We start from the raw sequence: 72,089 nt of genomic DNA, 5'->3' as shown, positions 1-72,089 counted from the left end.
TCTGCACTGTTCCTAGTTGTATTCCCCTATGTAAATCTAAGTCTCAGGTGGGCCAAAAGCACATGTATACATTTATAAGACTAAAAATACACTTATACACTTTTAAGTCTCAAAAAGAGTGAAAAGTGGGTAGTTCAGAGATCACTGTGGGGGCGCCTGGCTGGCTCAGGTGGAAGAGTAGGAGACTCTTGGTCTCAGGGTCATGAGTTTGAGCCCCATGTTGGGTATAGAGATTACTTAAAAAATAAAACTTAAAAAGAGACAGAGAGGGGAAGAGAGAGATAGAGAGAGAGAGAGAGTGTCCTTGCTGCTAAATACATCCTAAAGGAAATGTTATTTTTCCAATAGCATTTGCTCACTTTGAATCTCTGTGTTTGGTAATTCTCATATTTCATACTTTTTCATTATTATTGTATTTCATGCTGATCTGCAATCAGTGATTATGACTCACTGAAAGTTCATATGATAGCATTTTCAGAGCAATATGTTATTTTTAAATTAAGGTATATACTTTTTTTAAGATGTAATGCTATTGTACACTTAATAGACTACCATATAGTGTAAACAACTTTTACATGCACTAGGAAACCAAAAAATTTGACTCCCTTTATTGCAATATTTGTTTTATCGCTGTGATCTGAAACCAAATCTGCGATATCTCCGAGGTAAGCCGGTACACAAGTTAGCCTCGAAATGTACTATGATTTGTATCTGCAGTTGATTTGTTTTCCTGATGTTTTTACTCTAGGTTAATATTTGTTTCCCTCTGAGCACATCCTAACTAAGATGGGAGGGGATAGCCAGCAGATACATCTTGATAGAAAGAGAAGTGTGCTTCAGATCTGAAATTTGCTAGTTAATTTCACATATAATGAAATCGAGTAGCCATACAGAGCTTCAGTTTCCAGATTACTTACCCTTTGGGGTTTCTTTCCAGCTCATTTAAAAGTGTGTGATCACAGTATTCAAAAACTAAATGCATTTTCCTTTTTCTTCTGAACACCTCAATGAGGTTCACAAGGTTTGGGTGTTTTAATTGCTGCAAAGGAATTGAAATAAAACTTCAGTGATTTGTTTTTCCTGATAGTTTTTCCCCAGATTCCTACAGTTTAAACAATAGAAGGCCTTGTTTATCATTTTCCATGCATCTCTTGTGGATAATTTTATTATGGTTACTCACAAGAGGAACTACTCTTAGTAAGAATCATAGACACTTAAGGTTGGAAAAAAAAAAAAAGGAGACATTTTTCTTCTTCTCCTTCTAATGTACCTGTAACAGATAGTAATTAAACTGCTTGAATCTCTCTGGAGATAGCAAGCAAAGCACACAACATAAAATATAGGCACTGATACCATAAATACTTTATGGATTTAGTGAAAATTCTAAATATCCAAGTCATAAAGGAACCTGGATAAAAAACTGAGGAGATGGAGTTATTGAGTAAAAGGCTATAAAAATTATCAATCCCCATTTAGCCTGCATATTGCCACGGATTTAATATAAATGTCAAGAGGTTTAAACAGAGTCTGGATTTTAGTGTTGACTCTCAGAAATACTAGAGGCCCAACTTCCAAATCTGATTAAATTGCCTATTGAGTCCCTATAGTGTGTTTTTGTTTATATTTTCAGCTCTGTTCTCTGATTCTATTGTTTTCTCTTATGCTTAGATTTTTTTATGTATTAAATTGTATCTCAAGATGAAACATTTCACAGGTAGCCTCTGTTTAATGTTGTAAACCAGAGGAAAAATTCTAATTATGTAAGATAATCCACCATAGAGTAACTATATAATTTGCTATCCTATTAGAGTACGGAGTATTAGACAAGACTGTCCCAGGCAAACAGGGATATGTTTACCCTGCCTAAGTCTAGGGTGACCATACAATTTAGCATAGAAACCAGGAGGCTTTTGAAAGAGGGTGCTAATTAGACTGGACTCTGGGACAAAAGCAATAAACCAGGATATCTGATCACTCCCCCTTTATATAACTCATCTTCCTTGTTTTTTCCCTGGTGTATTAGATACATCACTTTTCAAACCCTATACTGCTTACTCAGGGGGGATTATCCATATAGAGGGAACACAGTATTTTGCATATAGTGAGCGCTGCATAAATATTTTGCAGGCCCAAGACTGATAGCATCCTTTACTTCAGTATCTGTAAACATGGTGTGAGAGGGAAAAAAATTACCTTGCGACTATGTGCTCAACAGTTTGGGTAAAAGGACTCTAGTACATATTAAAAATATCCCTAAAGCAAAAAATCGATTTGCCAAGAACAGAAACGCAAAATGGAGGAAACAGTTCACACAGGTAAGTCAGCGGCTTTGTGCTACACTGAAAGCCACACGACGGAAATGAAACACTTTCTTTATCAGGAGAGCTCAGATTTCGTAGATGCTAACCTGGTCAAATCTGTCTTTGGGTAGATAAGCAATTTGTATCCCCTTTGCAAATGAAATCAACTTAGCCCAGAGAAACAGTGACTTATATAAGTAAAGCAGGTAATAAGGAGGACAGAAATCAAATCACATTTAAATAAATAATAGGAGTTTGTGAGGAAGGTTAGGTAAATTTATCACGGAAGGAGCCCGCCCAGGGCCTGCGGTGTGTAACATATCAAAGCTGGCAAGAGGTTCGTTAAGAGAACCATCACGAGGCACCAAGCTAAGGTGGAATCTGGCTACTTTTCACCTTAATGTCCATTCTTACATTTGGGCATTGTGACCCAGGAGGTACTACCAGAGCGTTAACATTCCTTGCAGTCTTGAAGAGGAGAGAGGTGGTGGATAAAATCATTGCTAATATTGGAAAACAACGCACAGCGGGTTCCGACACACCCTGTAGCTGAGCGCTGGTACAAAGTTGGCTGGCTAACTGGCGCCCTCTGCTGGCTGTGAGGTAACAGTGGACCGGTTTTTATGATGGATGTGCTCTTGAAAACCCCTTGTCTATTAACTTATATTTTAAACTAGTATTAGTTTGAGGAAACCTACTGCAAATAATACTTAGAAGGACAGATAATATGTTCATTATTATCTTCCCCTAAAAACCGATTTCTGGGGTTTTCCTAAAAAAAGAGGACCCATGTCGAAAGTAAATGTCAGCTGTGTGTTCTTGAGGAAATCACACTTTTATTATTTAGAGTGTGGTCTACCAGCACCTTCTGTGCCATCGGGCAGTTTGCTGGAAATGCCATATCTCAGGCTGACCATGGACCTTTGACTCAGAAAGATAGAAAGGACCTTTGACTTTTGCAAAGTCCCCTGGGGAATTCCCACATTAATGTTTGAGAAGTGCTGTCTGTGCTTCACTTTCCTCTCTGATAAGATAAGGACGCTGGGTGAGAAGCATCCACAGTTCTTTTATGGGTCTAAACAAAAGAGTTCTAGGATAGGAAAGCATTTACACTGAAGACTTATAAATGTTACATGTCAAATCCTTTCAGAGTAAAAACAACTTTAGGGGTACCTACTGGGCTGACTCAGTCTGTAGAGACTGTGATTTGATCTCTGAGTCCTGAGTTCAAGCCCCACATTGGGCATAGAGATTACTTAAAACAAAACAAAACAAAACAACTAACAAAATCCTTGTGGAAAATGTGTATACATAGATGGGGGAGATACTTAATATGCCTAAGAACCAGTGGAGAGCAGGAAGGACCACTCCGTCTCGATGCCTACAGGGGCACCCGTACAGTCCTGTGGCCTCCTGTGCTAGGAGATGTTCTTCTAGTTGCTGGTTTGTGGGGAGAAGGATTTGGGAAGGGGATGGGCAGAGAAAGGCCAAGAAAGGGGACAGGGAGGGCAAACACTGGGCTGAAGGACTTAGGACAGTGAATATTTACCAACCAGAACAGAGGTACTTCAATATCAGAACTGCCAAAGTCCAAAGTAATAATCAATTTATTTTCCATAGTTGCTGATACCAAGAAATTTAAGTCCAATGAGAAAAAAAAATCACTTCAAAATTCATTGAAATTGTAATTTTGGCATACATAGGTCTTCCAGTACCATGATGTTATAGATATTCAGAGAAAGTCAACCTACCTTCAACATCCGTATTTCTCTTAGTGCTATTTTCTTAACAACTGGATCATCCTCAGATTCCACAAACTTTTTAATAGCTACCACTTGTCCAGAGGTTTTGTTTCTGCACTTGAATACAACCCCATAGGACCCTTCTCCAATCTTGGCTAATTTTTCATATTTTTCCATTATAGTTGACAGGACTTAAATTACTGTATTGACTGACTTGCAGCACAATGTTACACCTGGAAAATAAGATGACTCAGCTTAGTCAAGTGATCAAGGACAATGTTCTCACAGTCTTGTCGTACATGAAACCGATTTACTCAGGATGCCAAAGGCTTATTTCCATCAATTACTTTTAAATATACTCAAAAAACATTTGAACATTATTTTGGGAATTCGGTCGGCTTAATATGGTTCTTCCAGTTACTGCAAAGATTTCACATATTTCTTATAATAGGTCTGCATTTACCTCAGTTGAATTAAAGGATTTGTGGAAAGAAAACTTGTCTAGTCTATTTTCATTATCCTCAAGTAAATGATTAAAATATGGTGCTGTAAAATCCAGCTAAGGAACATCTCATACTCTCACATTTAGTGTTTTATCTTTTCTCACCCCTGGGATTTGGAGAACTAGAAAGAACTGAGAACAAGACACATAGAAAGTACTATACTTCCCCCTGGTGGAGAGAAGAAAGAGTGAATGTGGACTGTGGAACAAAGCAGCCATTACAAAGAGTAACATCTTTTTAGCACATCATTTATTGCTCTTAGCTTTTACATGTATGAAAGAACAGATCCTTAATTTTCCAAAGAAAATAAAAAGCACAAAAAAGAAAACAGGTTTCTCTAATTTTCCTGAATGCTTTCTTTCATCTAGATTTCCACGGAAATATTTAATTTTTCTGTCCTGCCTCGCCCACTCATGAATTATGTGGCGATCGGATTACATATTAAATAACAAATAAGACCAACATTATTAAATAAATGAGTCTAGGAACTGAAAATACTTCACTAACATTGTCCTATGAAAATTACATCTTATCTGTACAACTATTCTATGAAACATGTATTATTTTTTTTCATTTTTAAAAGTTTAATTGTTTAGCACAATAGATATCTGACAGCCTAATGCTGTTTGAGCATTACATTTGCAGGTGGTAAGGTCCAACCTCTTAACATAGCTCTTTCCCACTAAGGCAGTGAATGGTCATACTCTCTAAAAATTAATAATGCCGTCTGCAAGGAGCTCATTGGTCTTGAAATTTATTTTAACCACATGCCTAATTGTCATAAACCACTGTTACATATCATTTGTTAGATGTTGTCCCTGGAAGTTCCCATTCATACCATGCTACAGTCCTAAACACAATGTTTTCCCTCCCTACTTCCTTAGCTTCAAGAAAAATAGCTTCTCTGACAATGTCAATGAACACTTGTATTCTGAAATTCTCATTTAACTTAGTAGGTTCCTCAGCCACCTGTCCAAAGCACCTTATTTCAATTCCTATTTTGACATTAGATCTTTATTATATTATAACCATTGAAAAAGGCTTAGCAATCCATCTATCTTTTTTTCCCTCATTTCCATTACTAGCATTATCCTTTAAGGACATGTCTGTTGGCAATACTATTATGTTGCCTGGTGCTCCCACCTGCCCAAGTAGTAGTAGATAAGCTTATTTGGCAGAGAAAACAAAGGGTTGAAAGAGTGGGGCTTCAGAGTTAGGGCCTTCTGAGTTTGAAATCTCTTGTGTTGAATGGACACATGATCTTGGGCAAAGGTCAAATAATAGCTGAGCCTTACTTTCCTGATTTGCAGAACAGACCTCAGGGCCAGGATTTTAGTGAGTGAGGTGAGTGAGGCATTCCCTTCAGGTGCAAAATTTAAGGGGGCATCAAAAACTCTGTAAGCAAGTACTATTTTTATTCAATTATGTGGATGAGAAAATCAAGGCAAAATGAAGCTAATACAGAGTTTGAACCCAGGCAGTCAGATTCCAGAGATCCGAACTTGAATCATTACGCTATGCTGCCTCTCGGTTAATTCAAAAGAATGCACAACCCCGGTCTTAGTAAAAACAAAATGTCAAGTGAAAGAGTTGACCACTTTTTAAATTTCTTATGTTTCAAATGAGTATCCTTTTTTTTTCTTTTCCTTCACTAACATCTTTTCCATCTATAGATTGTCTCAATGAGAAAGAAATCATCTACACTGACTTGCCACCACAGAAATACACAACTGAGAAAAGTGTTTGCCTGGGTAAATGACTCTTACTAAACTATTCTACAATTATATATATATATATATATATATATATATATATATATATATATATATGTAGATTTTATTCTCTCTCTTATGAAAGGAAGAAAATGGAAGCATACACACTTTAAAAACATGGAAAATTCATCACAGATTAAGTTCTGAAAACTCTATTAGTTATACTGAATTGTTACATAGATATTATTCTCTTAAATGTATTTAGATACAAACATGAATATATTTGTTCTTTAGCCTAGTTTTAAGTGACAGGGAAGAAAACAGTAGAAACTAGAAATTTGCTTTAGAAAGTTATTGGTATAAATCTTTGTGGATTTATGAATTTAACCAGCTTGATAAGCCCTATGGTTACTGGAATAAACTATGCATATGCCAAAAAGCTTAATTATGATATTTAAGTCTGTATTATTTTATTTCCCTGTAGGTAGATGATTTGATCTATTGATCTAATTTTTTTCCCCAAGTGGCTTATTAGTGATTGAGCTCTCAGACTAACATTTAGATCTCTCACAGTCCTATCAACCAAACTTCTGAATATGATGAAACAAAGCACCAGAAAATAGTACTTTATCTGGTAACATCTAAACAGTACCTGTTTTCTGAAGCCCTTATATATTCCTGGAAGATGAGTGTGAGCATGCAGGCCGGAATTAGACCAAGGCAGAAATTCCTCAAAGAGATTCATGGATCTAATTCCAGCTTACTAGGGACTCTACCAGAGTAAGAAGCAGTAATTCCTAATATCTTACCTGAGGTACAGACCAACTATCTGTTTGATGACTATCTCTACACAAATAGAATCATCTCAAAATCTGTTTGTTTTAAATTGCCTTCTTTCTTATCCTCTACCCCTACTCAAAGTTCTCAAACCTGTTCCACATTACACCTAAATGGCTTGTGAAGATGTATATGGTGGAGAACTTTGAGAGAGCTGAGGATAATGGCAGCTGTCTAAATAAAATCTTTTCACATAGCTTTCTCAAAGCTGTAGAAATCAAGCAGAATAAAACCAGATAAATGCAATGCTTCCAAAATAACAGGAAGTATTAAGTAGAAAAGTAAACTCCAAATTCTGGAAGAGATATCTCTTAAGGTTCCACTATAAGCCTTTGCAAAGAGCAGATATAGGAATGGGGTGGGATCTGGAAAAACTGTAAAGAAGAGAGAAGAGGAAACGAAGGGCCTAAGATAGACTTAAAATCTTCCCCCCGCCATCCCCTGAAGAGGAAATACATCACAAGTATAAAAATATTAAGTGTGTCCTGGTAGATCAGAGCATTCGCCACCAGGAAGGGATGTAAAAGTCATGGAAACTGAGGGAGATCAGTTAGCGGGACACTAATCTTGAGCAAGAGGGAAGAGAGAGGCTTATCCGATCTCAATCAGAGACTGGATAGTGAAAGGAAAAAGAAGCAAGAGGGATAAATTTGTGCCACTGCAAGACAAAAGAGAGCCCCCAAACTGAAGGATATGCAAATCTCTTTACCACTAAATTGGAAAAAAAAAAAAAAAAGAGTGCTACTCATTAAAGAAGCTGCACTTTGTTACAGTGACAGAAAGGACTTTCTTAAGCTAGGTTTCTGTCAATTATTACAGGACAAAACCTGCCTAGGAAATTATAAAATAGAGAAAAGCAGTCTCCAAACAAATCTACTATTGGAAGAAAATAGAAATGAGAATTGGATATTTTCCTTGATAACAATCATGCCAAAAAAACCTAACAATGAAGCAGAAGAAAACTAACATAATACTCCAAACTGATTTAAATATCTTCTAACATTCATTTGGAGATATGAAAAGCCACTTTTTTTTTTTTTAAAGATTTTATTTTTTGAGAGAGATAGAGGGAGAGAAAGCACAAGTGGCTGGGAAGCAGGGGGAGAGGAAGAAGCAGGTTCCGTGGTGCTCAATCCCAGGACCCAGGGATTATGGCCTAAGCTAAAGGCAGAGTTTACCTGACTGAGCCACACAGGTGCTCCATGAGAAGCCACTTTGAATCAGAAATTCAAATAAGACTAGAAGTAAACCAAACCAAACCAAACCAAACCAAACCAAACAAAAAGAGAGAGAGAGAAGGAAAAAAAAAAAGAAAAAAAAAGAGTTGATTGAACTTAGGAAAGAAAGAGAAGAAAAAGACAAAATAAGGGACAAAGTAAGAGATGAAAGATACAAAAGACAAAAGAGACAAAGACAAAGTAAGAGAGTTTAGAGAGAAAGTGGTTGAAATGGAAGATAGGCAAAGAAGACCCGACATATGTATCCAGAGTCTCTGAAGAAAACAAAACAGTGGAACAGAACCAATAGTTGAAACTATAAACTATGAAATTTTTCTGGCAACAAAATAAGATCAGATTATACATACTGAAAAGGCCCATCAGTAGTTGGGAAAACGGAATCAGAACAATCAACTCAAAGATGTATTTGAATAAAACTATCAAAGAAAATACTCTGATAGTCTGTAGGCACAAAGACTAAACAGAAATGTAGGAAAATGAGAGTGACATCAAACTTGTCAAGAGAATATACCATGCCACAGAAAAATATAGCAGCCTTCTGAGGAATTCAAGAGAAGAAAGTGAAAGCCAGGATTTTACATTCAAACAAGCTGTCCTTCAAGTACCAAAGTTATAGATACAGTTTAAATATGCAGGACCTCCAGGAATACTGTAATCATGAACCTTCTCAAAGAATCTACAAGGTGATAACTTTCAACCAAGAGCTGATTGGGAAAACTTCAGGAAGAGATTTATAGTAAGTGTTTAACATACTTCATTGAAGGCTATAACAAAGGTGAGGACAAGGGTGGAAGAATAACATATAAATGTTAGAAATGTTTCTACATGTTAGAAATGTTATGTTTCTACACTGTTACACACTGCTGCTAACAGTGTAGAAAGTAATGCAATTAAAAATATGTTAAAGAAATGGAAGGGGAAAGAAGAAAGCAGAATAAACTCATTGATAACTGAGATGGAGGAATAAAATATACCATTAAAAACAGACAAACCAGAGAATAAAAGCTTAAATAAGAAAGCAGGGACTAGGGCACCTGGAAGGCTCAGTGGGTTAAAGCCTCTGCCTTTGGCTCAGGTCGTGATCTCAGGGTCCTGGGATCGAACCCCGCATCAGGCTCTCTGCTCAGCAGGTCACCTGCTTCCCCCTCTCTCAGCCTGCTTCTCTGCCTACTTATGATCTCTGTCTGTCAAATAAATAAATAAATAAATCTTAAAAAAAAAAAAAGGCAGGAACTAGAAGTGTTCAGAATATACCCAGGGGTTCCTGGGTGGCTCAGTGGGTTAAGCCTCTGCCTTCAGCTCAGGTCATGATCTCAGGGTCCTGGGATTGAGCCCCACATCGGGCTCTCTGCTCAGCAGGGAGCCTGCTTCCTCCTCTCTCTCTGCCTGCCTCTCTGCCTACTTGTGATCTCTGTCTGTCAAATAAATAAAATCTTTAAAAAGAAAAAATAATATACCCAAATTAGTGTAAGAAATAAAAATCAAACATAATACATAGAGAAAGAAACACAGGTTAACACTGTACACATAAAAATTGTAATATAAAACAATATGACAGAGTAAAGACTAGTATCAGTAATATCAATACATATGAGTGGGCTTAAGTCATGTATTAAATGAAAAAGATTTTCAATTTGGCTCCCAAAGAAGATCTAAATATAAGCTCTATTCAAGAGACACATCTAAAATGACTCAGAAAAGTTAAAAATAAAAAGACAAGCAAAGGTATTCAGGACAAATGGAAACATGAAGGAAGGAGATTTATGATCCTGCTATCTGATGAAGTAGAATTAAAACTACAAAAAAGCATTAAATACAATGAAAGGGGGTATTTTTAATACTAAAGCCACAATTCACAATGAAGATATAAAAGCCCCCAAATAACACAGCAATTACTGTTACAAAGCAGAAACTTTAGGACAAACTTTAGGACAGAAACACACTAATAATGAAATTTAAACAGACCACTCTCAGGAAAAGGCAAGGCAAATGAACAAAAGATATGTAAGTATGTAGAAGACCTAAACAATGTAACCAATAAGGTAGACCTTTAGGAGAGAGATATATTGAATTTTATACTCTGATTACTTAAAATACACCTTCTTCTCAAGCACATATGGAAGAAGTGACAATATATTAGGTTACCAAGAAAACATCAGAACTAGAACATTCATAAACTAGAAACACTATAAAAGCATTCTCATCACAAACTATCAAACTAGAAATCAGAATAAATATACATATATCTAACACATACATAATACACATATTATTTATACATATTTATATTTAGGGTGTACATATATATCTTATTTATTTATTTATTTATATAGATAATACAAAAGACTTTCTACCTAGAAACTAAAAAAGCTTTCAATTAAATACCTGCTGGGTGAAGGGGGAAATACAGACTGAAATCATGTAAATAAAAATAATAATAATGAAAATATTACATATTAAATCAATGAGATACATTTAAAGCAGGGTTTCTCACCTCGGGGTGATTTTGGCCCCCAGGAGAATTTTTCAATGTCTGGAGATATTTTGGATTGTTATGAGTATGCTGAGGTGATGGATGCTGCTGAATACAATGCACAGGAAAGAACACCATAATAAAGAATTTTCTAGGGTGCCTGGGTGGCTCAGTGGGTTAAGCTGCTGCCTTTGGCTCAGGTCATGATCTCAGGGTCCTGGGATTGAGTCCCGCATCGGGCTCTCTGCTCAGCAGGGAGCCTGCTTCCTCCTCTCTCTCTCTCTCTCTGCCTGCCTCTCTGCCTACTTGTGATCTCTCTCTGTCAAATAAATAAATAAAATCTTAAAAAAAAAAAAAGAATTTTCTATCTAAATGTTCATAATGCCATGGTTGAGTTACCCTAACAGAAATGAGAAGAAAAAAGAAATTAGAAGAAAAAAGTCTAGAGATCAAACCAATATAAAAGAAGAAGGAGTAAAACTAACAAATGAAATCCATACTCTAAAAAGAGAGCTACAAAATAAACCAGAAGAAAGCACAAGCAACAATAAAATTAAAGCAGAAATGAATAGAGAATACAAAAAGAATATATATTTTTTAATTTTAAGATTTTATTTGTTTATTTGACAGAAAGAACACAAGCAGTGGGAGTGGCAGGCAGAGAGAGAGGGAGAAGGTTACCTGCAGAGCAGAGGAAGCATGATATGAGACTGGACACCTGGACTCCAGGATCATGACCTGAGCTGAGGGCAGTGGCCCAAACAACTGAGCCACCCAGGCATCTCAATAATAGGTCTTATTAATAAACCCAAATCCTAGTTCCTTAAAAAAATTAAAAAAGACAAATCTATAACTAGCTTAATCAATAAAAAAGGGAGAAAGAATGAATATACAAAAAGAGAATACTATTTTTTAAAACCTGAGGCTACTATGCAGGCATCTATAAAGATGAATCTGAGAACTTAGATGAAATGGGTAATTTTATTTTTTTTTAAAGATTTTATTTATTTATTTGACAGAGAGAGAGGTCATAAGTAGGCAGAGTGGCAGGCGGGGGTGTGGGGGGAGCAGGCCCCCTGCTGAGCTACCCAAGCGCCCCTGAAGTGGATAATTTTCCAGAAAAACAGAGTTTATAAAAATTTACCTAATTAGAGACTGAGAATTTAGAATGGTTTCTGTGTAAGAAATACTTTTTTTTTTTTTTTTAATCCCATGAAAAAGCACCAGGGGTCTGACTTTGACTACTGTGGGGTAAAGAGGTTGGTGAATCCTCTTCCTAAAACACTAAGACCAGAGAAAATTAAAAAAAAATAAAATAAAAATAAACAAAAAAAACCCCTAAAACCAAAACCCAAACTAACCCATAACAATTTGCGGGCTCTGGAAATCAACCAAAGGCAAAAAACAAAGTATTTATTCATGATAAATCAGAATTCCACTAAGTACACTGGGAGTCTGTGGCTTCTTACCAGGGTCTGCTGCCTTTCTTCCTCTACCCCATCCCTCAGCTCAGCAGGTGCAGTCGTTCTACCACCGTGAACTGGCCATGAACCAGAAGCCTTACTCCAAGAGAAAATGTGCTCGAGATAGCTCAAACCTCTGACAGGCTAAAAACCTGTGACAATACTGTCAGTAAAATTCTTACAAATTCAGTAGGAAACAAATACGGAAAAAACCCACAGCTTTGTAAACCCAAGGATGTGGTTCCGGTAGGGGTGAGCTACAGACTAACCAAAAATTTATGGGAAGATCATGGAAATGAAAGAACCATGGAAGGGTTAGGTTGGCTTTGCATATCTCTGGCTAACTGGGAAACTAGGAGGAATGCACAGGGAAGATAAGGGAAGGCCCTGAGGAAAGTTAAGGCTGAGGCAGATGTGAGGATTGACTGAACTATGAATGCATAATGAATGCAGTCTCCAACCCACACAATGATCCACTGGAAGAGGATGAAAGACTATGGCTAGAGTTATTTAGGTACCGCTGCTGCCCAAATTACTAGGCAGACAATAGTGAATCCTAGAGAGCCAGGCTTAAAAAATAAAAAACTGAACACAGACATCAACAGTCCCACACTTGGAAGGAGATAGATTCTGTAATACAGGCAAGTTGCAAAAACAAAAAACAAAACCACAAAAAAAAAGCCCTCAGGAGAAAATTGGAATCCAGCATAGATAAATTATCTAAAGTGTCCGGTTTTCAGTTACTAAGAAAAACGAGTGTGCCTGATATTCGGGGCGGGGGGGAAGACAATAAAAATGGATTCTGAATGGACCCAGCTATTTTATTTAGCTGACAAAGACTTTAAAGTGACAAATGAAAAATTTAATAATAATAAAAAATATACCCACAAAGAAAAGGGTCAGATGGCTTCAAAAGTGAATTCTACCAAGTACTCAAAAGAAGAATTAATACCAATTCTTCACAAACTAGTCCCGAAAATAAGATAGGAGACATTCCTAACTCAATCCATAAGGCCAATATTTACCTTGATACGCAGTCAGACTAAGAAATTACTAGAAAACTACAGATCATTATTCTCATGATATAGATACAAGAATCCCCAACAAAATAATTGGCAAACCAAATCCAAACATATATGAAAAAGATTATATGTCTGATTATGTGAAATTTATTTCAAGAATGCAAGGTTGGTTTAATATCTGAAAATCAGTTATGTGTAACATCATAATAACAGAATAAAAGATGAAACTACATGACCATTGCAGTAGACCTGAAAAAAGCATTTGACAAAAGCCAACACTTTCAACAAACCAGGAATAGAAGGGAACTTCCTCAAAGAGGTTTGTGAAAAATGTACAATTAACCTGCTTAAGGGTGAGAGACAATGCTTTCCCCCCTAAGACTGGGAAAATGATTTTGCTTTTACCACTTCTATTTAACATTGTTTTGGAAGTTCTTGCCACTGCAACAAATCAAGAAAAAGAAATTAAAAGTTGTACAGATTGGAAATGGAAACTAATGCTGTCATTATTTGGAAATGCCACGACACTATAAGCAAACAATCCTAATGAATCTATGAAAAAACAACTTGAACTAATGAACAAGTTTGCAATATAGTAGGATAGATGATCAATACAGTAACATTGTGTTTCTATGCACTAGCAACAATTTGAAAATGAAATGAAAATAATTCTACTCATCATAACATCAAAAGAATAAAATATTTTGAAATGAATTTAATAAGCGAAGTGTAAGACCTCTACACTGAAAATTAAAAATACTGCTCATGAAATGAAAGAAGAGATAAATAAAAGGAGAGAGATGTCAAGTTCATGGATTGGAAAACTCAATTACGATGTCAGTTCTCAATAAACTCACTGACAGATTAAATTCAATCCCTATAAAAATCCCAACAGACTTTTTGGGGGTAGAAATTGACAAGTTGAACCTTAGATTGATACATAAACGCACAGTAACCAGAATACCCAAAGCAACCTGGAATTAAAAACAAACTGGGAAGACTTATAATACCTGACTTCAAATTTTACCATAAAGTTATAGTAAATCAAAAGAATATGGTATTGGCGTAAAGACACATAGGTATCAGTGAACAGAGCAGAGCATCAAGAAATGACCTTTTTTATTTATAGCTAATTGATTTCAACAAAGATGTCATGGCAATTCAATGAAGAGAGAATGTTTTCAACAAATGATGCTAGGAAAATTGAGGTCCATATGTAACAAACAAACAAACAAACAAAAACTTAGATACCTATGCAATATACCAAAATTAACTCAAAATGAATCACAGACCAAAATGTAAGAGCTGCAACTACTACTGACTTCTAATAAAAACAAAGGAGAAAAATCTTTGTGATCTTGTTAGGCAAAAATTTCCAAGATATGACACTAAAAGCATGACAAAAGAAAAAGTTGATAAAATAGGATTATCAAAATTATAATCTTTTGCTCTCCAAAAAATTCTTTTATTAAGAAAATGAAAAAATATGCCTCAGACTGAAGAAAATATTAAAGGATTTGTATACACAATACATAAAGCCCTCTTATAATTCAACAGGCAGCCAGATAACCCAAGTTAAAAATGGACAAAAGATTTTTTTCAAGTGAACTCTACCCCCAACATGGGGCTCAAACTCATAAATCCAAGATCAAGAGTTGCATGCTCTACCAACTGAGCCAGCCAGTCACCCCCAAAATGTACAAAAGATTAATAGAGATATTTTACCAAAGAAGATATACAGATGTTTAATAAGTGCATGAAAGGATGCTATTAGTCATTAGGAAATACGAATTAAAACCAAAATAAGATACCACCACACATCCACCAGAACACGTAAAATCCAAAAGACTGACAATATCAAGGATTGATAAAGACGTATAGAAACTGGAACTCTCACACAATGGTGGGAATGTTAAGTGGCACAGCCCCACTGGAAAACAGTTTGGTAATATTTAAAAAATTAAAAATAAATTTAACATAAAAGTTAAACATAAACAGCAATTCCACTCTTTGGTATCTACTCAGAAAAAATAAAAATATATGCCAATATGAAGACATGCATACAAATGTTATAGTACCATTATTCATAAGAGCTTCAATTGAAAACAAACTAAATATCCATAATCAATGAATGAAAATCCACACAATGAAATACTCATTCAACATTAAATACTGATACATGCTATTACGTGATAAGCATTAAAAAAAAAAAAAAGCTGAAGACATACACTATGTGAAAGAAGTCAGACAACTCCCCCAAACACACATATTGTATAGTTCCATTTACATGAAATTGTAGAAAGACAATGCACCACTGAGAAGGACCTAGCATCTCCTTAATGGTATTGTTGCCTGAAATGCAAAACGTGAATCGAACCATGAGAAAAAAAATAGACAAAACTGGGGCACCTGGGAGCCCACCCCCACGTGGGCTCTCTGCTCAGCAGGGAGCCTGCTTCCCTTCTTCTCTGCCTACTTGTGATCTCTGTCTCTGTCAAATAAATAAATAAAATCTTAATAAAAAAATTTAAAAAATAGACAAAACTTTGGCATCGTACAAATAACTGGCCTGTATTTAAAAAAAAAAAATGGTAAGGTCATGAAAGATAAAGGTAAGATAAAGTTCAAGATACTTTTCCAGAAGGAAGGAGACTAAAAAAATATGAAAAGGAAATGTAATGTGTGATCCTAAAATGAATCTTAGAATGGGATAACTGTCAAGAGTAATAGTGGGATAACTGGTGAAATCTAACCACTGACTGTGGACGAGGTACTAAATTTCCTGATTCTGTACTGTGGTTATGTAAGAAAATGTCCTGATTCTTAGGAAATACACACTGAACTACTTAAGGGTAAAGGCACATGGTATCTGTAACACTATCAAAAGGTACAGAAAATTAATGTGCAAGTATTTATATAGAGAGAGACAGAAAGGAAGTGATAAAACAAATGGAACACAACTAATGAATGTAGATGCATGGGAGTTCATTGTACTTTTCTTGCAAGTTTGAAATTATTATGTTAAAATCAAACTATTTAAAAAATCTACATTTGGTGGGACTGAAGTGTCATAACTCACTTTTCTTCTGCATATCTACATTCAATACACCAAAAACATCTTTCTCAAACATCAAGATAATCAGATATTATCCTTCCTCAAAAGTGTCTTATGGCCTCTGATGCCACAGAATGAAAAAAAGATTATAGTAGGATACTTACAGTCTTTTACACTCTAGTCCCCATGTACCTTTCCCACATTGCTTCTGAGATTTTTTCCCAAACACTTTCAGATCTGTCTCTGCTTATATCACTGCTGAGAAGGTCTGACCCCCAAATCCTCATCTTCTGCAGTTCAACTCAAATGTCCCTTCTTTTATCTTTCCCCAATTCCTTTTTTTTTTTTTTTAAGATTTTATTTATTCATTTGACAGACAGAGATCACAAGTAGGCAGAGAGAGGAGGAAGCAGGTTCCCTGCTGAGCAGAGAGCCCGATGCAGGGCTCGATCCCACGATCCCAGGACTCCGGGATCATGACCTGAGCTGAAGGCAGAGGCTTTAACCCACTGAGCCACCCAAGCGCCCCATCCTTCCACAATTCCTAAAGGCAAACTCTCTCTGTACACATCCTGTATTCACAACTTCTGCCACTCCTTTTTTCCACATTATTCATCACACCTGACTTGCATTCTCAGCCCAGTGGCTGGAACGTGGTGCCAGGTGCTCACCCTGTCGAAGTCCTGCCATAATTTTATTCTCAAACCTTTCCGCTAAATTCGAAAAATAATTTTCTATTTTCAGCAAAGGAAATAATCACATTTTGATGGTTAATACAGTATCTGGGCAGCAAATCAAGATCAAACAGTGATAGAGCCATTGACAGGGATAGATGAAACTGGTTGAAAATATTTTTCATAGTCATTAATGACCTTCAGCTGAGCTTATGTATCTCTGGGCTATGGGGCCTCCTGACTTCAAAATTTACCAAACACTTGACTGTTAAATTAATCAAGTTCTGGGGTGCCTGGGTGGCTCAGAGGGTTAAGCCTCTGCCTTCAGCTCAGGTCATGAACTCAGGGTCTTGGGATAGAGCCTCACATCGGGCTCTCTGCTCAGCAGGGAGCCTGCTTCCTCCTCTCTCTCTGCCTGCCTCTCTGCCTACTTGTGATCTCTGTCTGTCAAATAAATAAATAAAATCTTTTAAAAAAATTAATCAAGTTCTGTGTACAAAGGCAAAAACAGATATAGACTTGGACCCACTGGTAAATATAGAAAGATATTTGAGTAGTACTTGAGTACTACTTGAGTGGATCATTAAATTCTTTGAGTTTCCTATTTAATTTCCTTAGTCAGAAGGAAATGATGCACACAGAAACAGAGGAAACACTGGGAGGCAGATTATTTTCAATGATTGTATCACAAAGCACGGCCTGAGGACTCAAGCACACCTATGGAAAGCACTGGGGGAAGAAAAACAAAATTAAGGGAGAGTAATGGGATGAAAAAATATTCATCAATTTCCTAATCTTAAATTTATAAGAAACTGGTGTGAACAGTGGTGTTAGGAGAGAGGGAAACAAGGAGACATTTTCAAGACCCGGCAAGCCCAGTTAAATTCTGCAGGCTTAAAGTCACAATGTGCGATGTTGTTTTACTTTTGTTTCCAGTGCACCCAAACTTGGTAGTACTCATATTTAACAGAACTGATCAAGAAAATGGGCTGCAAATGCATTCTGCATCTGTCTTATGAACGTAACACTGAATTATGGAACTTCAAAAGTACATGCACCTGTTAATAAACGTCTTGGCGGTAGTACAATCAGAGTCATTAAAAGCATCTCCGGGGAAACCAGAAGACCATATAATTCACATAACCCAAGAAACTCATTTTGCTTAAAACTCATTAAGCTCTCCAGTCAGGCGCCACCCTGTTTTCTAGCTTTGTGCCGGTTGCTGTGCTCCAGGCATGTGCTTTGGTAAATTTCATATGTACACGTATCTGGAAGCTCGGCACAGTCCACCTTACTTCCAGGCCTCTAAAGAGATCCTGACCTTTTAAAGGCAGTCCGGCTTCTCCGCCACACACGGGTTTCCCAGCGTGCCGGTGCGCCCCCGCTGTCCCCTCTGCCACCACCTCAGCACTCGCCTCCCCCAGGCCGCACCTCCCTCTCGCCCCTAGGGAGCCGCAGCAGGTGGGGCGTGCGGTCGGCGGGAGCACCCCGTCACCTCCGTCCCTCGCCTCCGCCCTGCCTGCCACTCCCCTTCTTCCCCCCCAACCCGCTCTCCTGCCCTCAGGAACTTTCTTCACCTGGGCGCGTCCTGCAGACCCCGGCCCTCTCTCGGTCAGCACCCCCACTTACGGTGTGGTCCGGGGGCGCCCGCGACGCCGTCTCGCGCAATCCGGAGCGGTCGGGACCCGGGGCAGGTTGCTGCGCGCCGGCCGCCACCCGCCCAGCAACTGAGGAGCGAAGGGCCGCGGCGTCTCCGGGGCAACCGGACGCTCAGGGCGCGCGGGCCGGGCGGCTTCCGGAGCGGTCCCCCGGCGCACGCCTCACGGGAAGCCGGGGCCGCGCCGCCTGGCCTCGGGAGGGGCAGCCTCGGGGCGGAGCCGTGACGTCCCGGGTACCCACGCCGCGGCGGTTTCTGCTCCAGAGCCCTGAAGACGCCCTGGAAGGAGCTCGGGAAACAAACTACTTTTCCATGAACGCGTGACTGTAGCAAGTCCGATTCCTTTCCAAGTTCTCAGCAGCGCTTCAGAGGAAGCCCGCGTCAACGGTGACACGAGGCCGCTTCCCTGCCCGGGCAGGGACCTTCAGTCTGTCAGACCCGACGTCCCCGTCTTGCTTTACGGTCCACACAGCCTTTCGACAAACCTGTGGAGGCTTTGCCGTGACAGGCAGCTGTGAGCTGTGGGACACACCGCCGCCGCGTTCGCGGTCCAGCAGACGCGCGCGCGCGCGAGGGCGGAGGGTATCTGAGCGGATTCAGAACGAGACAGATGGGCCCAGGGGGCAGCAAGTCGAACCAATCCTGTGATGAATGTCATATCGAAGTAAACGTGTTAACGCTGGACGAGATCATTTTTGCCAAAGCTTACCCTCTCGTTCCCAAATGTGAACTCAAAAATACTGGATGTTGACGTGCACATACATACTTGCTCGGCGTCAGTAACGCGCTCCCCACCGCGCGGGGCTCAGGGTGGGCACACTTCCCCCTCTCCCTTCAGGTGGCTGTCCTCGTCATCCTGTTTTTCCATTTGCTTCCATGTGCTTTGGAAAGAAAACCAGAAACCACCTTTGTCTCCGTTCTTCTTTCAAGACCAAGCATCCTCCCAATAAACTCAAATCGACATGAACTCACACCTCTTCGTTTCTGCCCTCATCATGCTATAGAGAATATTCTCAGGAGGGATACAAGGGATCACCTAGGCACAAACCCTGCGGCCTGTTCCCACGGGCGTGTGTCTGATCGCTGCAGTTCCGAAGAAAACTCTTGACTGGAGCTCCTTTTCTCGTTGGGAAGCTCTCCAGTCAGGCGCCACCCTGTTTTCTAGCCCTAGTCTAGCCTACAGCTTGCTACCCTTTTGTCCCGCGCTCGTTAAACTCTTCATCTGTTAACAACACGGTTCATAGGTAACCTTCCAAAGGCTTTCTTTTCCCCCCAAAGTATAATTATGTGCAGTCTTTTGTACCTTTATTTTTTTTTTTTTCATCCAAATAGGCTTCTTGAATACTGGAAATGATGCCTTTTCCATCTTTTTTCCAGTGCCAGTGAGGTGCCTGGGTACACTGCAATATATAAGTTGGTTAAACAACTAGCTCACAAAAGTAAAAAGTCTTTGCAATAAGTTTTGATTACACTTACTGAATAAGCTTTAGCTGTAATTTTATGCAAATCGTTTTTATTCTAATACAAAACACTTTGAATAAAGAAAATGCTTTCTGGTAAAGCCACAAAATTAAGATAGTAAGTTAATTTCTCTTGTTGCAAGAAACTGTGAAAATCAGCATTTGAAACCCAACTCCTGGAGAAAATAAATCTAATTTCTGGGAGAAAAAATGCTTCATGTATATTACAGGGCAGGGGATATACTGCTTGTGTTCTGTGTTATCTGTACTTTACTATAGTACCTTACGGGTATACAATTTGAATGAAGTGGCCTGGGTTCAAGTTATAGCTCTACTACTTATTAGTTATATTCTCTGGCAAGTTATTTAAGCTTTCTGTGCCTCTGTTTCTTTACTTGTAAAGTGGCATTAACAATACAATACCTACCCCACTGGGCTGTTCTGGGACTTCTGTTAGACAATCTGTGTAAAGCATGTAGAATCGTCACACCTAGCACAGATATATGCACGGGGCACTTACTATATTCCCTCGAGCAATACTCTTAGTGCTTACTCATTATTTTGTATAGCACACATTTTCAACTTTCTTCTAGTAATGGTAAAAACTACTATCTATCCGTCCTTTCTTTCGCTATCTCTCCTGAAATCAGCATAACCTGAATGACAGCCAGCAGGTCCAGAAACTGATCTCATTCTTTTCAACACTACTAAGAAACTAGCTAATAAGACAGCTTGAACTTCAATGAAGTATATTGTCTCTAACATTTAGGTGAGTAGCTCTTTTCCTTTTGAGCGAATAAGGATCCTTAATCAAAAGTCACTAGGTGGAGCTATAAAATTTGCATTTTTAAGAGTCATCAAAGATTATTCTGAGGCATATGATCCTTGGACCACCCTCAGAAAACGGATTTAAATTCAGGTCCACCAGTTTCCCATATAGGGACTGCACATCAGAATAATCTGCATGACTTTATAAAAATAACAGGTTATTGGGCTTGGCCCCCAAAGATTGATTACAGGGGTCTATGCTTTTAAAAAGCCCATGAGTAACACATGAACCACTTGTATATTTTCCGGGAATAATTCCAAACAGTTAAATTGTTAAATATTTTGAGGTGTGACCCTTTATATAATTTACAGGACTTGGAAATTAGAAAAAACAGTGGCCGAGAAAAAGGACCAACAACCTGGTCAACAAATGCCAAGAACAGAATCCTGATGTCTTGAAAATCTTTTCTGAGTCTCTGTTTTTCAATAAGTCAATGATAATGTTATATTGGCAAAAATGTGTTTTTTAAACAGTTGTTAGTCATTAATGCTAAGATCAGTGACAATGTATTTACTGGGGAAAAGCCATATATATACACAACTGCTATGACAACACCTGATTTCGAAGTCATGTTTTTAGATTAGGAAACTGTTGCAGAGTCAATAAACTACGTAAGTCACAGAGAAGGGTAGTGCACTAGCAGAGGGAGAAATGGTGCCTCATGATCCACCATCCAGTTCTTCTCACCTAATTGTTCCTTTCTTCAGTCTCTAGAACTACATTCCCCAACACTCTCCTGTTCCTTTCTGTGACCCAGGAGTTGGCAAACTTTTTCTATATAGGGTCAGATGGTAAATATTTAAGGCTCTATAAGCCATACGACTTTCTTGCAACCACTCACCTCTGTCACTATAGCGCAAACACAGCCACAGACAACACATAAATGAGTATGTTGTGTGGTGTTCCAATAAAACTTTATTTACAAAAACAGGCAGTGAGCAGGATTAGGCTGAGGTATGTTTGCCAACACCTGCTCCATTAAGACTACGAATGTTTCACTGATTTTCCTGATCAGAAAGTTTAAGAGTCTGTAAAAGATACCCCTTTATGAAACTGAGATGACAGATCAAATAAAAATATGATCTGAGGGACCAGAATGGGTATGTAGAATAATTAAAAAATTTGTTTTTCTCCTTAATAAAGTTTAGTTTTACTCTATACAGAGATTAAGCCAGATGACAAGCTACTGTACAACCGCATGTTAAAAAACATGTTTATTTTACACTATGTACAATCAGAAACATATTTAAAAGCATTATCAATTAAAATAAATGAAGACCATAAATCACAATTTAGTTTGTTCCTAGTGTATATACCCACATTAAAATATAAAGAACATATACCAAAAAAGAGCCAAAGTGTGCATTTTGCTAAAACTTGGTATATACATATTCCATTGGAAAAAAGCAATCAAAAATGACTTTGAACCAAAACTAAGTTCCTGCGATGTGTAGTAACCATTATATTGTTTATATGAGGTAGTAACTAAATTATTTTGGCCATGTTTTAATACTCTAAGTCAAAAGAAATATGAAAATGATCATAAAATAAGGCCAACCAAAGTAAAAAATTTCACTAGAAATTTGAACCACTCCCCTCTATGGAATGTGATAGTTTTTCAATGTGATTCTATGAAATGTTTAGTGTGGGCTCTTTAATAATGCTCATTTATCCTTTGTGCAACTGTAATTCAGACAACTGCAGTGTTAAATCATGGTACCGCTACTCTGTGATTCAAAATTTTTTTGAAGGTGTGTTTTTTAAGCACAGACAAACAATCTTACAGGATTCTGCTTAAATATAAAAAGACCAGTTACTACAACAGGTGGTTAATTGGGTTGTTTCACACAGACAACCACCCAAATACATTTAAAAAAGATGTTGTGGAGCCAAATGCATATTGAAAGTGTCACAGCTTACTTTTGTGACTTAATACATCACATATCAATACTTTGTGCAAATATAAACACCAGTGTACTTGCATTAAAATTAAAAACAAGATTATAAAATGATTATAGCCTCCATTACAATTTTGAAAGTTACAAGATTTGTATTCATATTACTAAATTACATATAATAAAAATACAATAGTGTTAAATGTACGGTTTCATTGCCAGCATCCCATTTTATAATACAGCCACACCTAAGAATATACTAAGAGTTCTTAAAATATTAACCCCAATTGCATTTTCATCAACATTTACATCTGTACAGATAAGACACTTACTTGTACATCTCATAAAAGTACATTATCTACATAAATTCTTAGTGTATGTCTTCAGCAATATGAAGTTTCACAGAAAAATACTGCCTGTATGTACAAAGATTACATAACAATGAATTAAGCACTTGTGTGGTTCAATACGTTAAATCTATCCATACCACTTAAAACAAAACTTCTTCCCATCTTGTTTCATGCCACAATAAATTACAAGTGACCGAAGCCCAGTGACGGAGGCTTTGTACAGCCTCAAGCACTTGACGACAACGGTGCAGTCATGCTTGCTTTTTTCTAACAGTAGCTGTCGAAGCACAGCCGTCCTCAGTAACTGTTCTCGTGGCCCGCCAGGATGTACAAGTTGCTGTTTGCTGTGGGATTATCAGTTGGCCTACTTTCCAAAACCACAACCCTAAAGGGGACAAACATACAAAAGTTATTCTTGAAAACTAATGTAAGCAGAAATGTTTTCCATTGCTTCTTCATTTTATGCCTCTATAAATGCTGTTCGATTTGTGGGTAGAAAATGACTTGCAAATCACTATGACTAAAGAACCAGTTGCAGCTCCAGGAAGTACTTTTGCTGCCCACCACCTCCCACGGCTCAGCCAGTGTTGCTTGAAGAGCCAGAGGTGCGGAAAACCTGTATTTGGAATAATTTGGGGGAATTTAATTCTCACGAAGTACAGAGCAACCTGTTGTTCGAGAATCATAAAAGTATATCAGAATAGAACCCAAAAATTCTATTTGGCACTAGAACCAAAAAGCTTTATTTGTTAGCATATGGTATTTCCTCTTTCTTGTGCTGTAAATCATACTTTAGACAGCACATTTAGTGCAAAATAAGTACCGGCAGATCTATATATTCCTGTTACTTAGATCAGGCACAGTCTCAAAGGCTTTATAACTTCCTGACTAGTTAATTCTTTAGTGTGAAAAATACAACATTGAATATATTACTGTAGAAATTTCAATTCCCTTGAAAAAGAAATCAGATTCATGCTGGATTTATAAAACACATTTAGTACTATGTGTTTAATACCACCTCTTTCCATACCTGTCAGATCCAAGCAGTCTGAAAATTCTTGTGTTATCTGAAATTTCTTGTGTTACCTGTTCAATTAAAATATAAACTTAATTTCTGGAATTAAAGGCACAAAGTTTTATATGGGCATTTAATTTATAACTCTATAGAAAAGAAACATAATTCCTAAGATGAAAGGAGATCCCTGCATGACTGTTAGTCTGTTAAGTCAGCACACAGACACATCAGTTTGCTAGTCTAGGAAAAAGGTGCCTAATTTTGAATTAATCAAAAAGAGAAGAGTAGGAAAATTATTTACTAAAAGGGAAAAATGGAAAAGCAAGCATGCAGTCCATTTATCAGAAACCGCTGTTGGTCCTGTTAATGCTGACAGCAAAGCCACTGCAGCAGCAAGCCACTTAGATCTGGTCCTTTTACTTCAAAGGCTGCACTGTAGTATGATGGGACAAACTCGAGACTGGAATTTGAATCCCGGTTCTCCCACTTAGCGGCTAGGACACTGGGCCAAGTAGTAATTTGCTGAAAATGGTTCTGTCTTTTGTGAAACAGGAGAGAAAAACTCTGCTCTGCACTAGTGTTGTGCAGGGCTCTCAGAAGTAGCAGTGGGTACAATGCCTAGCAAAGGCAGAGCTCAACAGTCTCCTGAAATAGTATTTGCTGTATCTCCCCCAGTCTCCTGAAATAGTATTTGCTGTTGGCAGATATCCTTTAAGAAGTCCTCAGTGTGACCCACTACCAGTTGGGGAGTTAAAGAAAAGTCTATTTTTTTTTAAATTTTTTTAAAAAAAAGATTTTATTTATTCATTTGAGAGAGAGACAGTGAGAGAGAGAGCATGAGCGAGGAGAAGGTCAGAGGGAGAAGCAGACTCCCAGACTCATGGAGCTGGGAGCCCGATGCGGGACTTGATCCCGGGACTCCGGGATCATGACCTGAGCCGAAGGCAGTCGTCCAACCAACTGAGCCACCCAGGCGTCCCTAAAGAGAAGTCTACGGGAGAAAGAAAAACCCATGATTTGTTGCTCACTGAGTGCAAAACATTCCAAATTATAATGGCAGAAACTTCTCCCCACAGTTTTGTAGGCTGAAAAAACAATTTGCTTTCCAAACTAAAAGTATTCTATTAGTATCTCCACAATTAGTTATTCTGGAAACACCAGCGATTCTCAACCTGTTTCGGAACCCAGCACACCTGAAGAATCCAACATGCTCACTACAGTAATAGTGGGTCACCCACATAATCTTCCATGTGTTTTGGGGTTTGCCTATTAGAAGGATACAACACTTTTGGAGAAGCAGTATTTAGTAAGGGCTGCCAGCACAGTTTGAAAAAGCCCCTCAGGGACTCCTGGGTGGCTCAGTGGGGTAAGCATCTGCCTTCGGCTCAGGTCTTGATCTCAGGGTCCTGGGATCGAGCCCCACATCGGACTCTCTGCTCAGCGGGGAGCCTGCTTCCTCTCTCTCTGTCCCTTCACCTGCTTGTGCTCTTTCTGTCTCCCTTAAATAATTACAATCTTTAAAAAAAGAGAAGAAAAGAAAAAGCCCCTCAGCGCAGGTGCTTTTTTGGACTTCTTTTTCTTAAACTGCTTTCTGGTATCCTGCCTACGGTGTCTTTCTTTCTCTGCCTAGTGTTTATTAGACTGTTTTTATCTCCCTGCTCAATGCCCCCAGGTGATTTTAAAACATATTCCTGAGAAGCCCTCTTGTGGGAATAACTACTAGAAACCTATTAGCTATGAAGTTTCTTTTCTTTTCTTCAAAAGATTTTATTTTTAAGTAGTCTCTGCAACCCAAATGGGGCTCGAACTTACAACCCTATGGTCAAAGTCACATGCATGCTCTACTGACTGGCCACCAATGTGCCCCTCTTTTCCTGAATACCTACTGTAAGCCGGGCATTATGCCGAGCACATTATATACTTTCTTTCAATTAATCTTAATAACTAATGAAGTAAGTACCATTTTGTTATCCTCAATTCACAAATGGGAAGTAAAGGCAAAGAGAAGTTAAGTGATACGCCAGGGCTATGGTTACAAAACAGCAGGGTGGAGACCTGAACCCAGTGTTTCAACTCTGGAACCCATGCTCATGGTCACTCTGCTATTAAAATGTCCACGTGCTTAGAAGAAATACTCTGAGCTTAGAATGACAGGTTAGGACACAAATGAGCTACTTTTTGCTTGAGGCACTTAAGGTTTTCCTTTCCCTTTCCTGCTCAAGTGAGGATTGGTTTTGGGGATCCAGGGAGGATTTCTGATGATTTCACTTGCCTATGATATTCCTGGGGGAAAGTACCACATCTTGCTCACATTTTGTAAGCTCAGCACTTTCTGGTGGAAAGGCTGAGCAGAACTGAATATGTCCTAGGACTTGGGAGCTGGGAGTTAAACTGTTCCTGAAGTTAAATTAAGGTAGGAAGAAACAGGGCAGCGTGCCTGGGTGGCTCAGTCAGAACCTGACTCTTGGTTTCAGCTCAGGTCATGATCTCAGGGTCATGAGATCAAGCCCTGTGTTGGGTTTTGCACTCAACTCGGAGTCTGCTGGGGATTGTCTCTCCCTTTGTCCCTCTCCTTCTCATGCTTTCTTTTTCTAAAATTTAAAAAAAAAAATGATGAATGAATGAATAAATAAATAAAATCTTAAACCAATCAGAATATACAATTGGCATGTCTTTACCAAGGTGTCTATTATTAAAAGGGGTGGGGAGAAAGAATCTTACAAATGTCAAGTGAATCAGGCTAAGAGAAACAGGAGACATAGTGGCTGAAAAGTAATGTGCAATCCTTTACCTATAAGCCCACTCTGGTCATTATTTCTGAAATACAAAGTAGAAAGGTGCCTCAAGACAAAAAGAATCAGCATCTATGCTGTTGTTCTAAGTGATGTTTTTAATTTATTTATTTGAGAAAGAGACAGAGAGACCATGAGCTGCAGCAGGTGGATGGGCAGAGGGAAAAGCAGACTCCCTGCTGAGCAGGGAGCAGGAAGTGGGGCTCGATCCCAGGACCCTGAGATCACGACCTGAGCCGAAGTCAAAGGCTTAACCAACTAAGCAACCAGGCAACCCTAATATACACAGTATTTAAAAGATTACTTACCTCATTAGATCTAAAACTTCTACCTTGCATTCCGTGTTTCCAGAAAGCTAGCACACTGTCTTGTAGGCAAACTAGCAGGCAAGAACAGCTCAGTTACTGTTAATAGTACAAAAGTTCAACCAATAAGCATCATTTTGTCCCTCTATCTTGCATAGTAATACTTCATTTAATAACTAATGTCAGCTATTCCATATTTACATGGCATCTTTACTTTTGAAATTTAAAACATACATATACCAGACAGGCTTTATTCATCTTTTAGGCAAGAAAAAAGAAAATTCTTCAAAAATATTGTTTTGTTTATTAAAATTTTTGTTTTGATAAAATGGAAATATTTGAAATAAGGTATTTTAACAATATGAAAATAGCACGGAAACCTATGTATCCACCACATAATTATCAAATCTTAACATTTTTACCATATTTGCCTTTTGTTTTAAACAAAACCAAATACAGCCGGCATCCATTTACAACCCTCTGTAATCCCATTCCAGTCCTTCCTTCCTCCCTGACGTAACTACTATTATAAATTTAGGGTCTGTCATTCTCATGCCTGTTTTTATTACTACTACACAATATCAAACTTTATACTAAATGTTTCCAACTTTCATACATGTGATCTGATGAACATTTAAGTTGTTTCTAGTTTTTTGTTATTACCATCTATAATAAACACTCTGTGCCTCTTTTTGAATACAGGTGCAAAATTTTCTAATTCTAGAAAAAGAATGAATGGGACACAGGCATATGTACTTAATAAAAATATTAGTTTTGTTTTTAATATTTACATATTTAAACACACATTGTTGTGTGTATCCAGTGAGGAAAACATCCAATTTTGTTTCCTGCAGATAACCAATTGTACCAGCATCATTTGCTGAACGTCTACCATTTTCCACTGACATATCACACTGTGAATTTCCGTTTACATGTAGGCGCATTTCTGAGCCTTCTCTTCTAGTGCCACTGTTCTATTTACTTAACTCTGTGTTGATCTCACACTGTCTTAATCACTATGGCTTTGTCAAAGTTTCAATACTGAGGAATACTGAAGTATTTATTTATTTTTATTTACTTATTTTACTATTTATTTTATTATTCTTGGCATTTAGTTCTTCCATTAAATTTTCAGATAAGTTTATCAAGTGGCACAGAACATCTGTGTGGTTTAACTTATAAAGAACTGAAACCTTTCTCGTAGTCCGTCTACCCATGGACACGGTATGGTTCTTCATTTGTTCTTTTATGTTTTTAAACAATAATTTGGAATTTCCTAGATAATGGTTTTAAACATGTTTGGATTACATTTATTTCCACATATTTTATTGCCATTGTCAATGAGATCTTTTTTCCTATCAAAAATTTCTTAATTTCTGGCACACTAAAAAGCTATTCATTTGTATTAGTCACATCCAGCAACTCCAAATTCTCCTACTGGTTCAGTAGTTTACTTAGAGAGCTATACATTCTATGTAGATAATTGTACTATTGGCAAAAAAGGATCTTTTACTTTTTTCTAATTCTCTTAGTTTCCTTTTCTTATCTTGTCTTTTCTTATAAGATGATGTTGAAATGTGAGAACAGCAGGTATTCTTATCTTGTTCTTGACTTTAATGGGAGAATTTGACCACTGAAGTATGTATAAAAGTATGTATAACCTTTGCTAGATGAAGATTTCTTTCTATTTCTAATTTTCTAAGAAGCTGTTTTTTTTTTTTCTTAAATCATGAATAACTTGGATTCTTTCTGTGTTGTGTATTTACTGAAAAATTATGTGACCTTTTTCTGAAATGTAATGTGCTACATTACATAAACAAATTTTCTGATGCTGAATGAACCATCCTTGCTTTCCTGAGATAAAGTCTATTATTTGATGATGTGGAATTCTAATTGCTAGTACTTCGTTTATATTTTTTCAAAATCTGTTTTCATGAGACTGGATAATTTTGTTTTCTGTACTCATCTTGCTTGATTTTAGTATCAGTGTTAAACACTAATTTGTTCAATAATCTGAAATAGTCCATACAGGATAGGGAACCTCTCTATTTTTCAAGGGCAGATAAAAATTTCCTATAAAGCCATTAGGCCTTAGTGGGGAGAGTCTTGGTTACTAGGCACTTAAAGCAAGGAATCTGGTTCCCATATCCTGTGGGATACTTTTAATCTTCTTTATCATCAGGAGCCCAGCATGTCTGTTGGCTTCAGGCCTGCATATTGCTTAGAGTTTCTGTTCTTTGTCTTGCTTTTTGGCCCTGGCTATGTGTTTTTAAGCATGGATTCCTTTCTAACATCTTGAAGAGATTTCCCTCATTATTACCATCAGCATTTGCTTGCTGGCAGAGAGACATTCTAATTGGAGGAGAGAGTAAAAACAGATCCAGGATTAAAACAAATGAACTATCTGCCCTTGGCCCTACCCTCAACCAACGTATATAGGTGCAAGTATCTTTCCCTGATAATGAAGATCAAAAAAACTTTGTCCAGTTAAATACTGAATTAGCTCTCATTCATTTTCTCAGCACAATCAAATATATGATTATTCTTAACCTAATTCTTCTGGAATCTAATCATTTTAGAATACTGATTCTGTATGAAATCCTCTTTTAGAAAATACTTTAGTCAAACAAAATGTGAGAATGCCAGAGAGATTCCATGATCTCCTTATGGAGATACCTAAAATGCTCTCATCAGCAGATACAATAGCAAAAATACAAGAGAGTACTGTAAGTCCTAAATTTTAAAGTACTTATAGGGAGGAAATGGGAATTCATAACTGTGTTATGAAAAATAAGATTTATTTATTTCTTTTGAAATGTCAGATCTCAGGGCACCTGGGTGGCTCAGTGGGTTAAAGCCTCCGTCTCTGGCTCAGGTCATGATCTCAGGGTCCTGAAATTGAGCCCTGCATCGGCCTCTCTACTCAGCGGGGAGCCTGCTTCCCTTCCTCGCTCTGCCTGCCTCTCTGTCTACTTGTGATCTGTCTATCAAATAAGTAAATAAAATCTTTAAAAAGAAAGAAAGAAAGAAAGAAAGAAAGAAAGAAAGAAAGAAAGAAAGTCAGTCAAATCTCTAAGGTGGGTACCATTAACTATAGATTATATCAGTTATTAAACTATTTCACAGAATGTATAAAGTGAAGACTGCCCCTGACCTCATATTCATTATATCCTGTATTTTAAAAAACATGTGACCTTAGTAATATCTTTCTATAATTTCAGATAATTATCAGGTAAGTTACTTTAAGCAGCTCTTGCTGTAATCAGACAAGAAATACAAAACTTTTACTTACCTATTGACTCAATCTGGAAATCAAAGGTGAGTTCAGATGATAATTTTCTGCTAGATTTTAATCTTCCTTGAAGATTTACTATTTTTATACAACCTAAAGAAGGTGGAAGGGGGAAGAGTCACTCAGAAACTAAGCTTAAAAATGCATATTAAAATAAGATGCTCATAAATAAAAACTTACAGTCCAAGCATACAAGAATGGTATCTCTCTCCAGCTGGGTAACATGAGTAACGCTTGTCTGTGGGCTATCTGTAACACAAACAAACTCAATGAACTTACACATAAAGTAACACTGAAAGCACAGAGATGTAAAAACAAGAATTCTGAGTATCACTGAATTGGAAATAGATTTAAATTTTTAGTTATACATGTGCAGTGGTTGAGAAATCTGCTCAGGTCTAAACTCCAATGCGGTGCTAAACGAAGTGAGCACTTGGTGGAGGGCTGACCGTTTTAACCTTTGTCCTTCCTACCGGTGATGTCATTATTTCTATTACTATGTGAAATCAGGAGTCTAATCTTCCACATTATGGTTATGAATGATTTCTGCTTTTAAGCTCAGAAGGCCAGGAACTAGGATTTGCACATCACTATATGGAAGTGCCCAGTACCACGTGCAATACTTATTGAGTGAATGAATGAGGGTTAAACAAATTATTTCAAGTACAAATGAATTAAAACTGAAGTATTTTGAGAAGTGTGAAGTATTACCAAAATGCAAAGAGGCATTATTATTATAATGATTTATCCAAGTTCTTACAAACTGAGAATATTTAAATGATTTGCCATGAAGTGAAAAGTAGGATATCCCAAACTTCATATGAACATCAAAACTGAAATTGCTGAGCCATAGGCCTTTGTTTCTGGCCTTGTATTTCCTGCAGAAGGAGTCTGATAATCTATAGTCTACCATTTTCTATTTCCCATAGTGTTTAGTCTTAGGCCATCCCAGCAAGGACTGCCGTATTTCAGACATTCAAATGTGTTTTAGACCTGGTACTTCTGTAACCAACCAGGGCTGAAAGAACATGGAATAGGCCTCCTGCAAATCCGATCGTTGTAGCTCTTATACACATTGTGAAAATTGACAGTCTGAACATATATATAATCCACTTCAGTTCAGGAAGCCAGTGTAGTATTACCAGGGAGAAAGTCAGTAAAATAAATTTTTATTAACTGCTTGTATCACTTAGTTACCAAACACTGGAATTATCTAGAGATCTTTAATAAAAAGTACCGATGCCTACCTGCCACATCTAGATTTTGCTATTTAATTGGAGGTGTGTATGACTTGAGGCATCAGAAAGTTTTAAAAGCTTCCAAAGGTAGATTCTAACTGCAGCAGAGTTTAGGAAACCCCTGGCTTAGAATTTCATATGATTCTAAAGTCTAACTATACTTTCTCTCTCAATTTTTATTGCCTCATCTCAAAACCAGAGATGAGTTATACTTACCATTTTTAACCTCTAATAAAGGGGTTTCCTTACGTTAAGAGAATGAAATAAAAAGTTCCAAAGAAGGAAGGTACCCACAGCTGTACAAAATTCTTTTGCACAGAGATTACACCCTTCATTTAACAATTAGTAGAAAAGGATTTAAAATTAAGATGCTCAGGAGAAATGCATTAACTGAAACTCACTAACACTGAAGTACCAGTCCCCCAACAATGCCTTCCTGTTAGATAGGGAAGAAGAGATCAGGAAAGCAGGAGTGCACCCGCTGTCTGAGAGAGAAAATGGGTGTCTAAGGGAGAATGCAGTACAATTTGGGGGAGCTACAGAAGCCACGTATGTTGCCAGGGGCCAACCATGTTTCCCTTCAACAATGTATCCTTAAAGGAAAGCTCTTTCAACTGTCCTGGGCTTCAGTAAGTCGTGTAATTGTTTCTAGGTTTTTGTGAATGTGTTTGTCATTTTTTTTCACTGCCAAAAAAGCCTCAACACTTAGTTTCTTTCCTTCTGTGAACATTCAGGCTTCCAACAAACTCATGAAAAATCAGTATTTATTGCCAAACTGGCTTCTTAATATTTCCCTAAGAATTCAAAGACTCTGACAAAAGGCCTCTGCAAAACCTTTAAAAACTGCCTTTTAGGGGCACCTAGGTGGCTCGGTCAGTTAAGTGTGACTCTTGATTTTGGCTCAGGCCATGATCTCAGGTCATGAGATTGAGCCCTGTGTCAGGCTCTGCACTGCACACAGCGCCCAGTTAAGATTTTCCCTAACTCCCCCCGGCCCTCTTGCCCCTTGCTCCTCCCCCCAATTCTCTAAATATATAAAAAGTGCCTTCTAAAACAGCCACTATTTTATAGCAAAACATTGTACAATGTTATTTTTAAGGGAAAAACATCAAAAAGAGCTCCGTAATAAACACAGAGCTTTAAACATAAGAAAAAAAAGATTGTTCAGGTCACTTTTTTTTAAAGTGTAAAAGTTCAACCAAGATTTATTTACCATGAAACACAAGTTTTATTAATGTACTGACTACAACAACAAAATTGAAGGTTTCAACTATCAACAAATTTCTGTAAAAAGCTCATTAATTGGAATTATTTCCTAAGATACTATGAAGGAAAGATCTACTATGCAACTGGACAACACAGATCAAAATTTAAGGAAACAACTTATATAAAAGAATTATTTTCAAGTACCCTCTAATATTTCAGAAATCGCTGTTTAGTTATAATTTATATCCTAGTTACAAATCAACAAACATTTATTAACGTTATTGCACAGTACCCGTGTATCAATTACAGATGAGTATAATGGAAAATAAACTATACTCAATGCAATTTTTCCTTTTATTTCAATCAACATTTCTAGGCCTGGACATATGTGTCTATGTGTAGTTCTCAAAGTGTGGCTGCTGTATCAACACCATCAGTGCTACCTGGGAACACACAGAAATGAAAATTCATGGGCCCCACTCCAGAGCTAGGGAATGAAGGGCTCTGGCAGTGGGGGCCAGCAAGCCTCTGGGTGATTCCGAAGCACACTTAAGTTGGGGGAACATCTGATGTTTCAAATGCTTCAAACAAATTCACTATTTTAAAGCAAGCCATCTTCTCTTTTTCCAGTTTAATAAGTTATTCTAGATTGGATTTTTATGCACTGTTTTTTGCCTAAAAAGAGATATGGTAAATTTATTACTTATAAAATCAAATATATTGGCCTTAGTAATTCAATAAAAATCACAAACCTGATTCTGTAAACCACGAAGAGGTAGAGTTTGGATTGACTGTTTCAAATCGAACCACTTGGTTGAAGTCTCTCCCCCTACTGACACCAACACAGACTAAAGGGTACTCCTGCTCCGGGACTACCAGCATCTCAAACATTCTAAGTGGACACGGTATGGGAAAATCTATGTGCTGGAGAGAGAAATGAAAGTATCTTAGACAAAGGAAAATAAAAATCAAGTAATTTCATGAGAACACCATTAAGAATTTTTAGCTCTATGAAAATATAGAACATAACTCTCTCCTAAAAAGATTGCTTCTTGTCACAGAAACTTTGGATATGCAGAAAAATTAGCACCGTAAATCTTTTTTAAGTCAAAAATCACATAATTTGGGGACATTAGGGCTGGAAGGGAACTTAGAAACCATCTGTTCAACCCTCACTTTTCAGAGGTGGAAACAGAGACCCAGAAATTTGGTGACTGGCCTAGCATTGCCCACCCCTTTGTGGCAGAGCCTCCTGTCGTCCACTTCGACGTGCCTGTTATTCTCCATCTTCTTATCCAACCAAGCCAACATGGGTAAGAGCATTGAAATGCTAATTAGCAAGCAACATTCTTCTTGTAAGTGGACAGAAAAAAACCACAAATAAGAGAAATTTAGCCTTATAGCTATAGCCTTATAGCTCAAGTGACTATTCACAAATTGTTACAATGTAAACAATGTAAACAATTTTAATTTTACATAGCTTCGAAATTATTTTTATATTGCTATAAGAGGACTAAATAAGTTCATATTTTGTAAGTTTAGAAAAATAGATGGAGACCATTAACATCATCATTGATCAGGAAATTAAACTACAAGAGACACTATATATCCACCCGAATGACTAAAATGAAATGACTGACAATAACAAGTGTTACCAGGAGAGGAGCAGAAGAATGCTCACTGTAAGGGCCCATTTAGCCAGAGCAGCTCCATCCTTCCCCCTTCAGGGAACTTACTTAAAAAAAAGTCCTGGAAACCAGTCCCAGGTAACAAAGCCCAAATACAAGGGTGGGTCAGGCCGGTGGAGGTATCCAATCAGTGGGGGCGCATATGGTCTCCCTAGCTACCAAGGAGTATGGGCGCCAATTCTGATCAAGGTGATAGGCTAGCTCAAATATCTACTATAGGGTAAATTGTAACTCAATTGGTCACTTATGTGTGACCTAGCAGGACTGGCAGCTTTCTCTGTGTTACAATCTCATTGGTCACCTGTGCATGGCCAGGCCCAACCACATGGCCTTTGCCCTTAAAAGCTAGTCTGTAAAAAAGAGAGGGTTCACCTCTTTGCAAGGGATGGCCCTGGCCGGTCAGTTTGATTCTCAATGCTTGGCACAAAATAAAGCTTTGCTTGACCTTCGCTTTGTATCAGTCTCGCTCCTTTGACCATGGACCCAACACTCACAAGGTGATTAAAGCATGAACTACATGGTGCAGCCACACAGGTTAACTACGTTATCTGTTCCTGTTGAAGATACGCATTCCTCTGGGCCCTGCAATAATGCTCTGGTTATATGTTCTGGACAGTAAAAGTGTGCATGTGGATAGAAGGCATATTCAAAAATGTTCACAGCAGTTTTGTTCAAATAACAAAAAAGTGGAAGTAACCCAAATGCCCATCAACAGTAGACAGATAAAATGACGCCATATTCAGCATTTCACACAACGGGAACTTAGAGCAATGAAAATGAAACGAATGACTACAGCTGTATCCCAACGACACAAACATGATGCCAGATACGAATGAATACATATTTTATGATTCCACTTACACGCTGTTGAAAAATCAGGTAAAATTAACTCTAATGTTTAGGGGAGTGTGCTTATACAGTAAAAATGGAAAGTAAGGGAGCTGACTTGGTGGGGGGGGGATCATGGGGAGTTCTGAGGTGCTTCACAATAAAGTTGTTTTTCCAAAAAATATCAAGTCTTACACATACTTTAATAAGCCCATTGTTAATATATTTATATTTCTGTTTCTCTTATAAATGGGCTGTATTTTCATTTTATTTCCCAAAAGGTTAGTATTATTAGTATTTAACAAAGCTACTGAATTTATTCTCTCACCTAGCAACTTGTAAATTCTAAAGATAATGAAGTCTGGAGCAAAGAAACAGGTGAATTGGGGCTACCATGGCTACTACTCTCAAAGTGTTAGAAAATACAATGTGGTCCTCGCACCTAGAAGGTAAAGCTCTCTGTGCACCTGCTGCTCCCATCCATATCCCCTCCTTTCCTGGGGCTGTCAGACGACCTCCACCCCATGGCTATAGACACGTCTCATCAAACCCCCTCTCTAGAAGCTCTTTCATTACCTGGGGAATAGGCTTTGCCTAACATCAGTCAGATTTTTAATAAGGCAAAGTATTTAAAATAATTCTCTTTGAAATGTGATTAAGAGCAGTAAAGCAGGAAAAAATGCCTCTGTTTAACTTTTTTTGTCAGCAAATAAGAAAACCAAGAGATTGTAAATAATTCTATTTAGCTTCTATTAAGTATTGTTAAGTCATTAATAGAAGAGAACTTCTGTCTAAGAGCTCTAAATCCAATTACTAATGGTGTTGGTCCTTGAGGCCAGTGACTACATCTTATTTTTGTCTCTGTAGTTTTGCTTGGTTTGTAATGAATACATAATTGTTTGTTGGCAAGGTCTTTAATTTCTAACTTTTACTTTTGATGAAAATGTAGTCTAATGAAGCAAAAACTGTCAAAAATGTCATTAAGAGGAAGGAAGACTACAGAAAGGATAAAAATGTTTTTGAACACATCTTTTAAGACTGCAGAACAGAAACATCATAAACACGAGTCACAATAAAGTCAAATACAGAAACAAAATACCCACAATATCTTGAGAGAGACAGGGGAAGGAGAATTGGGTTGAGATTCAGGGTAAGAGCCTACAGAGAGCTCAGGGAGTTTAAGAAAAATGGGAAGGTGGGAAGTCTTGAGGGAGACTGTATTTTAAGTTACTTATAGTATCTTAGAACACTAGCAACAGGCCTCATTAAATTAGTCAGAGCCAGGCTCCCCTGGACTACAGAAGTCATGGAAAAGAGAAGATGTGGATGGGTAATTTTTATGCTCCCCATGTCTTCTAAGTATATATTTTCTCCTGCATATTCTTCATACCTAAAATCCCTTTAACAGAGAGAATGGTCTTCCATTATGTTGGGATAAGTGGTATAACATATCACGTGACACAAAAAATTCATTCATCCTTAGGTTTAATCAGACTGTATCTCTGAACAATGATCTAATGAAACTATTTTTCATTCTGACAGAGGTTAGGAATGAAAGGAATAGAGAGGATATATCTAAAATAGACTAAAGGGGGAATGGTAGGAAGAAGACAGGGAAGGGAAGGTTTGCAGAAATATCAAATGGCGTGCACTTGACCACTCCCATCTAGGAGAAGGTGTGCTTTTGTCAAATAGGCAAGAACAAAGAGGAGCTAAGAACAAAAGAGTTTTTTGCCATAAATGGGCTGTATCCAGAGGCTCTGCTTTAGACAGTTTATACGGTTACTTACTTTTCCCCTTCAGCTTTTGATTTAAACAATTTTTGTTTCAGTGATTTGTGGCAATAGCACCTCAATGGTTCAAATCTCTTGAAGCTATTTTTCCATTTCTTTAGCCCTACTTAATGTTGAGGTTAATAAATAGTGGTATGAAATTAAAACCAGATTCCTTAATCACTTATAGAAATTTAAATAACAGGAATCCAATACTTTAAATACCTTAATGCTGTACTGTAAAATTTAGGAAGAATCTACTCCAGTTATATTCTGACCTCAAGTTCCAGGGACATCTCAAATGCTCAGGAAATAAGACTACTTAATTTATATTAAATAGCAAAGAAATCAGCTTTAAAAAATCTATTTGGTATTTCCCTGGTGTGAGTGAACCATTTTATTAGTTTTTCCTCCAATTTTAAGTCCAGCTGAGTAATATTAAATATTTTAAAGAATATTCATTAAAGATTCTAGAGAAACTTAGGCATGAAACCCGCCCCCCAAAATAACCCACACATGGGAAGGCCTGGGCAAATTAACAGTTAAGCACAGAATTCAAATAAATAAGTTCCCTCTCTCTATGGTTATCCCTAGTCCTCTTAGGCCAAATGCCAACCTGTAGGTTGTTTCTCTGTGATGGAGTGGGTCAACCAGAGAATATATTCAAACAACACCCCACTGCTTCTTCACACACCCCTGTTCTGGACACAAGACTGTCTGTGAGAGGCTATTTCTCACTCCTAGTGCCATTTCCCTGAACTATTTCTCTAGTCTCTTCTAAAACTTCTATCTGGCCAACTGATTTCCTTACAGTCAGGCAGCTTTTCACTACCATGCCACACAAAACAAAGTCATGAAATTAGCTTGAGAAGAAACGGGGAAAAAAGAAAAAAATGTTTTTTTTTTTTTTAAAGAATAGGAAAATTAACTTAATGAAGCTTTTATACTAAGAATGACTGAGGTTGCTTTTCATGCTTACCTTAATTAACATAAATTTCTGCATTGGTTCAACCCATTCTAATAAAACAATGCTAGTCTGAAGTGCCCCACATAGGTACTTATGGCCTGTGTAAGGATTTCGCACTGTCAAGGCAAAAAAGTATATGTAAGTTCTCTTATTATACAGAAAGTCCTAACAACAGCAGTCGCATGCTCTGAACACAAACGAACATCAGCTGGCCGGAGTTCAATTTCCCAATTAGACTGCAGGGTGAAAACATTTTCAGTAAAAGCTGGAACCTCCTCCACCATGAGCAGGACTTTTGTCTTATGCACAGACGAAACAGGTGGTTATTATGAGTTCTGGCGGTGGGAAGAAAGATTTTAGGTCTCACGTACAGCAGCAGGGAGATTAGGTGCGGCAGCAAGATCCCGAAGGAAGGCTCCGCAGTACATCTGGGGAGAAGCCGCCAAACTGAGAGACTACGGCACACCGAGGGACAGGTAGACTAAGGGTGCTTTGGATGGTAATGTTCAGAGGCAGTGATGCTTTGGTTCTAGCGACATGAAGATATTACTACTCAACTCTCAAAATACAGGTTTACAAGTAATAAAGCCTCAGAGGTTTTTAAGGTAAGGCAAGGCAACTCTTGCTTTTGCTCCATGCAAATAAAACAGCTGGTTGTGATGGGGGAGGAAGACTTTAGGATCGTGGTGTGTGAACAGGGAAACTACAACTTTCACGTCACAGGCATAAGGTTTTACATATTAAAGGCATAAAAATATACGCTGAATGAATAAATGCAATTCTTAAGCCATTACCGAGCAGCATGTGAGTGGATAAGGAGCAGGACCCCTGGAGAACAGGGTATGATAAAGTGCTGTAATAAAAGTCATCCTACTTTCTCCATTTATCCAGTTAATAATTATCTGCAAAACAACTGTTACGTGCAAGATACTATATTAGGTTTAGTTTACATGGAAACTGAATGGGCAAGACATTTGTTTTACCTAAGGGGGAAAAATAAACTATAACTGGCAGAATGCCTGGAGAAGTACTGTTTTATACTAGATTTAAAAACAAGCCCCACTCTGTTTTCTTATCTATTCTGCAAAGCAGGAGAGCTACATGTTATGGAATAGTTTACTTACCAACACAACATTTCTGACACCACTTGGTTTCAGGGATTTTTGCTGATACAGCAAATTTCCTAAATGTAAATGAAAATGAATATATAACACATGTAGGTGAAGTTAGTATATGATAATGGTATCATTACAGATCAGTGCAGAAAGAATGAGTTGTTAAATCTACTAGGTCATCTATTAAAAATAAGAATACATTTGATCTGTTTCTCATCCCTCCTCCAACCAACTCCAAGTAGATTAAGGATTTATTAAAGTATGGAAAAATAAGACTGTAAAATATTTAGATTTAGAAGAACAGACCTTGGGATTTCTTTAAAAAAATGCAAAAAGGACAAATTAAACAGGAAAATATTAATAAACTTTGATACTTTTTAATGGATGGATCCCTACCACCACAAACTACAGATGGCAATTTGTTGAATGAATTTGTTGAATATAAACTTTGGTTTACCAAAAGATACCACTAAGAAAGTAAAAAGATAAGCCATAAACTGAGGAAATATATTTTTAGCACATATAATAAGCTGAAGCTATGTAAAATGTCTTACCACTAAAACAATTTTTAAGAACTTTTTTTTAGACATTTTTATTTCTCTACTCAGGAAGAATAGGATATAGATTTTCTGGCAAAGGTCCTTTAGGGGTTCTGCAAATATCTGATTCAAACTTAGTATAAAAAATTCATTTAAAATTATTTTTTAAAACTAAAATTAAAAAAATATACATAAACTCAAATGTCTTTTATAATGAAAGTTGATAAAACAGACTGTTAGTGTAAGGTTACACAAATGTCAAATTATACTTCCCCATTTCTGTACACATATTTAAATTTCTTTTACAATTGTAAATGTGCCACAGATTAGAGGTCATTGTTCTGCATGTCTTTAAAACAAAACAAAACAGAGCTGTGCTTTGCTGGTAATAAAATAGTAAAGCATGCATGGGATGTTCAATACCATTCCAAACAAGCTCAGAATAATCTTGATGGGTGTTCCTGTCACCGTACAATTGGCAACTGAGTAATAACAAAGCATATAATGCTGAGGTATTGTAACTTTGGCTTTTAATATGTTTTATATGCTGATGTTTATATTTATAAAAATCTTTAATAACTATTGCTAACATTTACAAATAAGACCTTATTGTTTGCCATGAATTTCACATGTTCTGTGTCAGTCCCTCTGATAATGCCACAAGATAGGTCACAGCACAGAAATCTGAGGGTTAGATTTAATAATTTCCTCAAGGTCATACAGTTAGCAATTCTAGGAAGAAAGAATTCTAATCTAGTGTCCTAAGTCTAACTGTAGTGTTCATAGTGATTCAACTTCAAAAAAAGAAATCTACTTCTTTTTTATAATTCTGGATCAGTTTCACTAAAAAGTATTCTGAGCTTGCAAGAGAAGCTGTTAAAATGTAACCACTTGTAAGTACATTATCTGTGTGAATTAGAATTTGGTTAATATTATGGTACCTAAACAATGACTAATTCATCAGATACTGAGGCACTAAATGACAATGATGATCTAGAATACCTTGAATTCAAATTTTGGGTTAAAGCACCTATTGTTCCCGTCAACTACATTAATATTGGGAAGAGTTTTATGTTCCAATTCATGCATTATATTAATATTTATAAAAATACCCCTTACATACAGTGAAATTTCATATAACTTAAAACAAAACAAAAATTCCCCATACCTTTAAATTAAGTAAACTGCTTGAACCAAAGTGCTTTTTAGGGTTTAAAAAAAATCTGAATCAAACTCTTGATAGATTTCCACTGCAACAAACTTAATGCTCCCGGTCTGCACTTATGAAATTGTCCCCTGGGTTCCAAGGTTACTTAACAGGTTAAGTTACTGAATCTGTCAAAACCCAGGAGGATTAACTGACTGCAAGGTTCTGAAAGACTGTAAAGAATACTACGCAGTCAATGCAAGATCAACTACTAAGTACAACTGAGGGTTATCAATAATGAAAATACTCACAACAGCTGTGAGCAGCACACTGAAATATTATCAAAATTTTATAATTTTCTCCAGTGATCTATATAGACTTACCTTACTTTTAAGTCATGATTTTACAATAAGGCAGTAAAATTTATTTACCAGCACCCAGCTAACTAGAATCCGAAGTGAACCAACATTCTCAGTCTATTTATTTATTTATTTATTTAAAGGTTTTATTTATTTACTTGAGAGAGAGACAGTGAGAGAGAGCATTAACGAGGAGAAGGTCAGAGAGAGAAGCAGACTCCCCATGGAGCTGGGAGCCTGATGTGGGACTCGATCCCGAGACTCCAGGATCATGACCTGAGCCGAAGGCAGTCGTCCAACCAACTGAGCCACCCAGGCGTCCCTCTCAGTCTATTTATTGTAAGCTATTTTAGGTTACGTCACAGACATTGTTCAAATTACCTTGCCTAACAATGATGACAACAGATCTGCTTAGTAAGAGATCTTAGTAAGATCTCTTACTAAGATCTCCGGCACTACCAGGTGCCAGAAACCATGGCAAATACTATACATACATAATATATCATTTTAAAAACAACTTTACAAGATAGGTATACTGGTTCCATTTTACAGATGAGAGGTTGTATAATTTATTCAAGGTCCCAAACCTACTAAGTGAACAAGGCAGGATTTATCAAGTCTAACTAGATCCCAAAGCCTACTCTTTCCTAAAGCAGCTTTACAGTACCAGACAGTGAGTACCTAGATTTATAATGAGAACCACAGGACATTACAAGATGCTCAAAGAAGTTTAATTTGTGTTCACTTTACAGTAGAAGAGCTGGTACTAATACACACACAAAATTTTATCATGCAAAAAAAGTTCTCAGATTTCCAGCCAGTAAATGAGAGAACTGAGAGTAGATTTTACAGCAACTGATTTCTTGATAACAAAACTGGAGAAAGTGAGAAGGAAACACTGCTGAGTGTTACTAACACTGAAGACTGACTATCACAAAGTTATGTGACATAACAGCCCAGATCTAAAGTACTCTTAGAGGTAGCATTTTCTTCTATGGAAATTCCTTAAAGGAAGAGGTAATACATCATTCAATTCTGTCTCATGTGTATACTAGGAAACTTTCTGCACATCTGATATATTCAGTAAAATTTGAAAAATTGAACACAGCTACAAATAAGCTCCAAATGTCTCTGACAAAATGATATAAAAATAAGTGAATACATTAAAATTTATGTGCTTTATACTCCTTGGAGGGCTCTTGTACCTCACATATATTTTTATTTTTATTAGAGATTTCATTTATTTGACAGAGAGAGAGTATGAGCAGGGGGAGCGGCAGAGGGCTAGGGAGAAGCAGGCTCCCCAATGAGCAGGGAGCTTGATGCAGGACTCAATCCTAGGACCCTGGGATCCTGACCTGAGCTGAAGGCAGATACTTAACAACTGAGCCACCCAGATGCCCTCCTTACATATACTTTAAAAGCTTGGTGGTCAGTTTCCATGGCCAGAGGAATTTAGGATTATCAAGTCAGACAACTAGATGGAGATGTGCTATATATGAAGACAGAAAATCAACAGCACCAAGTGGCAGCTGGGAGAAAAAGAGGGACAGACAAACACTATCTAAAGAAAGAAACTCCCTGAGCCCATTCTTGGGGTTGATAATAGCTAACTCCAGTTGTAGATATTATAATGTAAGTATCATAAATCAAGCCCAGAGTTGCAACTCTGAGTCATCATGAAAAGATCCAGTTAAATTCAATGTAATCTTTTAAGAAGACAGAAAAGCAAGAAGTATAATTTTTAAATGATTTTCATCAAAAAGGTTAAGTTTAAAATCTTTTGCGTAATGGGGCAAATTTTAACTCTACTGTAAACTCAGCAATTGAGAACAACAGCTTTTCAAGGTACTTGAAAGCCAAGGGTGTAGATTAGTTGCTCTACAACTGAGATGGTAAAGGAAGAATGGCTACAGTACAATGTTTTCTTAAAATACAATTTATACTAGACTCCAAAGACCTTTTGGTCAACAAATGAGGCACAACATGATAATAACCAAAGAAAGAGAGAGCAAAATGAAATATTCCCGAAAGTAGAAAAACAAAACCCCTCAATTCCTAAGTAACTATTTTCTAATGTGAAAACCTTGATTTAATAAATCATTTTGATTTTCTAAGTTTAGAAACTGTACTTTGAAAAAAATTCACTTTATTTAAAATTAACACAGTATGTCAAAAGCACTGTATGGGATGGAAAATTACTAGCAAATCATAGAAAAAAATTAGTTTTAATCTTGTGAAAAACATCAGTTTTAAAATTCTAGAGGTGCTTCTAGTTCTTGTGAAAATATATTACCTCTCACAGTTTTTTCATTACAAATGATTTCTACTAACCCAAAGTGAGTGCCTTTTTCAATTTCTGTAGTATAACTGTTATTTAGAATTAATTAACGTACTACCCCTAAGGATGACACATAAGTAAATGTACAGTTACCTTGGCAGTATCCTGTCAGGAAGTTTGTGTGCTGGAATAGCCACAGGTAACTTCTGCATTTGTCTTGCATAATCAAAAAGCCCTGGTAAATTATGGGAATAAAGCTGAGAAGCTTTACCTGTAAAGAAAAATAACCAGCATAATAAAAGCTAGTAACATAAATAGGAATAATTTTAAGATACGTAAAAACTAAGACTTACCAGATATTGATAGTAAGCAATTGTTCATTACGTATAACCATGTACACCTTCGGGGGAATAGCTGGTTTAAAAAAAAAAAAAAAGTGCAAAGTTTACAAAAGATAACATAAAATAGTAACATAAATATGTACATAATTAACTATGTAACCTGTCTTATCAATGGGCTAGCCTTAAAAAAGAAATTTATTTTTAATAGACATTCATTTTAGAAGACATTTAAAACAAGATGATATTTATATGGGAGAAAAATAAGTAAATCAGCGATATAATTTCATTACCTAAGTCTCAATATGATATGATTAGTTCCAGTCTCCCTTATGGTTAAAAACTATATAATCCCAAATGCAAAGGGAGAAAGGACATTTCCAAATGTCTATTCCTTTATTTTGTTTCTGGGGTTAAACAATTAACTTTCATGTGTACTTCTCTAGATACTTTCGTTATCTAGGCATATGGACATGCCCAGCTTCTCTAGCAGAAGAGACACAAAAAAGAATCATGGTGCAGTGGAACATAGGGTATAGAAACACTAGGTATGGAGGAAAAAAGGTTGAGGGAAAAAGATGAAAATGTACAAATAATTAAGAATACAGATATGGAATTCATTTCTGAAACAGTCCATAAGAACTGACAGGCAGCTCCGGAAGTTTGAAAGTGATTAGTATTTAGGGTAAAAACAAGGGAATCCATGGAACACAGTCCATATTCTTTGAAGGAAAAACGTAACTGCTCTCATTAATACATATTATTATGAAGCCCAGTGGTTCTCAAAGTGGTCCCTCCATCCACATCAGCATTATTAGCATCACGGGGGCATTTATTAGAAATGCAAATTCTTGGACCTCACCCCAGACTTACTTAAGTAGAAGTTCTGAAAGGGGGCCCAGCAATTTAGTATTAACCAGCCCCTCCACATGATTCTGAGGCATACCGAAGTCTGAGAGCCACTGATGAATATAATAAAGCATTCTGATTTAATAAACCCAAGTGCCGGGTTTGCTCTGGCAGCTCCTACTCAGTTACTCCAAAATAGACTGGGATGTGGGCAGGGAAGGGAGAGAATGAAGGGACAAATGAAACATACCAAGGCCTCTAAGGGCTTTACTTTATTAAAGCACAAAGTCACAATGATGTCCCTGGATAATTAAAGGAGAAAAGGTAATAATAAAAGGGAAAGAACAAAGTAAAAGCTACTTCATGTAAAATCTGATTGTTTATTTGCAAAATATACTCACATAAAGTATCTAATTTCTCCAAACAAATAAGATATGGCAATATAGTTTTAAAAAGAACTATTATTGAAATATAGTTGACATACAACATTGTATTAATTTCAGGTGCACAAAATTCTATACATTATCCAATTCTATACATTATCCACGGTTAAATTGTAGTCACCATCTTTCTCCATACAATGTTATTACAATATTATTGACTATGTTCTCTAGGCTGTATTTTTGCCATAGTTTTTAATTTTGAAAAATGTGTCTATTGCTGTGTCTCAGACTGAAATGACATAAACATTTCCTATTTTATGCTAGTCAGAAAAAATCCACAATAGAATTGGGAATTCATTGGCTACATTGAGAAAATTAGGCAGAGTGAGGGGCAGTGACTTATTATAAGCCATATAGCAGTATATTATCAAAGTAGCAAAAACTGTTTTTGTTTTGTTTTAAAGATTTTTATTTATCTGACAGAGAGATAGAGAGCACAAGTAGGCACAGTGGCAGGTAGAGACAGTGGGAGAAGCAGACGCCCCACCAAGCAGGGAGCCCAATGCGGGACTCAAACACAGGACCCTGGGATTATGACCTGAGCTGAAGGCAGCCACTTAACAAACTGAGCCATCCAGGCGCCCAGCAAGAAGTTGCTTTATATTTAATAGTCTTGAACTGGGTTTAACTTCATTAAGAAAAACCATCAAAAGTATTTCTCTACTATTAAATCTATGGTCTATTGTGAGATGATTTATTTGTAAACGTAAGTGAGTTAGCTTGTTTAATACAAACATACAAAGTACTAGGGCAGGACAAAAACTCCTCACATAATAAACTGTCAACACAGGGACAATGAAAAAGTATTTATGCAAAGTTTTATTAAGTGGACTTTGCTCTGGATTTTTGTTTTTTAGCCACATTTAATAAAACCCTAAAGCTTTTCTAGATTTCTAATGTTGAGTTCCTCTAGCAAAGCAGACTCTGGGTGAAATAATCCATTTATTGAAGGTATACAGTAGTTAAGAAGAGTAGGTTCTACAGTTTGCACAGAGTCAGATACCTGCTTTCTCAGTGACTGTGACTTTGGATAATGTGATCTCTGTGAGTCAGTGTTTTATTTGTAAAATGGAGCGAGCACCTAGACCTAACAGAGCTGGCTGTGGTGATTAAACAAGAAAAGGGCGTGGAAGACGGGCATATGTGGAGCACTCACTGAGTGTTAACTGTAAGGAATCAAAGCAGATAAAAAATTTAAAATCAGGACCCTGTTTGGTGTCATCTCCTCTCCTTTCAGCATCTTCCCCTAACAGACTCATGCCACCTGGTCTCTTTCTTCTAGCAAACAGAGAAAATCCACCTAATAATTTCATAACAAGATAAAAAAAACTCTGGGTCGCACATATTCTCATTCCCTACTTTTCAAAGGCAAGGGAAAAGTTTTCACTTTGTAGGGCATGTGTAGCTCAGACTATATTATTCAAACAGTGTAGTTTCCAGTGCTGAAGCATCTCAGGAGGGGACTTCCTGAAGACTGGGACCAGATGGGGTTGGTGGGCACCTTCACTTAACAGTCCCTTGAATTAGGCGAATAAATGCTGACCCCACCTATGCATGAAGTTACCCTTGTTCTTACAATTAATATTGTTACCTATAAGGTGATTTTTAAATCTTATTATAGCCAAGAAAAATATCACTATCTCTGAGTTATTTACTGATTATTACAATTAGTAATTATAAGTACAATTATACAAGACCCTTTCCATTTTTCTCTAGTTCCTAATATTTTTCAGCCACCTCATTATATACCACTTCCATCCAGATTGAAAGATTTACAGTGTATCATACAGTTTAGGATCTTGTTAGAAAATCTGATTAAAAAATGCTGCAATGAGGGGCACCTTGGTGGCTCAGTGGGTTAAAGCCTCTGCCTTCGGCTCAAGTCATGATCAACCCCCTGCACTGGGTTCTCTGCTCAGCAGGGAGCCTGTTTCCTCCTCTCTCTCTGCCTGCCTCTCTGCCTACCTGTGATCTCTGTCTGTCAAATAAATAAAATCTTAAAAAAAAAAAATGCTGCAATGAGAAAAGATGGAAATGTTTGGTTATGAAGAAAATACCATTACTTACATATTTTTTCTCTCCATTGTATTTGTAATCAATTTATATTGATAATGGACATTGAGTTATACATCCCACAGGCACCCAAAACTCCGTGTGATCAAACTTCATGCACTATCATGCCCTTCAAACCTACTTCCCCTTCTGTACACGATACCCTGACAGGTGGCACTTGTCATTCACTAGCTGGAGACCTGGAGTCAACCTAAATTTTTTCCTGCTTTCATATTGAAGAGATCATTTAATATGCCAGTTCCCGCTCTTTAGTCTTTCTCTAAGTCTGGTGTTTCTCCACAGGAGCCACACAGGTGGGGGAGGCACTGTGGTGAAGCAGTTAAGGATACAGCCTCTGGAGGCAGCTGGCCTGGGTTCATATCCCGCCCAGTTCAGATACTTAATAGTTGTGCGATCTCTGAAAGTTACTAATCCCTTCCGTGCCTCAGATTTCTCAACAGAAATGTGATCCATGATGGTATCTATCTTTGAGAGTTGTTGTGAAGATTAAGTAAGTTAATTACATTAAAAACAGTATCTGGCAGGGGTGCCTGGGTGGCTCAGTTGGCTGAGCGTCTGACTCTTGGTTTCAGCTCAGGCCATGATCTCATGGGTCATGGGATTGAGCTCCGCTAATCGGGGAGTCTGCTTGAGATTTTTTCCTTCTGCCCCTCCTCTCTCTCTTTTCTCTCTGGAATAAATAAATAAATCTTTTTAAAAAAGTGTAAATATAGTATCTGGCCTCCAGTAAGTTTTGTATAGGTATTAGCTACTAACACCATCATTACCATTTTGCAGGTTGTTTAGCTTTGCTGGCCCTTGGCTACTAAATGCCAAAAGCTTCCCCCAGTCCTTGGGACAATGTCCCCATACAATTCCAAACCCCTTTCTGTTCTTTCCACTTCTGCCCCGACTCAACACTTCTTCACCCTTTGACCAAAATCTCTCCTGCCATCTCTCATCACTCTGCAGATAGTTCTAAAATGCAGACCCGGTCATCAGCCTGGTGCCCATGCCCAGTGGTTTGGCAGCTGTCCACCCCACCTACCTCCACCTACTGTCCCTATGCTGCAGTTATCCTATTCTCCAGTCAGACTGTTCACAGCTCCCATCTTCCCATGCTGATTCACAACTCCACGCCCTCATATTTACCCTCTATCTGTCTGGGAAGCTTCCGCTCATTGCCATGAACGGTCTCTTCTCATCTGCCCAGAGGAGGGGCTAGTGACTTGCACCTCTGTGGCCTCGACCTGTGCTCACTTCTAAGGTGACAGCAGAGTGTTGCAGTAACTGCCACATCTCTTTCTCTATTACATCATGAGGTCCTGCAGGGCAAGGACTAGTCCTGCGAATGGGTCCTCGGGACCTGACAAATACAATATGCTCTGTGAAGCTCTTATGGATACAAGAAGCAAAAAATCCTGGAATTGAAACTTATTTCTTGCCTACTATCTATATGTAACTTTAAAAAAGGGACAATACAAAATAACACACCTGTTCCATTGATGTTTCATGAAGTTCATTAAGATTCAAAGTATAAATCCCTTCTTCGGCACCAAATATCAAGTACTGATCTGAAATGACAAAGTATTTCACCGGTTTTGATATGTAAAATACTTTCAAAAAGGATTTACATAGAAATTAAGTAAATATGTATTAACATGAAGAAAGAATTACGTGATGGATAAGCAGTAAATATAATTTAATACAACTAAGTGGCTAAACACTCTACCTTAATGAGCTGAGCTATATGTAAATACCAGCCTCAAAGCAGATAAAGAGGTTCTGAAGCCTGGAATACTAGGGTTCCTCACATATCAGAGGGTGCTGAGGACTGGCAAAGAATCTGTAGCTTCTTTTCTACAATTCCTTTAAGAGAGGATCATGTACATTTGATGTACAGAATATAAATACAGAAGAACTGATACAAAATATTTTTGCAGATGAGCTACCATTATAAGCAGTGTCACTGAAACACTAGGATCTAAAAACAAAAACAAAACAAAACCCCAACAAACCAGGATCTGGCTACTGCCTATTCAAAAAGTTAACTAAAACTTGGCTACCTGCTACGGTACTCAGTATCTGCTAGAACATGGTAGTTTAGCCACAGTCCTGTCTGAGCTGCTTTTGATAATAAAAAACAATAGGTCAAGAACTTCTCCACACTAAACTGAAGTAGGCTGAGAACAACTGAGAATGCCAAGAGCATTCCTATACTGCCCAGTATTTAGGATTAGTGCTGGCAGATTAAAGGCATAAGCTTTGTAGTCCGACCCTACAAATGAACAGGATTCCAAGTGCAGCTATACCCCAGACTGGTGACAAAACAATGAACCTCTCTTAATGTCATTCTCCCTACTTGGGAAATACAAGTTCCTCTACCTTGGATTTTTAAAAGATTTAGTAAGACGTGCAGGCATGTATTCATGTAGCTCTTACATACACAGATACTAAGATATATAGTGAGAGAATGCTGGTTGTCTTTTGTCAGTGACTAATGACAACGATTCTTACTATGACTCCCTTTAAGGTGGAGAGGCCCTCTAGAGTGTTCACTACACCCTGGACCTTTGGCAGTTAACTCCTTTAACAACAGCTATACCTAAAACACAAAGATACTGAACGTGCAGCTACAGAAAAAAACTTCTTTGGAGGAAATCAGGGTGGCATAGAGTATATGGTTTCACTCTATTGATATGGGGACCACACAGTGAAATTTTAGTGTTACAGGTCACTTCAAACACTGCTAATAACACGGAGAAACATATTTACCTTGAACAATTTTTTAAAATTATAACAAAAAAATTTTCAGAAGGGTATTCTGAACATGAAGAAAACTGAATGCTTTCATGGCCTCATGTTAAAAAACAGTAAGAAAGATAACACAGAAACATATAGTACTACCTCTTGTGTCTGGGTTTATCCATGATGTTGCACAGTGAATTTTCAAGGGACATCCATTAAAAACCTTTGAAAAACATGCACCCATCTGGAAAAACAAAGAATAACCAAGTAATACAATATTCCCTGATAAGAAGGAAATCATAAATTCTACAAAGGTGAAAAGTTTCTTCTTTCATTTCATGACCTAAAATGTTCTTAATCATTAAAATTAACATTAAAACATGAAAGAGGTATAGCTGATTTCAAAATTCATATTGAGTACTTCAAAACATGGGTCTGTACCCCTTTAAAAAAAAAAAAAGCAATGTGCTTATTCTTCCTGGATGGTCAATAAAAAGCTTTATTTAGTTTTTTTGTTAATATTTATCAAGCCCATTTACAAGTCTTTTAGATAATAAGTACCTTATAAGGAAATACAGTATCATTCATTTGAACTTTTTTTGATCATTTGAATAAAATGTTAATTTTGAAACTGTTGTTCAGGTTAGAATAAATAAATACAAGAAAGCTTACTCATTTAATCACCTTTTCTACCAACATCTTGAGGAAGGAAAGAATACAAAATGATGAGAAGAGCACTGTGCATCATTTTATGGCTGGAATGTTTTCTTCACAAATATGGAGATAATACCCAGAGATAGAATGCATTACTACAGTTGATAAGGGATTAAAAATACTAACATGAAAAAATAATATCATAAACTTTGAGGTTTCCTTTTCCTCAAAGAAACCTACCAACCAATATTATTAAGATATTAGTACCAAATAACAACAACCTGGCAATACCAGCAGGTGATAAAAGACCAATAAAAAATGTTTTTATGATGAGGGCAGAAACTGTTATCATTTAACTAGCTCATTATTCTTCAAGAAAACTGCCAATATTTCGTATGTAGAGGTGCTGCCTAATTGCTAAAAATCAAAGTGACAAAATGAGGTGCCAGACAATGAAACCAACCCCACACATAAGCTAGTCTGGACAGCTGACAGGACCTGGCTTTCCAGTTACGAGCTCTTCCCTGTTAGTGGCACCTGACCTGACAGCTCTGCACTGTACCCAAACAGGCAATCACGCCCTGCTGTTTGAGTGTCTCTGCTGGATTTGGGAGCCCTTTACTCTCAAAACTTTTATTTTGTAAAATAAGGCACAAATATTTAGATCTTTATATAATTACGAAGTGGAGTGAGAAACTAAAAAGGCTAAAAAGGAGAGTTAAGAGGTTACAGACTAGAAAGGCAGCAGACACCTTCTAAATTAGTGTCATACTACATTTTAGGTTACAGGTTTGCAGTGGTGAAAATGCAGTTCTATTTATACTGATGTACAATTACACAGAGCTAATATAATTTAATTGAGCTAATATAATTTCATAATATAATAACATAATTTTAATACTAAGGCAGCAAAAAACCCAAACAAGACAGAGTGAACACAGGAGTATACCTAGGAAAAGATCCTGCAAACATTCTGGGGTTTCAGTTTTACTCATGTCAAAATAGAGTTTGGGCCAGATATTTCTTCTAGTTTTAAACTTCTGTTTTTGACAATTAAAAAATGCGTCATGTCTACATTTTGTACTTCCTATTATATCCATGTGCCTTTTTTACATTTCTTCAAAAATATCTACAAAGAAGTTATTAACAAATTTTGGAATAAAGGAGTTTTAAAATGTGTGATTTACCGTAATTTTATTTTGTAAAGCTACTTTTCAGATGTTAGCAATATTTAAGTTAGCAATCTTACAGACTTTTAAAAAATTAATAAAGGAGATTCTTTCAAACAAGTAGAAAATCTAACCAAAGATACAGAGCCAAGCAATTATCTTTCATTGTATTTAGCTTGAAAACAACCTGTTTGATATTTATACTTACATGCACTTTAGGTGTTGGGGGTAGACCGTTACTAATAGGCTTCTAGAAAAAGAATACATGCATGAATACACTTTTTGTTGCTATCTGGTATAAAATACTGTATTTCAAACACATGTATCAAAATAAAATACATGAACCCTTTCTTTTTGTAAAACGAAACAATATAGGTAAGGCTGAATGAAGTTCCCTATAATCCTTCTATAGTCCACTTACTCCTGGTACCCACCTCCACAAAAACTGATTTAGTGTGTACCCTCCCCAAGCCTTTCTTCTAGATAACCATATGAACTCATGTATTTGTGTATGTTTTCATACCTCTTTCGTGTGTATGTATGTATGTATATATGTGTATGTACATGCGTGTGTGTGTGTGTGTATGATTCCCTACAGGAAACACTTTTTGTTTTAGAACATAAATGTCACGCACTGTTTTATCAACCTCTTCTTTGCCTTAATGTTGGGTCTTGGACAGATCTTCATATCAGTACACATAGATCTGGTTCATTTGTTTTAACTGTAGCACAGTATGAATATAACATACTTTATTTAGCTATTCTCTAATTATTACTGGATATTTAAGTTATTTTCCATTTTTTACTATAACAAAAATGCAGAAATGGTCACCCTTGCATGTACCTTACTATGCAATATGTGAATGATTTTTTTTAGGGTACACTGTAAGAAGAGAAACTACTGGAACAAAAGGGCTGAACCTACATTCTGGCTGCCAAACTTTGAGTACTCATCTCATATCATACCCATCAGCAATGTAGGAGAGCACTGGTTCCTTATGATCTCACAGACACTCAATGTTCTCAAACTGATCAATAAAAATGTTTTCTCCTTAATTTGCATGACTGATTGTCAGGAAGATTGAGAATATTTGAAAAACAGTGAATTGGTTATTTGTATATTTTTCTTCTGTGAATGGTCTTTTCCTATTTTTTTTTACTGAGTTATGTTTTTATTATCTATTTCTTGGAGTTCTTTATGTAATCTAGATTTGAAATTTTTTTTTCTAAAAAATGCCTTTACTTACTTTTCAGAGAGAGAGAGAGAGAGAGAGAGAGCGTGTGCGCATGTGCATAAGCAGGGGGAGTGTTAGTCGGAGGGAGAAGCAGGCTCCCCGCTAAGCAAGTAGCCCGATGTGGGACTCAATCCCAAGACCTGGGGATCATGACCTGAGCTGAAGGCGGATACTTAACCAACTGAGCCAACCAGGACCTTTAGATGTGAATACTTTATCTATTAAATACATTACACATGTCTTATCCTAGCCTGTAGATTGTCTTAATCTTGTTTACAAAGTCAACTGAAGTTTCACATTTTGATGAATTCAAATGTATCAATCACTGGTCAAAGTACACTGATAAGTATAAGGAGAGTAAAAACAGCATAATCCTTCACCTACAACATGCTCAAGAATACCAGATATTTATCCAAGGGGCTACGTGCCTGAAGTATATGATTTGTCCCCTGGAGAAGGAATCTCTTTGAGAGAGAGGATATTTTATTTATTTCTTAAAATGTAGTCTTTCCTAATTCAAGATAAACTCGACCACTTTTTTTTTTTTAAGATTTTATTCATTTATTTGTCAGAGAGAAAAAGAGAGAGAAAGAGACAGAGATAGAGAGAGAGGACAAGCAGGGGGAGTTGGCAGGGGGCGAGGGACAGGCAGGCTCCCTCCCTACTAAGCGAAGTCGATTAGGTTCCGAAACCCTGGGATTATGATCTGGGCCAAAGGCAGATACTTAATCAACTGAGCCACCTAGTCATCCCAGAATGATACTTTAAAAACTCTATTTTATGAAAGTTTATACTTCTTTGGAGGTTAATCTTAATATTTTAAGGAATGACATCTTAATTTTTTCTAATCTAAATCAAAATTACCTAAGTGTGACAAAAATTAAAAAGCTATTAGTTGATTTTGTATACATAATACAAATGAAGTATTCTATGGAGTACTACTTCTGTAACTACTAGACACTTCTGAAATTAAGACTATTTGAAATTTCATTTTGCAGATAGATATATGAGGATGTATAGCCTCTCATGGCCAATAACTTCTGATAATGTTCTTCCATTTTGCAAATAATTTATGTACTTAGTTTTATATTGATATCCTTAAATTATGTTAGATCACCTACTCTGGCAAAACATTTTTAATTAGTGAGCTCTCAATGTTGTAACTGGATTTACATTAAGTATTGGCAGAACTGGCTATAAATAATTTCAAGCTGCAGAAACTAATCATGTTTTAATATATCATGGATACTGTTTATCCTATGATACAGTTATGGACATATTTCAGAATTACTGAGACTGTTAGTTTCACTACTACAGAACAGTAGTTCCTTATCCTACTGAAATAGATAATAGAGTGGATTAAAAACGCATACATAAAACACATCTAGAACTTTCAAGGTTCTTACACCGCACTGCAGGTGTAAGGCTGTATATCTGTACTACTACATTAACAGGGCTGCTGAAATTTACACTGATGAAAACAAAAAGGCCCTGCTCAGCTGGACAGACTTCATAAAAACTTATTCCTGAAGGGCATTTTATGCTTTTGTTAACAACATCCTACCTAAATTTCATAAATTATGATGGATAATCCCAGTTAAGAGCTGAAAATAAAAAATGGTACATCATATTGTGTCATGAAACATTTACTTTTCTTTTTATTTTTAAAGATTTTATTTATTTATTTGACACAGAGAGAGAGAGAGAGGTATCACAAGTAGGCAGAGAGGTAGGCAGAGAGAGGGGGAGAAGGAGGCTCCCCACTGAGCAGAGAGCCTGATGCGGGGCTCGATCCCAGGACCCTGAGATCATGACCTGAGCCGAAGGCAGAGGCTTAACCCACTGAGCCACCCAGGCGCCCCTATCATGAAATATTTTAAGAAAAAGTTTATCAGATACAGTACAAAAGCCTCTAGCAGTGTGCTTTCTACCTAAGATCATAGCTATGTGCACATAAACATTTTAAATACACTATAAATATCTATAAAAACAAATATTAGTATACATAAAAACTTAAAAAAAAATACCATCTTATCTCATGATCTCATCTGCTGAATTGGGGATTTTAAGGATTTTTTGTTGCTTTAAGTTCTATGATGACAGACATTTGTCATCTGATGATGAAGAGATTCTTTACAAATGTTAAAATATTTTTAATTCCCTGATAGATAACACTTATTTATCTATAACAGGAATAGCTGTTAAGGTTAATTTCATCTTTCCTGAAGTGATATTTTGTATCTACTAGAAAATAATTTTTCCTCCTTGTTAGGTATTTTCTTTGAGTAAGAGTATAATACCATGAATTATGTAATCTACAGTTAAAAATCTGTCCTGAGTAAGTCCTAGCTTCCCTCATCTGTCCATGTCCTATTTTCCATAACTTTTTGAGACTGAAAAAGGAACTTTGTGAGAATCAATCTCATCACCATGAGAATAGTCATCTGTATGCAGAAGGTCACATTTTATAATACATGATTGTTACCAATTGGCCATCATTCAAGTTTGCCACAGCAAAGTTGCTTTTTTTTTTTTTAGATTTAAGCAACCCATTTTCATTATATTAAATACCATATTGTAAAATATATAATTCTAAAGTTTCATTAATTACAATAACAAAACTGACTTAACAATGAGAAAGAAAAAGAACAAGTAGAGGTTATAAATATAAATACCTACTGGTACATCTTTCTTTTCTTTCCTTGAAGGGTTTGTGCCTCTGTGTTCATTCTGTTGTTGATATAATGAACCATCTCGTTCACCATTTAACTGGAAGGAGCTCACTCCATTTCCTTCAGTGAGATGTTTAAATATATTTAAAAAGGATTAATTTTCATGAAAACTTTTATTCAGAAAATCATCAACTAGGAAAGAAAAATCCGATCTCTCAGATGGTTTCTGTCTTCACTTGGGATCACCCAATCAGAAATATTTAGTACTCAAAGAAGTCTGATACACATGTTCTGCTACTTGTATCTCTTTTTCCATATAAACAAATTTAAAATGAGGTTATGTCTAAGCACTTGTATTTGTGTAAAAGACAAAGATATATATAACTACTTTCAGGAAAGGGGCAATTCACACTATGTTATCCAGGAAACTTTAGTAGTTCTTTTTTAAATTCCTTTTTTTTTTTTTTCCCGCTGCTTGTGCATAATGTGCAAGAATAAAGTATTAAAACAGCATCTTCTGGTATTAATTTGGAGGCAAATACCTATCAAGAGTGACAATCATTTTTCTAAAAATGATTAAATGAAATAAAATGAAGACGTTAGAGTACCCTCCCTTCTTTTTCTAAAACACAAGTAGCCTACAACCAAAACACACTTTCCTTGTTTGTTCAGAGTTGTTTCTTCTGCTGCCACACTAAGATAAATGATGAATTTAACATTCACAATTCTCCAAGAGGGAAGAGGTTAGATAAGAAATGAGAAACAAGGACATTTGAATCCCAGAATGAGTCACAGGTAATCCTGCCATATAAATACTTCAAATCATGTGGCAAAAAGCAGAAAACATCTCTATATTTTGTCTTCCTTCTCCACTCTCTCAAAGGAGTTTCAAATACTCTTAAAAGAAAGATACCCTCCATTTTTTTCATGCAGTACTAAACCCCGGTAATGTGGTTATCTCACCCTCCCTACCCCCATTACCTAAAGCAATGGGCTTTTGTGGAGGTAATCTGGGTGGCGGTGGTCTTGGCGGAACTTGGGATGGTTTTGCTGGGCTCTCTGAGGTGGGACATCTCTTGATAGTTCCTTGGTTATCATCCTCAGTAGAATGAGTTTCCTGTGGTATGAATATGGACTTAGGCTGAAATAATACAGAAAAGGAGACCAATGGTTAAACATGAAATTATTCATGTTTCATTCAAAAGGAAAAATATTAAACATTTTGAATTGTGTTTACTAGCTAAACTTCAAGGTTATTCAACTACTTGACTGAGATTATCCTATATACATCCTTAAAATGTACAATAAGGTGTTTTCTCAGGGGGGAAAAAAAAAGCCCCTAATTCCTTCACAAGCCTTCTTACCTAGACTTGCTAAGAAAGAGTATTCTTTTTTTTCTGACCTTCGATTTAAATGATTCTCTTTTTAAACATTCAGGCTAATCAGATTTCAGTTCTTTATAAGGCTAAACTGTCTCTTTTAGATGACTATGGATTTTATGTTAATGTTTAATCTCTCAGACTGGGGCAGGAGAAGATACCGATTAAAATTTTTATCATACTGGAGAATACTAACAAGCAATATGGAATGGCTAAGAAACTTTCTGTGCAGACAATGAAAAAAACCTCCAGTCTGCTGACAGTTTCGAGATTTTATAAGTTCTTATAAATGTGTCCATTATTAGGAAGATTGCTCAGCACTTTTTAAAATTCTAATGTAAAACTAAATAAGCAAGTACTGTACTGTGTGAATTATGATTTTTTCAAAAGCATAAAATGAAAGCAAAATACAGTAACATATTAGTTGCCAAGACTGATCAGACTCCAACTTTCTTTTATAACCCCTGATTTCAAACCTTGGAACAGCTCCTTTTATAAAGAGTTCAATTTTATAATTAAAATTTACTCTGCATATAAACTCATGAATTTTTACTACCTATATCAACTCATTTTGTCTTAAAAAATATGAGAGTAATTTTAGTATTTTATGTTTTTTAACATAGTAACAAAAGGATTTTGTTGCTAAAAAATTTTTGAAAATTACTCTATTTTGTACTTTTAATGTAAAAGTACCTTCTGACAGTTACATATCTATGATGATAAATCATTATCCTTTACCCATTCTCAAGAAATCAGTTACTAGTAGATCACAGATTTTGAAGGAAAAAAATCTTACAAAAATATGTGAGATTTCTAACCAGGTGAAATAATATTAACCCATTAACTTAATCATTTTCATGTACAAATTTCTAGAACTTATTATTTAGAATAAACAGTAAGTGACAAGTTGGATAATTAAAAAAAGACAAAAATAATCACAGTCATCTGTATCATGGTTAGTAACTTATTCATGATTTTTTTTGGTAGATCCCAAGTGAAAATAAGCTATAGAGGAAATATTAATCCAGTATTAAGGTGGCAGAACAATCACAACAAACACACACACATAATTCAAACTGAAAAACCTACTTTACCTTTGGTGGCAAAGGAGGTGGAACTTTCGCTTTCATGGTTGAACTATAAAAACATGAGAGTTTACAATCAGAATTGAATTAGTACCAAAATATAATTAATTTTTCAAAGATATGGAAGAATATTTGCATAAACAAGTTCTCTTTTCTGAGATTATGAGTGTTTTCCAAATATGCTGTGCAATGTTCAAGTTATACTGAATGAAGTTTTATTCGGAAGTAATTAAGGAGATATGCTTTCTTGGTTTCAAATTAAAACAGGAAAAGATAACTACAGTTCCAGTTTATATCAATTAGAAGGTAATTATTAAAAAACATAAGCAGCAATTAGTTTGGGAAAAAATAGCAAAATGATATGGTATAAAAATATATTACAATGTAAGCTTCATTTTTACTACTGTTAGATAAGAAATATCTCTGACGAAGCTCATCAAAAGCTACACGTATTTGCTGGAAAATTTTAGGTAGAATTTATTTGACTGAAGCTAAAATTCATTGCAACTCAGGACTGGCAAACTTAAAAGATGATCGAGCAATAACTCTCAGATGAGGAAAGGGAGGCCGGGAGAAGCTAAGTGACCTGATTCAAGGTCACAGACAGTGAGGATAAAGGAAAACCTATGCCTCCATGCCTCCTGCTGCCAGTCAGGTGTTACTCTACCATGAAATCGCACCTTTCTTTAAAGGGGGGAAAAGTCTAAAAAATAACTAAGCATCAATGCTTACATAAGTGAAAATATTCCCTCTTTACATATACACTTATATAATGGGGCCCCTGGGTGGTTCAGTGGGTTAAAGCCTCTGCCTTTGGCTCAGGTTGTGATCCCAGAGTCCTCGGATCCAGCCCCGCATTAGGCTCTCTGCTCAGCGGGGAGTCTGCTTCCCCCCCCAACCCCCCAACCCCCCACCTGCCTCTCTGCCTACTTGTGATCTCTGTCTGTCAAATAAATAAATAAATAAATCTTAAAAAAAACCCAAACAAACCAAAAAACCACTTATATCCACTGTGTTTATTTAAAATATATCAGATGAAATTTAATCAACCAAGGACAAGCCTCTTTGTAGTTGTAGTAATAATTATAGCATCTACCAATTACTACATGACGGCATTAAATTACAAGATATATTTACTACCTTTGTCAATTAGTTTCTTTCAAAGTTCTTTGTCATCAGCCAGTGCTATGAACTGAATTTTGTCCACCAAAATTCCTATGTTGAAGCCCTAATCTCCAATGTGATTGTATTTGGACCTAGGGCTTCTAGAAGGTAATTAGGTTAAAGGAGGTCCTAAGGATGGGGTCCTGATCCAAGAGGACCTTATAAGAGGAAAAAAGATTATTCTTTCCTTCTCTTTTTTGTGTACACCCTGAGAAAAGACCATGTGAGGACACAGCAAGAAGGCAGCTGTCTACAACCCATGAATAGGGCCCCACCAGGAACTGAATGGGCAGTCAATTTATCTTAGACATCCAAGATCCCAGAGCATAACAAATTTCTGTTACTCAAGTCACTCAGTTCCCGGTATTTTCTTATGGCAGATGAAGCTAAGACACACCCCAAGAAGTGGGGTAATGCTATAACAAGTACCCAAATACATGGACGCAGGTTTGGAACTGAATAATAGGTAGAGGCTGGAAGAGTTCTAAGGTACAGGTTAGAACTGAGGATGCTAAGAGTGATTCTGGTGAGGAGCCAGAAAGGAGAGCTGGAGAGAGTTTCCATCTTCTTAGCGAATACATAAATAGTCACTAAGAGAATATTGGTAGAATGTGGACATTAAAGGCCATCCTACTGAGGTCTTAGATGGAAATGATGCCCATATTATTGGATACGGGAGGAAAGGGGATCCTTGTTACAGAGAGGCAGACAACTTGCCTAAATTGTGCTCATATTCTAGTGTTTAGTGGAGGGTTAACTGAAGTCTTAAGAGTGAGGTCCTCATAGGAAAAGGGGGAGAGACTTCTTTCTCTGCATGCATGCACTGAGGAAAGCCCAAGTAAGAACATGGAGAAAAGGCAGCCATCTGGCAGGCCTGAAAGAGACCTCTCACCAGGAACTAAACTGGCCTGCAGCTTGAGCCTCAGCCTCCCAGCCTCCAGAACAGTGAGATCAATTTTTAAACCACCAGGTTATGGTGTTTTGTTAATGTTCCTTGAGCTAACACAACTAGAATAAAGAAAGAGAAAGAAACTGTGGTATAACCCATAATACTGTGTTACTACTTACGATATTAAAATTCCTGGCAGTATAAGCTGTCAGATTTATGAAATCAAGTCAAATGACACCTTTTTTTTTTTTAAATCAAAAACAGAAACAGAACTTACTGTTTAGATTCATCATCATCCCCTTCATCATCTTCTAAATGTGCCACATGCCCTCTAAGGACAAAGGATAATTCCACTGTCACTAAATGGACTTTACCAAAATGGCTTAAGAGAAAATTTTAGAAAATGCAGAAAGGGCTACTGGAAGACAGAATTTTATTTGTGCAGCTTTGCAGAACTCAGAATTAGACAACAACAAAACCACCTTAGGCTATATGACAGAGAAGGGGCAAACAGACTTTACTCATCTATAACATAAAGAATTTTAGGTGTAATTCAAAATCAAAATTACCGCTGATGTAATTCTTCTTCAACAGACTTCAGAAGACTCCTTAAAAACAAAAACAAAAAATATTGTCAATATATAAGCAAAGGAATACCAAGTACGTTATTTTCATCACTTTAACCTTATCCACAAATTTTTAAATTACTTTTTCCTATTTACTAACATCTGCTACAATGATCTCTATCCCATAAAACATCAAGTTATATTTAACGATATGTCTGTATTTTCTGTTGCTAATGTCTTTATACATGTATTTGAAATGAACAAAATAAATCCTAATGTTTACTGGAAAATACCAATTCAAACAGAGGACAACCCACCATGAAATGTCACAATAGGACTGACAAAACCATAATTGCAGGGTCATAGTCAGGGGTTTCCAGGATTCAAATTTTCCCTGGAACATTTTACCTGACACCTGAAATTATATTTTCTTTTTCTTAAAATAAGGAAGGTGACACACTTTAAAAAAACATGCTCTCAGGCAATCCTACAAAATGAAACTCAACATGTTGGATCTCTGCAAAAGCATGCATGCATGTGATGTGAATACATGAATGTAGTAGCACTTTGCTTCCACAGAAGACACTCACTTACCTGACGGATCTGTTCTCCAGTGGTGTACTGGCAAACACATTTACACTTTTGGGAGACTAAGCCTGTATCAGACCAGGTGCGAGGATTTTATCATTAGGAGCAATTTATGAAACTTTGATATTCAGGAATGTAAGAGCGCACTTGTGGCATTCCTGGAGTTCCCTTACTTCTCTTTCAACTGCAAGTTCATACAGCCTTATCTCCTACCTCCTAGGTTACACTGCAAGTGTAAACACTCTGCAGCTTTTTTTTTTTTTTTTTTTAAAGATTTTATTTATTTATTTGACAGAGAGAGATCACAAGCAGGCAGAGAGGCAGACAGCGAGAGAGAGGAGGAAGCAGGCTCCCTGCTGAGCAGAGAGCCCGATGCGGGACTCGATCCCAGGACCCCGAGATCATGACCTGAGCCAAAGGCAGCGGCTTAACCCACTGAGCCACCCAGGCGCCCCCACTCTGTAGCTTTCTTAAAGCCAGTGCAATAGGGAGAAATGCGGTTACTAACAGATTACTGAGGTAAAAGTAAGTCAACAGAAATTTACTCTCCTCAAAAGCTGTAAGGCAGTACCTTCTAACTATGTTCCCCTCCGATATATACTGGAAAAAACTGCGCTTAGAATTATCCAAACAGGGCGCCTAGGTGGCTCAGTGGGTTAAGCCGCTGCCTTCGGCTCAGGTCATGATCCCAGGGTCCTGGGATCGAGTCCCGCATCGGGCTCTCTGCTCAGCGGGGAGCCTGCATCCTCCTCTCTCTCTCTGCCTGCCTCTCTGCCTACTTGTAATCTCTCTCTGTCAAATAAATAAATAAAATCTTAAAAAAAAAAAAAAAAAAAGAATTATCCAAACATAAAACCAGAGAAACTGAGAGGTATGGTTAGCTGGTCTAAGCAATTAATAGAATAGATTTTGGTCTTTAAATATTTTAATTAGGCCAGCTTACTAACAACCTAAGTATTAACAAATAACAAAGCTCTAATTCAAGTTCAAATGACATAGGAAAGCCATAAACTAATTGCAAATCTTATTTTGCAGGTTAAAAAAAAAACCCTGAGGTATTTCAGTGAAATCTATCACCTAACCCACAAAGCTCATCAAGGGCTAGCTCTCGGAAGGCAGGAGCTTCTGACTAGAAGCAGGATAGCAAAATGATGTGAGGTTGTGAAGCAAAGACAGCCTGAATCTGAGTCCTGCCTCCATCCCTGTAAGCTATGTGGCCTTCAGTAAGTTACTCTGTGGTTTAGTTTCCTTATCCGTAACACAGGAATTGTAACAGCACCTACATCCAAGTGTTTATCTGACGATACCCCAAATATGGGTAAAGTGCTTAGAATAAGAATTTAGAATATAGTATCTGCTTAATTTGCATTTTCTTTATTATGATTGAGCGACATTTCTTTAAACTAGCAATTCTCAAAGTGTGGTCTAGGGATCTCTGAGGTCCCTTGGTCTCCTGTAGGGCGTCTGCAAGAACAAAACTATTTTCATAATACATATAATACAAAAAAGCATTTACCTTTTGTATTCTTGTTCTTTCATTGAGAATGAAATTCTGGAGTTTTCCAGAGATTAAAAAATGCATGATAACAAAACAGATTAGTAGCAGATATGAGAACCCAGCTGTCTTCTATTAAGCCAGATATTAAAGAGATTCGCAAAAAAATAAAAAACAATGCCACTTTTATTACTATTACTTTGTTTCAGGAAAACAGCGGTTTTTCATAAAAAATGTTATTAGTGGGCCTCAACAAAAAGTCTTTTGAATTATATCAACATAAATAGAGTCTATTATCACATTTATTTGCTGCTTCTAAGTCTCATGAGAGAAATCAAGTGGTGCTATAAGGAAGGTATCATAAAGAAGTGGCATTTAAATTGGTCCTTAATGATGAGTAACTTTTTTTAAAACACACACACAAAATGTTACTTACGTTAACATGTATCAGGTATATTACTATTTTAAATAAGGAAATATTTTGAAAAGTTCTCAGTGTAAATTTCCAATACTATAAATACTGGCAGTTATAAACCATATAAACAAAAGCTCACTGGAGTCCTCAATAATTTTTAAGACTATAAAAGATCCTGAGACCAAAAATTGAAGAAACACTGCTTTAAACTATTTTACTAAATTAAACATAGTATCTCCGAAGTGTACAGTGGGCTTTTATATATCATTTTAGAAGATACAAAAAAACACTTCTTTTTTAAACACATGACAACAGTTTTGGGGGGGGCACCTCTTTATCCAGTAGAGAATATTCAAATTTGAAAATAATTAAGAGGGAAATTAAAAATGTAATTTATTTTCAATTACCATATTTAATTGGACTTACATAGTATTCCATTTTTTAAAAAAGGATCTTCCTAAGAGTGTTAGATTCTCCAACAGTAAGAGAAAAAAGTTAGTAAGCAGAAAAGCAGCTATGGCTAAGTCCCTATGGCTAGGGACTCACGTAAATTTTTTATTTATTTGTATATCTCCTATTACATGTTGCAGATATTTTGTTAATAAAGTTATAGAATTCATGAAGTTTTAATGTAAAGAAAGATATACGATTTGTTTTTCAGGCTTTATAATAGAGAAAATGAAACATGGCTAAATTTGCTAAGAGGTTCATTTACAATAAATATTGTATCTTGAGAGCCCTAGAGAAAAATGTGACACTGATAAAATAAACAGTATCACTATTCACTAGTCCACGTGGATTCTTATGGAAATTTCAGAAAGTAATGAAGAAAATAAAACAAAAATGATGCCCAGAGATAGTGAATTATAAGTCAATCTAACATAATTTGGAAATCTGGATGAAAAGTTAAAAATGCAACAATATGCAATCATAGATTAACTGGTGAAGTGAAGAAACGGATACAGGGAAGTTAAAAACCATAGCCAAAATATTTAGCATATTCAAATTAGCTAAGAAATTCATGTTGCTAAAATCTGAAATTGCCTAAATGGTTCAAAATAATCTTTAAGTATTGTCCTGATTGTATTTGAATATAAAACAAACTTCCTATTTCTTTAAACCCAAAGAGCAGTTTTATTCACTCATATTCATTTGTTCTTACAATCAAAATTACTGAGTAAGTACTACACATAAGGGTAATTGGTAAATATTTCTTAAACCCCGACTGTCCTAAATGCTTTGCAATGATTACTACATTTCACCCTTGGCACCTTACAAGGCAGGGACTATTATAATCCCTATTTTACTAGAGAAAATTGAGGTAAATTTCTCAAAGTCACATAGCTTACAGGAACAGAGTGTTCTGACACTAATCTCCAGATTAGCATTTATTACTGCTACACTCAATTGTGTCAGGAACTGTGTAATTCAGTTACACTTTTCACCAATATTTAAGTCTTTAGAAGAGAATTCATCTTTAGAATTTTTATTCTACATTAAAAACAAAATCAGAAATAACTGTTTTTTTTTGAAAATAGCATTTTGTTGGTTTTAAGTGATCAGAAAAGTTGATCCCAATAATAACAGCATTCAAAAGAAAAGAAAACCCAGTAAGTCGAAATACATATCATTCTGTTAAAAAAACAAACAAACAAAAAACTATCTTAGTTCCTGTTTGGTCTGGAATAGGTAGAAACCCATAAATGGAAATCTGTCTGCCTGATCACCTATGGAGAAAGCAGGAAATCCTGTGAGTTTTAAAACACTGCCTAGTCACAAGAATAAAGCAGACATCAGTACAGTAAGAGAAGTGCTACATCCATGCTCATGTCACATGTATGTATATACCTATACACGAAACACAGCCAAAGGTCAAATGTCTGGCCAGCCTACCTTGCCAGTGATTCGTTATATAGAATACAGTTCCTTAAGCAGGGATCCAATTAATCAAAAAATGAAGGTTGGGCAAATTATTAACATTTTACCTAGCCAAAGTAACTATATACTATGAAAATGTCTAACAATCAGAAATTAGACAATGGGAACTAAGGAGTCTGGAAAAGATTTAGTGATGGGCCTTCTTTTTTTTTCTTTGCATTTTTGCAAGTATGTAATTCAAAAAATATATTTAAAATGAACCAAAAAAGGATAAATGAAGTATTTCTCCAAATTATCCACTGTCTCTTAAATATAACAAAATTTGCTAAGCAGGTCCTTATAACCCGTGACCTTAAATTTAGACAAAAAAAAAAAAAAACAAAAAAAAACCCCAAAAAACAAAAAAACAAACCATAAAAAGCACTCCAGAATTTTTATTTGCTAACCACTCTAAGACAAGCTTTCTTTGCTGTCCATCAACAAATCAGGACAGATTATAAATAGCATATAGTTAACTCTTTAGATAGAATTTCATTTTTCTACTAGGGAAGTTTTATTTTATTTTTATTTTTTACCATTTTAGGAAACCTAAATTAGGTTAATTAAAAAAACCCCAACTTCATTGTATTTAACTGAAGTTCAGCTTAAATCAAAACTAGTATCATTTCTTTAGGTTGTCATTCAAAGTCTTTTCTCTGTGTTGAGAAAAGAGTGTATATAAACATTCAGTCTATAAAAAAAGGAGAGAGACATGATTTTGCATTATCTTTAAGTCTGAGCTACTCGTCTTTAGTCACCATTTCTCAAGTGCTTAAAGTATGGCTGTATATATACTTCTCAACTCTCTAATGTAAGTGAAATCATATGTAGACATTTTAGATTGTTGTGATTATTAATATCTACATTGCTGGGAGATTTTGGCAATTTAAACAGTATTTCCTTAAAATTAAGATTTTAAAATGATAATCTCTTCATGAACTCAGGAAATGAGAACCTACTGGGAACAGCAAGAGTCCTGTCCCCCCTTACTGTGCTGACTCAGGACTGCGAGCAACTTAAACTGTTACACCTTGCAAGCTGTGTTTTCACCCCAGTGCTGTATCACCCAGACAGTGCCTGGCATACAGGAGGTCTTTAATAATTGTTGGATCTACTTCCTGCATGAATTGATCATGCTTAAGACCCCAGACATATGTGAACTACTATCTACTTTCTGAAAAGCTCTTAACAGCTAAAAGTCAGGATAGAGATTTCTAAACAGTGTGAATATTCCCAGCTATTTTCAGAGCGAGCACACCTGAAATATGCACCAGCACAAGTTTTATAAGGAATAACCAGGCCAATTTTAAAAATAAAAGAAAAAAGAATCCTGAAACATATATTATTTTAGTTGGAATGTACTTCATTTTTTCTAACAAGTAAGGTCTACAAAGTAGCTTGATACAAAAATGATGACTGTCCCCATTAGGGCAATTACTGACTAAATGATTAGCAAGCAGCAATGAAGAAAAGTTAAAAGCATATTATAAGACAAACCTACCAGACTTTACTTCTGGAAGTATTAAAATATATCATATATTAATTATTACATATAATAAAATATACAATAAATATAAATACAAAATATAATAAATACGTTAAAATATAAAGTAACTTAACTACTCTTGAATTTAAATTTAATTTAAAAAGAACTTTACTTACTTGTTTGCACCCAAAAAGTAACTACTTTGGTGTCCTTGTCCATATTCTAGCTGTAGATCCTAATAGTATAAAATAACATATTAAGCAAAAGAGTAGTATATTACAAATCATGATACACAAATATATACATTTCAAGAGAAGCCCCAGACTGCAAATAAATCTGTATTGCTATATGTTCTTTAACAAAAAAAGGCATAGTAGGACTTCCAACAATAAAAGATGTCAGAAGTCTGTAGTTGTGGTTTAACTATTTATTTAAGTTCAGTATTTTTCTGGGAATTTGAGTAATATATGCAAGTTTCATTTATGGTTATTGCTTTTGTAATTAAAATTTGTAAAAATCAGTTTTTAGAAAGAAAAATGCTCAAATAAGACATTTGACATCAAGCTATAATGAAGCAAAAATGATTACAGAAGAGAACAAGCAACAAAAATCTTGACGTTGTATGTAAGATCTGCAATAATGCTGTATATATACACATTCACATATTTCTATTATTGCTTCATGCAGGTAATAATTTTTATTTATTTATTTATTTGAGAGATGGAGAGAGACCACAAGGAGGCAGAGCAGCAGGCAGAGGGAGAGGGAGAAGCAGGCTCCCTGCTGAGCAAGGGGCCCAACTCAGGGCTTGATCCCAGGACCCCAGGACCATGACCGGAGCCAAAGGCAGCCGCTCAACTGAATGAGCCATACAGATGCCCTGTAGTTAGTAATTTTTTTAAAGATATAGAATAGGGTGCTCTTTTTAAGTGAATTATATAGATGAACATGCACAAGGTTGTAATTACACTTAAAGAGTTTTTAGTAATTCTTTAGAGAGTTAAGTAGCAAAACAAGTATCCTTAACTAAACATTTCCACTGAATGCTACACATAGAGAGTTAAGAACTGAAATTTAAAGGGACTAACAATATATCTCCTCAACTCAAATGCCTTCTTGAGGAAAAAAATGTTTTCTAACAACAATGGGAAGTACAAAGTAAAGCTTCCCGTCCTGTCCCCTTCTTAAGTCACTGTATTTCAAGCATGGTTTTAATAATGAAGGGGGAATATTTAACATTTAAAATGAATTTTATTTTCACTAGAATATAGTGTACTTAAAGTGTTTTCTAATTATACAAAATATTGCCCAATGCACAATTATACAAGATATTGCTAAATCCTGATACCTCCTTTGACTAGCCTTCCAACACTGTGCAGGAAAAGGTGCAACCTTTTCCATGTCTCCACATCATTTAATACACAGTTGTCTAGCACTTAGACTGCTTTTAATTAATTCATTTACCAATCTATAAAAATAGGAGCCAGGCTGTGAGCTCCTCAAACAAAAGGAAACTGTTAAATCCATCTTTCTTCCCTTAAAAGCCCAGGATCTAGAATAGTACCTAGTACACACTAACTAGGCCCTTAAAATAAATGCTTGTTTAAACACCGATACTTTATTTTACTGTAAAGAGACAACTAACACTTCAGCCTCGTTAAGATACACAAATTCTAGGTCACAAAAATATGAAGCCCAGCAATATAAGGATTCTAAGCAATACATTGCATTTAAATAAAAAGCCCTTTAACTTAAATTTAAGTACTCCAGCACCTGTCAAAAAGATAACTGATGAAAAAACCAAAATCCTGATTCAGACAAGACTCAAATTTTGTCTTCTTCAATATTTGTGTTTTCATGCATAATAAATGTTCTTACATAATAAATGACAGAAAAGATAATACATCATAAATAAGATTAGTCAACTCTCACATGGGGATCACAAAAATTCCAACGAAAAAGGATACCTGTTCTAACTGACAATAATGCATCTTAATAGGATGATAGCACTGTTATCATAAGACTGCCACAGAATTATGCCACACAATTTAAGTGGTCATGACTTTTTACAGGAACTTTTAAACTTTGGCATTTGGGAAAGAGAAGGACTAATCTCAATGAATGCACTTCTAAATTCAAGTTTGTTTTCTTCAGCTATAGGTGACTATACCACCTCTACCATACCAGCAATCTCTTTAGCCAACAGAATTTCTTAAGCCCTTATCAAATGAAAGCTTTTAAAAGCGTGCATTTGTGTAGAGTGCGCGTGGTTTCTGTTACATGAACATAGATGTGGCTGTTGTAGGAATAGTCACCTTACAATACATGACAACTACCAGGTTGATGATAATGATTTTAAGAAAAAAATCAATTGAAATTAGCAGACTACTTAGGAACATAAGAAAGGAGTCTAAAATAACTAGTGTAGTATTTTAACAGAAAAATTGAACATAGGTTCATATGCAGAACAACATTCAGGCTAGGAAGAAGCTGTAGATACATCCAAGTCAGATGATTAAGTGTATCGTGTATCAAACCCTATCAGGAAAGCAAAAATTAAAAGGGGCTGATTCTTGATTAATTCCTTCTCCATAAATCAAGTTGTTTTTAGCAACCATGGAACAAAAACAATGTCCTAGGAATGTCATCAAGTAAAAGAATTATACTAAGTCCTTTTATAAGCAATGACTCTCATTTAGCTCCACTATTATTTACTTAGAACCCTATTATATGCCAGAATTCAGACAGTAAATCATTCAGAGAAAATGAGAAGAAATAAAAAGGAAAGGAAGGAAAGTAAAATTGGGGCAAAGTTAGTATCTATTTATATATCTTCAAAACAGTCTAAGAAAGATTGATCTAAAATGCTTGTCAGGAAGTACTTGGAAGCTATACTATAACAGAAAAATGCTACCAAAATCATGCTTGGAAAAGCACTCAAGATGTAACCTACATGATGGTAAAACACAGGATACCTTTGCAAGCTAAATAAGAATACATTTGAACATGCCAAGAGAGATATAAAAAAAAAAATCAGCAGCACAAATGAGACATCAACTTATTAATGAATGACAAGTTTATACAGTAAACTCAAATAAGTAACAAGGACTGAAAACACACAATAGCCTCATATAGATTCAACCTGAATGCTCAAGCAAAAATTGAAGGTGGTCACTTTAGCGCAATGAAAATCTTTTTAGGTCAGAAAAAGCCTAACTTCAGTTTTAATAAATGGAGAAGCACAGAAAGCACTGAAAACAAACAAAGAAAGAACAGAACAGAACAGCAGAAAAGGAAAATACGTGCTCAAGAAAATCTTATCACTGTTTTTTTATAAACCCCTTAGGAGGCTGCAAAATCTACACCTGATGAAAAAAAACAGCAGAAGTTAATAGAACTGATATAGCTGGCTACAGAAACATAAAAGAAAAAATAAGTAAGCAATTTATTTTAACCAAAAAAAAAAAAAGAGAACAGCACAAATAGAGAGTATTTTTTCTCATCAAAAAATGAAAAAATTATAATATTAAGTCATTTAAAGACACTTTTTAATATGGCAGATAATTTATAGAAGTAAAAAACAACTGAGTCATAGACAAATCAAAAAAAGATTTTATTTTTTAAAAAACAGAGAAGCCAGTGAGGTCAGAACACTAACAGATGAGTACTAAGCAGTATTCATGACTTACATGTCAAACTTGGAAATAAAGATCAGCAGGATAGGTTTGCCATTCCAGAAAATGTCCTATCATTGTGCATCTATGAAATGAATTCTCCTTAGAAACTGTCTTTATTAAGTATCAGGTAAGAAGAGTAACCACACCAGCAAAACTTAATGATAAGTAACAGTTTAATAAACTTGAAATAAACAAAGTTAGTATTTACTGTTAGTATTTACTGTACTTTTTCAGACTAAACTAAACTTTGTTAGACTTTTCAGTTTTGACCTAATTAAGGTAATTTTAAAGTACTTTTGTTATGTTTACTGATAATGACCAACTGGGTTTATCTTTCTGATGTTTTTAATTATAATTAAAATATTTTATTCTTACTTTTTGGGCATACCTTACATTTCTTCAGAGCAAAGATTATATTACTATTTATGTTCCTCCACAGCAATTAATATAGTGTTTTGCATATAGTTAACTTTAAGTATATTTTTCATTGGTATATGGGCTAAAATATCCAGTAAAATTAGGCAAACTAGAAAATATTGGCCATCAGTTAAGTAGATGTGTAATCTTCTAATCTGAAGACAGGATTTTTTTTTACATCAGATAAATCCATTTTATGGTTATGGTGTGTGTGTGTCTACCACATCTTCTTCAGCTATTCATCTATCTATGAACACTTAAGTTTCAACGCTTTGGCTACTGTAAATGCTGCTGCAATAAACAGAGGGTCCATATATCTTTCAAAATGAGTGTTCTCATTTTCTATTTGGTATCTCTAATTTTAATTTTTTTCAGGAACCTCCACATTGTTTTCCATAGTGGCTGTACTAATTTAATTTACATCCCCACTTAACAAAGTGCACAAGGACTCCTTTGTCCCATATCTTTTTTTTTCTTTTAAAGATTTTATTTATTTATTTGATAGAGAGCAAGAGGGAGAGCACAAGCAGAGGGAGGAGCAGCAAAGAGAGGGGGTGAAGCAGGCTCCCCACCGAGCAGGGAGCCCGATGTGGGACTCGATCCCATGACCCCGAGATCATGACCCGAGCGGAAGGCAGTCACTTAACCAACTGAGCCACTCAGGTGCCCCCTTTGTCCCATATCTTTGCCAGCACTTATTATTTCTTGACTTTTTGATTCTAGCCACTCTGACAGGTCTTGAGGTGATATCCCAATGTGGTTTTGATTTATTTGCATTTGCCTAATGATTAGTGTTGCTGAACATCTTTCCATGTGACTGTTGCCTATCTGCTGTCATGGGAAAATGTCTATTCAGGCCCTCAGCTCATTTTTTAACCAGATAGTCTTTTTTTGGTGGATATTTTTTTTTGTGAATATTTTTTAGATATTTTGGATATTAACCCCTTATTGAATATATCATTTGCAAATATCTTTTCCCATTCGATAGGTTATATTTTCGTTTTGCCGATGGTTTCCTTGTCTGTGCAAAAGCTTCTTATTTTGCTGTAGTCCCAATATTTTTAAAGATTTATTTTTAAAGATTTTATTTATTTGAC

At 36.4% G+C, this 72,089-nt stretch overlaps 1 protein-coding gene across 1 annotated transcript; it reads right to left on the bottom strand.

Annotated features, from left to right (window-relative positions):
* Positions 1 to 22,164: 22,164 nt before the first annotated feature.
* On the bottom strand, positions 22,165 to 61,644 carry LOC309858330 (mitogen-activated protein kinase kinase kinase kinase 3-like; the record flags this gene model as incomplete). Its single annotated transcript, XM_082751010.1, has 19 exons — positions 22,165 to 23,595; positions 24,241 to 24,296; positions 27,326 to 27,396; positions 30,615 to 30,707; positions 30,795 to 30,863; positions 33,811 to 33,982; positions 38,326 to 38,429; positions 39,438 to 39,496; positions 43,908 to 44,025; positions 44,108 to 44,168; positions 48,931 to 49,010; positions 50,344 to 50,428; positions 52,216 to 52,257; positions 55,922 to 56,034; positions 56,896 to 57,055; positions 58,388 to 58,430; positions 60,709 to 60,762; positions 61,001 to 61,039; positions 61,592 to 61,644. Coding segments are annotated over 19 exons (1,560 nt in total), but the record flags the coding sequence as incomplete, so codon positions are not given.
* Between the last annotated feature and the right edge of the window lie 10,445 nt (positions 61,645 to 72,089).

The sequence above is a fragment of the Mustela nivalis genome (genome assembly GCF_964662115.1).
Source record: "Mustela nivalis genome assembly, contig: HAP1_SCAFFOLD_2203, whole genome shotgun sequence".
Classification (NCBI taxonomy): Eukaryota; Metazoa; Chordata; class Mammalia; order Carnivora; family Mustelidae; genus Mustela; species Mustela nivalis.
Note: the sequence above shows the minus strand (reverse complement) of the source record. Positions and strands in the feature narration are given on the sequence as shown.